Source organism: Mustela nivalis (assembly GCF_964662115.1).
Source record: "Mustela nivalis genome assembly, chromosome: 3".
Lineage (NCBI taxonomy): Eukaryota > Metazoa > Chordata > Mammalia > Carnivora > Mustelidae > Mustela > Mustela nivalis.
Genome location: NC_139022.1, coordinates 140,999,612 through 141,060,559, shown reverse-complemented (window position 1 = coordinate 141,060,559; position 60,948 = coordinate 140,999,612). Strand labels below are relative to the sequence as shown.

General features: G+C 40.9%; 2 protein-coding genes across 2 annotated transcripts in view; one reads left to right on the top strand and one right to left on the bottom strand.

Annotated features, from left to right (window-relative positions):
• Positions 1-23,058: 23,058 nt before the first annotated feature.
• On the bottom strand, positions 23,059-32,167 carry ESM1 (endothelial cell specific molecule 1). The gene is made up of 3 exons (XM_082724307.1): positions 31,641-32,167; positions 28,202-28,354; positions 23,059-24,542 (listed from the first exon to the last, which is right to left on the bottom strand). The coding sequence occupies exons 1-3, from the start codon at positions 31,939-31,941 to the stop codon at positions 24,445-24,447; spliced, it is 552 nt and encodes a 183-aa protein (XP_082580433.1). The 5' UTR covers positions 31,942-32,167; the 3' UTR covers positions 23,059-24,444.
• Positions 32,168-55,212: 23,045 nt separating this feature from the next.
• The window catches only part of GZMK (granzyme K), a 9,976-nt gene continuing 4,240 nt past the window's right edge, over positions 55,213-60,948 (top strand). Inside the window, exons 1-2 of the mRNA XM_082724329.1 lie at positions 55,213-55,366; positions 55,725-55,872. Of these exons, the coding sequence (XP_082580455.1) occupies positions 55,303-55,366; positions 55,725-55,872 (212 nt within the window). The 5' untranslated portion in view covers positions 55,213-55,302. The remainder of the gene's footprint in view (positions 55,367-55,724; positions 55,873-60,948) is intronic.

The window sequence follows — 60,948 nt, the reverse complement described above, 5'->3', positions numbered from 1 at the left end:
ACAGTCGTGGGATATCATCTGGGAACCTCACGAATGTGTTTTCATCAGGGGCTGGACACTTTGGCAAGGCCAACGCTGTGGAATTGTAGAGACAGACAATTGGTTATCATTCATTTGTTCCCTCAGCTTTCCCACGTGCTGCTGATAGCTATCTCAGTGAATGTGTATTGCCTCATGCAGGAGAACTTCCATAGTCTAGAAAGATCCCGTGCTAAAATAGAAAACAATTCAAAAGACTTATCAGTGAGAAATAACCGAGTTTTCTGAGTTCTGAAACACAGAAATCCAAATTGTCACCTGCCCAGTAACAGTATAGTTTCATCAATATAGATTAGAACTCTCATGAGCCAAAATATTTGTGCCGATTAATGTGGAAAACCCATATTACTTAATTACTGCATTGAAAATTTACAAAACTTGGAATGATCAGATATGTACAAAAGTTTTCTTATCATCACTTAACTACCTATTTATCATGATTTTCAGGACCATTTTAATTGAAAGGCAAGAATCTTTATCATCAAAAACATTCAGGGAAACACAGCTGTTTTTATAAATCCTCTTTTCTATATCAATATGCCTACAAAACAGGAGCTGAAGACTGACATCAGCAAACCCTTTCTAGAACTGTACTGTCTAATACTGTGGCCACTAGCCACTTGTGGCTACTTAAATTTAAGGTAGTCAAAATTAAATAACAGTAAAAATTGAGTTTCTTCGTCACACTAGCCATGTTTCAGCTACTCAATAGCCTCATGCAGCTAGAGGCTCTCTTCTAGAAAACATACATTATTGAACATTTCTCTCATGGGGCAATAAGGTTCCGAGATGGGATTCAACTGGCATTGAAATCCAATAACTAGAAAGTTAGTACCTTTTGAGATGAACATATACTATTGGAAGCTGCAGCTAAGCTTCAAACTTAGGTTTGAACCCTTTCCACTTTTATATTTCCTGTGACTGAAGTGGTCTTTTTTTTTTTAATATTTTATTTATTCATTTGACAGTGAGAAACACAGTGAGAGAGAGAACACAAGCATGGGGAGTGTGAGAGGGAGAAGCAGGCTTCCTGCTGAACAGGGAGCCCTATGCGTGACTCGATCCCAGGACCCCGGGGACACGACCTGAGCCAAAGGCAGCCTCTTAACCCACTGAGCCACCCAGGTGCCCCTGAAGTAGTCTTTTAAAAAAAAAAAAATTTACTTATTTATTTGACAGACAGAAATCACAAGTAGGCAGAGAGGCAGGCAGAGAGAGAGGAAGGGAAGCAGGCCCCCTGCTGAGCAGAGAGCTTGATGCAGGACTCGATCCGCGGACCCTGGGATCACGACCTGAGTCAAAGGCAGCTGCCTAACCCACTGAGCCACCCAGGTGCCCCCTGAAGTGGCCTTTTAAACTCAACATCTCTACATTCCTTGAGTGCTCTCAGTTTTTCTTCATTTTGGAAGCAAGTTAATAAGGGATATAGATCTGGTAAACCTGAAAAATGAATCAGGAATATTAAAAAAGGATTGCAAAGCAGTATTGTGTCCTGGGGTGCAAGTGCTTACTGTGGTGAGCTGCCCAGCTGCCGGCTGCTTCTTCATTCCCCCACCCCACCTCACCTTTGAGCAACAAACTTAAGTGCACAGCTAGGTGGACATCAAAGCCTGTAAATACAGAAGTCAGTTGTTTGAAAATTACCTTTGTGATCTGTTTGCATTTCACACGGAGCCCTTTCCCTCTTGGGTCTCTCAAAGTTTATTGCCCATCTCCCCACTCCCAGGTTCCCCTCCAACCTGTTGATCCCTTACATATGCTAAAGAGAAAAATGAGGGAAAAGCCTCCAGTTCAGATTTTCAGTCCTTGTGCTTTCTGATCTTGAGATTTATGACCTTGGGAAAATGACATCTCCTTTCCGAGCCACAAATCCCCCTTCTGCAAAATGAGGGCTGGTCTACAGGTTGCTGTGAAGGCTGCATGGGGTGACAAGTGTGATGATGGCATATGAGCATAGAGCGCACGATTGCAAGGGGCTGTAGTCGCTAGTTAGTTCTTGTATCTCTGGCCTAATGTGAGGTTCTGAAGGCCATAGCATCTAGAAGTCATATGGAAAGAAAACTGAGCCACTGATTTTCTCAATATATAGAAAGCCCCAGGAAGGACATGTCAACTCATTGTCAACTCTAAGACGTTTGACCAACATTTTTCACCTTGTTCTAGACGTATGTGAATCAACGCTCAACATTAAAATGCTTGTCCAAGGCCCCACAAGTCTTGGCTGGTAAGGGCTGCTGGACATCGTACACTGAAGTTCCTTATTAGAAACTAATGTAATCTAATTTATATGATCTTATTTAACTCGCCTAATCTGGGTATTATTTTCAAAACTATTCAGTAAGAAGTAACATAAACATAAGCATCACAGAATAAACAAAATCACTGTGTAATGAGAAAGAAAGGAGGGGAAGCATCTCTCCTAATAGAGCATTGATTATTCATACACAGTTGATTCTGTTTTCCCACTGAAACTTCACTAGAAGATTTTTCTCCAAGCAAAGCGATAAATAACTTTTGTTCTATCCCTTTGGTACATAGTCATCTCAGATTTGATTCTAAAGAGAAGGATTTCCTTGTTGATGAAAGAATGATTGATTTTTAAGTTCATGAAATGGAATTCTTGCCAGGATGACCCCAGCCAAGGCATTTTTATGCAACAAATCTCTGATTGGGCTTCCAGCACACCCCTGCTGTTTCCCCCCACTGACTGGGGATTTACACAGACAGGGGGATCTTAAATGTCATTACAGAGCCAAGTTCTCTGTTGGACAACACAGAGCATTCCTCTGCAGTTTCAACAGTTTCTCTTTCCGGCATAATATGTGTCATTTGTAGGTAATTAACCTTGTTGTTCCTTGGTTTCTTCATGTGTAAATTGCCTGCTCATCCCACTTAACCTGCTAGCCCAGAACTTGGCACATGGAAGCTATGTACCAATCTAAGCCAGTCTCCTCTTCCCTCTGGAATTTGCAGTCAATTCCATTTAACAAGCACTTACTTAATGCACAAGACCCAGACCGCTCCGGGACAGAAGCAGCAGTAAACAAAATGGTCTCTGCTCTCGTGCCTCTCACTCTCCGGCAGGGGTCGTAAAACAAGCCCGAGAATAATAATACAAGGGAAGACACGACAAGTACCTAAGAGGGGGACAAGCAACCTTCTAAGGAGACACAGAGGAAGGAGAAAACAATGTGACAGCGTGGTAGACTTCCCTGAAGATTTCAGGTTTGTTGGCAGGGGACAGACAGCACGTTTATAACAAAGCAGTACAAACGGTTACACATTAAATCAGAGATGTGGCCATCCAGGACATGTCCCCAGCTCACCCAGCAGCGAGTTTGGGCTTTAAGCCCCTTCATCTTGCCTGGTCTCAGCCTCTCTCCATCTTATTGGCCTTCTTTCTCCTCTGTTCTTTCATCTCCACAGCCCTACCTGGTCTAAAAAAATGGAATATTGTTGTCATGGCTTAGATCAACTCACTACATCTCCATTTCCAAAATGGAAAATAGCAGGCTTCTGGGATGGTTAGAGAAGCAGCCCAGAGTCACCAAGCTGAAACTGAATGACCCTCTCTCTCCTCCCCCTGCCCAGAAAAATAAATTCCTTTCCTTCTTCTTGCAGAAGAAGGAGCTCATTCTCCCCTAAAGTTATCACATCGCTTCCAGGCGATGAGGGATGCTACCTTTTTTTTTTTTTTCTTTTTTCTTTTGCACTGCTTTATTCTTCCTTAAGGGAAATTTTGGTGTCAGATGTTAGAATAGTAATATTTTCTACAGCCACCAGTCCTATTTATGACTTATCACACTTTCATCCTTGTCAGGCTTCCTTTAGGGCTAGCAGGGGGCAGGCAGTCAGCTAGTGTGGGCAATCAGTGTGCTCTAGTCAGGAACTAGAGAGAGAAGCTAGAGTATACTGGAAAGGTCACAAAGCCTTACATGCCTACCACTTACCCCATCTCATTTAGGGAAAGAAGCTCTAAATGGCATTTTTTTTTTTTTTGCCCCAATTCTGTAATTTTTACCACTGCCCCTGAGTGAAACCAAGCCAGCTACTGTCATGTTGATAGGGCTGAGGTGAACAGAGCTCAGTGCCTGAGCCAAAGGAAGGGTGAGGGTGAATGGGCCGGACAGAAGAAAGCCAGTCTCCTGGGGGAATGTGTGCAAATCCTGCCTAATGAAGGCCCTTCATGCTGAATGGTGGCACATTATCCCAGTTAAAGCTTTTGGGGGGGCAATCAAATGCTAGAATCAGCCAGGAGCAAGTGAATGTTCTGAAATGTTCTAATTTCGGCAAAATCTCTCCACACTACTGGCTTTCCTTTCCTACTCCTGACCTGAATCCTCCATCCTCCTCCCAAACTGCTTTTCGGTTTACTTCCAGGGTGTGCATCACTGTGGGCTCTCATTATTCAAATAAAGGGCAACCAGGTCTAGGGGTAAAAACTGGGTGGGTAACCTAATGATCTAAGCCATCAAAGTGGCATTTGCTGGCATTTGCTGCATAGAGAGTTTGAGGATACCTTGTCTGACACTCAAAGTGTTCTACTGGGTTTTGACAAGCTTCATGAAAGCTTCTATGCCCTTACCCCTCTATCCATGCTAAGTAACTCTCAGTGGCTTCCGGTTTCTCCTAGAACTTGGATGCCAATGGGGATAAGCAGGACCAAAAATGTCAGGGAGTTTACCCCAGGGGTCTTCTCCCTTCACTAATGGGAGCCAGGAGCTGAGGCACACATGCTCCTCCCTATTACCTCACAGGAGTACTACTCTGAGGTCCTTTTCCTAAAGTTTCTAATAAGGCCCACAGATGGGGGACCAAGAGCCCCAGACTGATCAGCTTGATAACACATTCTAATAATGCCTTTCCCTGCTCCCCTGTTCTCTTTGCTTTGCTTCTCTCCCACTCCCTGTGAGTACTTAAAAATACATGCAAGATTTTATCACCAGCTCTGTTTTTGGGGAAAGATGTCTATCATAAGGCAAAACACTGCCCAATAACTTTTGTTTTTGGTATAAGAATTTTGTCTTCCTAATATTAAGATTTCATATGGGGGTGCCTGGGTGGCTCCAGGTCATGATCCCAGGGTCCCGAGATTGAGCCCCACATTGGGCTTCCTACTCAGTGGGGAGCTTGCTTCTCCCTCTCCCTCTGCCTGCCACTCGGCCTACCCATGATCTCTGTGTGTGTGTGTCAAATAAATAAGTGAAATCTTTAAAAACAGAAGAGATCTCATATAGATGGTGTTCTTCCCAGTGAGTGGATGCACGGTGGTCCACTGATGGAGACTCAGAACCCAACATGGCTGCTGCCAACTTAGCTCTCAAAATCTCAGTCACTAGGCAACGGCCTATCAGAAGCTGAGTCATTCAAAGACAATATGAGCTAATGACATCTTCATTATTGCAGGGTGTGATGTAGGGTATGGCCTGTATGGCTTTTTGGTAAATCCAAGAACTCATTCTTTTATATTTGAAACCGTCATTGGTGATATGGGGTTTCACAGAAGTATTTTCATTTTTGTATTTAAGTTTTAAAATAATCCTAAAATATATGCATATGCAAGCATTACTTTCTAGATTTGCCTTAAATACATTTTTACCACATCTTTTTTGTTAATCTTTTGATTTCACTTTAGGTCAGAGTATGACTTTTGAAAACAAATAGATTTTAGCTTTTTGCTATCCAATCTAATAACTTCTATTTTCTTAATGTATGGGCAGGGAATCCACTTACACTTCTTAAACTTTCTCATATATTTGAATTTATTTCTTCCTTTATTGTTTAAACTTTATTCTACTCATAAATTCAACAGAAGACAGAAACAATAAAAAAAGATTGTAAAGTTTCCTTATTTGTTCCTTTTTTCCTCCTTGAGCTTTGAAGTTATTATTTTTATTTTTTGTGGTTACTCTTGAGTATGTATGATTTTTGGATGACTTGAATTTTTCTTGCTCAGTTTAATAATTCTACCCTGAACAGATGAAAGATCTGAATTCTTTCAATGTTATCTATTATTGTAATATTGTCAAAATTCAGTTTTACCTGTTTTGAACACATGCACACACACACAATGATCGTTTTCCTGTCAATTTTTAACTCAATTTACCAACTTAAAAAAATTTATTTTTCTATTCACAGTTGTGTCTTTAATTCTGTGTATATTCGTTGGCAATTTTCCTTCTGTTGAGGTAGATATAGGAACAATTTTTTCACTAAAGACCTGTGGATGGTAAAGTCCTTTTGTACTTGTACATCAGAAAATGCCATTATTTTGCCCTTAACCTTGAGTGACAGTTTATCTGGATATAAAAGTCTTGTTGCTAGTCATTTTCCCTAAAACAACAAAGATATTATTCCAGTTTCTAGTGGCATCTATTGTTGCCAATAGGAAATCACTGCCAGACCAATGACTCTTCCAGACCAAATGTTACTCTTTTTTAAGTAATCTCTCTTTTCACTCAGGAAACTCTAGATTTTTTTTTTTTTTTTTTTTTTTTGGTCTTTATTCCTAAATTCTACAGTTCCACTAACATGTAGCTCAGTGTATATATATTTATTTTTATTTTTATCCTCTGGGGTAAAATATATTTTATATTCCCAAGATTTCTAACTGACTTTTTTTTAAACCCTCTATTCTTAATACATTTCTTTCCATTCTCTTTGCATGTGTGTATGAATTTCTGTGTAAAAACTTAAATGTATATTTAGGGGCTCAGGCCTTATAAAATTAATTTCCTTTTCAGAAAATTCATGCTCCAATTGCTCGTTTTTATTGGCTTTCTTTGCATGTATTTCGGAATTCTGGTGTGGAGGCATATTTTTGAGTGGAAAGTTTTAGGATTTTGTTCTTGTGGGATTTTTCTCTCTCTCTGGCTTCCTCCTCCATGCTCACATCCCTATCTAGTAGTTTTGTAGTTGACTCCATCAGATGCCACTGGTCCTGCACGTAACCTAACAGACCAGGGAGTTTCTGAAGGGATGGTTGTTGCAGAAACGAGAGATTCATCCATCCAGTCAAAGGGCATCTTGGCCCATAGAACTACATTGGCAGGTTTTCCTCAGTTTGGAAGCCTCCTTAAATCAGCTCTGGCAAAGGTTTCAACCTCCCTCCACCATCTGCAAAAGCCTACATGGTCCCATGATTTCAAGTGAGTCTGAGTCCTCCTTGCCTGCCTTTTAAAATGCTTCCTTGTCCCCACCATCCTTGCAAAAATGAAAACCTCATTTCTGATGCAGATACAGCTCAGCAGGCTCGTGGCTTTAGCCATTCTCACCGCATTCTAGCATCTTCCATTTCATGAGGATTGTTCATGAGGGCATTTATCTTGTTTTTAATCTGGCTGCATCTTTTTTACTTTTTCAATATCTGTGATTCATGACTCAAACATGAACTATTGAGACACTTTGACAGAAATTGATCAATACTTTTATATTCAAGGACAAAAAGAAAAGTGTATTTGCTTTTTTTTTTTTTAATAATACATCCCTTTTAAATCATAGCTCTAGTGGTGAAAAAAAAAACAAAATGGGAACTCATTTTAAGTTGTAAAAGATAACTTTGTAATTTAAAATTTTCAATGTGTTTTCTTTCTTCTGTTAAGAGGAGAAGTTAAGTCTTTGTTATTTCTGGAGACATTTTAAAAATGTTGGTGGCAATGTGGTTTTACAGTAATTTTGGTTCTTGACTAGTAAGTCATAAATATATTCCATTTTCAAAAAAAATCCAAACATTTAACATAAAATAAAAGATTGCCCTGGCAACACAGTCTGTATGAACTAAATTCCAGGCTGAACATAGTAAGTAAGTATAAAGCTAATGACTGCTTTGGAGAGCTACAGAAATATATGGCAGGATTTTCCATTTAAACTGTAGGATAGGAAATTCAAAATATGTCTATGGATCTTTTGGCTAAACTTTTTCAAATGCACTCATTCTTTTAGCAAACACTCCATTTGAAAAATAAAAATAAAATGTACTCAAAAGCAATGTGAGTCTTTAGTAATCTTAATATTGGATCCCAAACATATTTAAAATTTTTATTATTTATTTATTTGCTTATTTTTACCTTACTAACTTTCACATTTATACAAAGTGCTAAAACAAGCAACAAACTCTAAACCTAACAGCAGAATTTGGAGCCAATAGCACTCATTTCCTTTTTCATGAAGGATTTTATTCTTCCCCTGGATTACTGCTTTCTTCACTCTTACTGGCTCTCCATCTCCATTCTGGAATCTTGCTAAAGAAGACTGTACTAGTTTGCCCAGATTCAATATAATTTAACACGGGCTGCCGATGATTAACTAGAGTGTTGGTAACCGGTAAATCTGTGATCCTAAAGCATCCCCAACCCATACCTCTTCAAGGTCACTTTATCCCCTGCTGTTCCTCCTGTTTAGGTTTGTTCCTCAGTGGGTCTGCTAGCCCAGGACCCCGGTTTCACAGAGATGATGAAATAATAGTGTGGAAAGGCCCATATGCACATTTCTGGCTTTCTGGTAAATGGATCCCTTCCAGCAACCACAATTTCTATAGAAGGAAGGTATCTACCATGAATCACTGCATGCTTTTAGATCTGCCATTTCACTCCCCACTGGGGAGTCTGGAATATCGCTCTCTGCCCATCTCCTTGTCTAGTGTTGGAATCCATATGGTATCACATCTAGAAGAGCTTTGAGGACTGGGAATTCTCTACCCATGTATGGATACCACTTGTATTCATCCAAATCTGGATGTGAGGTCATCCCACAACATAATAAACAGCCTGACAGGTCAAATTTCCTGCTCACAGTACTTACCATTCTCATGGTTTCCTTACTGGACTACATCTACCTTGAAAAAGCTAAGAGCACACTTCTCCACCTGTCGTTCTGTATCTGTTCCACTGGTATACACATACAGAACTGAGATCATCATTATGCAACTGTGCACAGAGTCGTGCTCAGCTTCGACCTTGTTTCAGGAGAAAATCAACTCCCTATATATAGCATTAAAGACCTTGTGCTATCTGTGTGGAGCCTGCCTTGGCAGCTTCATCTTAAATTTCTCCAACCCCTAGATACATTAGTCACAGAATTACTTAAAATTCCTCCTATGTGCCATGATCTCACACACCTCCAGGCCTTTGCATATGCTGTTCTCTCTGTTCTTGACCTACATTGTTCCTCACCAAACCGCTATAAATCTCAGTTTATGTTTCCCTGAGGCCCTGGTCGACCAAGACACAACTTACTTCAGAGCTTAGCCCAATATATTGCCCTCTATCAAATAGTCTGCTCTTCTCCTGAACTGTGAACTGCTTTTGTAGATCCAGGATCTGGTTTATGGAAAGCAGCTACTATATTTATTGAATGAATAAATCAGTGAAAACACATCTTGTGAAAAACCAGGGTTGATTAGTAGGGCCTGGTTCATTCATTCATTTATTCACTCATTCACTCATCCATTCATCGATTCATTCATAACTAAGCACTTGATTGCCCCTCTAACATATGTGAAGTGTTGGACAAGCCTTATCAAGGCTACAAACTGATCTTCACCTGTCTACGAGGAGCTTACATTCTGTTCAGGGTAGTGACACGTACAAATAACAATTCAAGGCAAATCTTCAAACCTAACTCATTGTCTCAAGTCCTACTTACAAAGGAGTTTTTTTCTATTTTTACTATGTGGTCACTTTGGCTGTTACATCTAGAGTTTCTTTTACTTGGCCTAAAATTAAATTTAATCAGTCCTGATGGAATTGTCTTTTCTCTGGTTCCTGTCTATTGTTTGCCAAGAGCCCATGGGTAGAGTGGTGAGCTACCACAATACCCAAGAGATGCCACACAACACAAAAAAATGTTTTTCGATTGTGCCTAAACAGCAAGCAGCAGTGATTCCTCAGCCATTTTCCTGCCACCTGAGGAGTTGCCTTTAAATCTGAAGAGTGATTTCCGTTTTGCATTTTTCTTCTTCATATTAATAAAATCCCAAGGACCTGAGCCTTGAAGAACTACCTATGGAATTTCCTTTTAGTTTTTTTCCTCAAATTCAAGACAGTTTATTTCACTTCCTCCTTGATTTTTTTCCCCCCAGAAATATTTTTATCTTTTTTATAGTTTATCTGAACTTAGGGAACAGGCCTGGTGATATAGAGTTTGGGTTGGCAAAAGACACTTTTCAGTGGTTTAATGAAAATTGCAGAAGATTACCAACTAGGTAAATGAATTATAAAGGTGGTTCTCCCAGCTGATGAATTATAGAAAGGCGCTTCCTTCAGGAAGAAGAGTTTCAGAGAAGGTTCCATAGGGCAAATGATCACAAAAGGGCAGGTGCATCTTGATGAGCAAACACGGGCTGCGTGGAAACCCCCATTAACCCTCTAGGCTGAGTCCTTGTCCCAGGTTGAATTCCATGTAAAGCCAACTCTGAAACAGAGATGGATGTGCAGGTGGTCTGTTAGGGAGTACTCTTGGAGCAACACCAGTGGAAGGGAAGGGTAAGGAAGGGAAGGGAAGGGAAGAGAAGAGAAGGGGAGGAAGGGAATGGAAGAGAAGGGAAGGGAAATGAAGGAAAGGGAAGGGAAAGGAAGGGAAGGGTAGGGAAGGGAAGGGAAGGGAACAAGATAGGATATATGGAAAACTGAGCTGTCACAGAGTCTCCATGGAAACTTCAGGGAACCCTGCTAAAAGATTTGAAGATTAAGAGAGATACCAAATAGGGCAAGGGGACTAGGCCTATAGACAGCCATGTAGATTCAGACAGCCCCTCAAAAAGACTCTCTTCAGCAGAGGCAACGCAGGAAGCCGACAGCTGAGGGCCTCTGCCTGCTGGCAGCACTCCTAGCAAATGGGCTGTGGGTCCTCCATTCCCGAGGGAGTCTCTGGACAGCACTGCAATTCCCACCACAGACCTGCACAGCTGTATTTATCCTTCCTAGCTGTGGATGGCCCTCTGCATTGCCTCTCAATGCTCTCCACATTAGCTCTTCTGTTGCTTCCCAGAGCCATGATGATCTCTGCAGATTTGTCAGGACCACACAGTCAGACCTGATATCCTCCTGGATACCGAGGAGAATGGGAGACAATGAGGCAAACTCAAGATTTAACATTCTACTTTGCCATTGTGTCTGTCCTTTAGATGGCATGACCCAGGTATCAAGGGTCCATGGAGGGGGCGGTCTTTCTTGTACAGTGAAGAGATGTGTGGAATACAAGACAGCTCTTCTTCCATCATTGCCACTCTTATTGCCACTATTAGCACCAACAAGCTCTACCTTTGATCCCTGAACACTTGTTAACAAGGAACGTAAACTGGGTATGTGAATTCAGCTTTTTCCAGGAGTGGCAAGTTGGTTTTCATCTTACCAATTAAGGGTTGAAGTTGGGTTCAACCTTGGTTGAACTCTCTTAAGAGAGACTTTGGGTCCCACATGATGCTTCGCATTAAGGGTTTATACTGAGAGGGTAAAGGTCATGGAAAAAAAACCTGATCACATCTGCTATCTCCTGACTAAATGAAAGGGTTGGAGTTCTAGGAACTTCTTTCCTCACCTGTCACTGCTCTTAGCCAATTACAGACAACACTTGTAAAATATAAGTTAAGGAAAAATGCACAAGAAGAAGAACTTTGCTATACATAATTTTCCATAATAAAGCAAGCTGTCTTTAAACATTTAACAAATATTTATTGAGTCCCTATTAGATGCCAAGCACTATGTACTTCCTAGAGGTAAGTAGTGATCAAAAACGATGAGATGAAATGTCTGTCTTCATGGAGCTTATAATCTCACGAAAAGACCTGGTAGGTGCCTAATTGATAGCTAATTGCTGACATAACTACTGCCTGCAGAGCTACTGGCTGGTATCAGACAGGAACTTAGCCAAGTCAAGGAACCCAGGGACTGTTTCCAAAAAGTGGATGGTTGCATTAAAATTTGAAGAATGACTAAGAGTTAACGCAGCAGAGGATGGGAGTCTGGGACATTATAAGCAAGAGAAAAAGATGCATTAAAGCCAGTGTGATTAGAGAGAGCTGAATAAACATAGTCACAAATAACTTAGATCTCTAACCCCAAGCCTAAAAATGTATGATTACTGGAGTTTCAGGCACTTTGCTAGACCAGGAGAAATTTGAGGACAGGTGACTGTTCTGGTGTCTTCAAATTGTGTTATATGGACAGCCAATTATCCAGTATGCTCATGGATTTACCCACATACACCCGTCTTTCCTGGACTCAGTCTTCTCATTCTCAATCACCTCAAGCAATGAGATGAATCGCTACAGCCCCAAGGATTGAAGTCTAATTCAAGACTTTTAGGATAGAATAACAGAAAGAGGTCTCAGAGGTCAATCAGTGAAACCCCACATTTCACAGATGAGGAGACTGTGGCCTTTTAAAAAAAAGGTAGGCTGTGACCAAGCAGAATTTTTCTCTCACAAATTTGTACTAATATATTCAAAGATTGGCCTATATATAGAGTGTTGGAACTCTAAAACTTAAAAAAAAAGTTTATGTAGGGCTAGGGTAGAAATTACTGCCCAAACATGGAAATGCCTTGTGTGAATCAAAGTAATGGAGGAGTCAAACCAGAGCCAGAATGCCTGAGTTTGAGACCCAGCTCTGCCCATACCAGCTGTGTGATCCTGGGCAAGCTACTCTACTTTGCTATGCCTCAGTGTACTCAAATGGAAAATGGATATAAAGGTAGTACCCACCTCATGGGTTGTTGTGCAGATTACACAAATTAATACATGAAAATGTCTTAGAACATGCCTTATGCAGAATAAACACACAACAAGTGTTAGCCACTACTGGTATTATCGTATGATTATTAATATTGTGGTTAACCAGAAGAAGACAATTGACAGAAGACTGGACAAGGCATAAAGAGTCGAACAAGATTAGGAACAAAGTCACAAGAATTGTGACTACAGGAGAGAGAGGAGCATTCTCTACTCTAGATTCCTTCTCAATTCCCAAAGGACCGGCCTCCTTTATAAGATTTCTATATCCTCAAAGTAACACTCCCCCCTTTTTAATGTGAGCTCTTTTGCTTGGATTTCTGTTTCTTGTAATCAAACAAGCCTAGACAAAAACATAGACTTTGCAGAGCGTGGTGCAGGCCAGACCAGTTGGCCCTTCCCTGTCCAACGCCATCTACTGCCCCCAGGATATCTCATTTATGTGTGCTCTCTCTGCAGAAACCCATCTTACTTCTCGAAATGCAACACAAATGCAAACGCCTCTCACGGGAGTCACCAGCATCGTCTCGATTGTATAGACTTCTACAGGAACTAACCAGGAAGCCCTGGTCCAGCCATGTGTGGGAGTTCAAGAGGGAATCCTTCTTATTTCCACCTTTGAAGAGCAGGTCTATCATTTCCTTTCTTGGGATCAGGCAGCCAGGATTGCCATTCGAATCCAAAGTGTTTCTAGCACTCTCTTGGCGAAGTTCTATTCATAGAAAACCTTGGCCCGGCTCCAGGTCTGTGTCACATTGTTTGTGTGGAATGAGGATGTGCTCTGCTTTTTCAGAATAACAAGCCCATGTTTTTGAGTCATTACAGGAAAAACTTTTCCCACAGCGCGATGAGTGGAGTTCATTTCATCGCAGCCAAGGTGTGTCATTCCAAAAGACACAGAAAATGTCCTCAAAGAAGAAACCTCAGAGCCACTCACATTCTAGCCCCCTTGTCTATCAAGAGAGAGCTGAACAGGGCATCTGAGAAGGTTTCTCCCAGTGCCCTCGGATGCTTTCTTCCCGGGACCACTGGCTCCCTCTCTCCCTTTTCTCTTTACTTAAAAACTCCATGAGGGCAGCACTCCCGGGCAAGAAAACACATTGGAAGAGGCGACAACATCTGATCCAGCTTTTCCCATCTGAGTGTTTATCCTCTGAGCTGTCAAAATTCACATTTATCCTGAATTTCATAATTTCAGAATGGCAGACCTGACGTGCAGGCACGGGCTCTTTCACCACCACCAGCCCAAGAAGGAAATATATAAATCTGGCAATAATCTCCCCATCTATTAAAATCTCCTCAACTCTGAAAACAGAGTATTAATTTTGCTAGAATAGGAATAAATAAACATGGTTCATGAGGCAAATTGACATGTAACATTATACCAGTGCCCTGTGCATAACTTAATGATTTAATATTTGCATACATGGGGCTATGATCACCACAGTAGCTTTAATTAACTTCCATCACCACATCTAGTTACAAACTTATTTTTCTTGTTATGAGAACTTTTAAAATCTATTCTCTTAGCAACTTTTGAAGATGCAGTCCAGCATTATTAACTAAAGTTGTCGTGCTATGTGTTTATCCCTATGACTTATTTACTTATAACTGCAATTTTATACATTTAAACCACCTTCATCTTTTATATTTATTATATAAATATAATATATATAATATACTTCTGTATATTATATTTATACATCCATTATACCTTTTGCCCACTTCCCACCTCCACTTCTGGTATCCACCTATCTGTTCTCTGTATCTATGAGTTCGTTTTTTGTTTTTGTTTTGTTTTTTAAATTCCACATATAAGTGAGCTTATTTAGTATTTATCTTACTCTGTCTGACTTATTTCACATAGCATAACATCTTTAAGATCCATCCATGTCATCCATGTTGTTATAAATGGCAAAATTTTCTTTTTTTAATGACTGAATAACATTCGTGTGTGTGTGTGTGTGCGCGCGCGTGTGTGTGTGTACCACAATTTCTTAATCTATTCATCCATCCAGGAACATGTAGGTTGTTTCCATGTCTTGGTTACTGTAAATAATGCTGCAGAGTACATAGGGGTCCACATATCTTTTTGAGTTAGTTTTTCATTTGATTTGGATAAATGCCCAGAAATGGAATTGTTGGGTCCATACATCCTTTATTGTCTGCAAATAGTTGCACAAATAAAAGAAGGTGATATTGAACAGAGGAGATACTTTACAATGAGTGACCTAGTGATCATCTCACTGGGGGGTGGACACTACTAATCACTATGTTGCTGCAGTTGCGTTGTAGCTGTCTTGACTTGGCACTCGCTGGCCAGGCTGCACTCCACCTGCAAAAACTAGGTGTACTAGTCCCTCTGATGATAGTCTTGGCCTTTATTGTCATGTTATTGTGTCATGGCCACCATGCAGACTCAGAGCTGGAGAGGGCCCTTTCCATAGCCTTGGAATCAAGAGGGTGGTCACCACCCTGAGCACATTTCCTAAGAGTGGTAGTTTTCAAAGTCTTTAATAGGTGTTACGTAGATCTAATTGTTGTCAAGACAACAAGAAAAGATGGTCAAGGAAGCAGCATGGAAATGCCCATCAAACCATCACTGATCATCTTTTTGAACATTTACTTTGTCCTAATTTCAGATTAATGGAAAAAGTGAAGAAGAGAAAAATTCCCACATACCCTTCATCCAGATTCCCCAAATGTGCATGTTCCCTCTCTGTCAATATATGTACATGTCTGTTTTTCCTGTTTGAACATAAATTGCAGCCATTTGGGTAAGATTGAAAGGAAGAAGGTTTTTAAAAGTAATACTTCAATTGTGTGAACCCGGTGATCCACAGACCTGTACCCCTGGGGATAAAAATATATGTTTATAAAAAATTAAAAATTTTAAAAAAATTTTAAAAAGTAATACTTCAAGACAAAGAACAAAAAGTCATTGATGTTAAATAACTGAATTTTTAAGAAGATCATTTTGCCTTAAAGAGATTGGGAGTAAAATGTTTTTGTATTTGATATCAAATAAAGTCATTCAAGGAAAAAAAATCATTTTTTTTTTTTTTGAGCAGTAATCATTGCTCAGACTATAATATAGGTCAAGAGAGTCTTCAAACTGTGATGATTTCCTGCCACCGACACTCTAGCCCTTGCCCTCTTCCTGGACCCATCCGTACCTAGCCATGCCTCTGCTCCATGCATCAAGAAGCTCCAACCAATCTGCAGAAACCCTTGAGTAAGATGTCCACATTCAGGGCTTCTCCCCAAAGGGCCAATGACACATATGACCTCCAGGGGGCCCCCTACTTCCTAAATCCCCAAGACCATGGAGTGAGTTTCTTGGTTCTCTAAGGTATTCCTTGCCCAAATTTTACTCCTACTTGTTTCTTGTTTTCTTATGCAACTTGTTTTCCTCCAGAATGGCTCTGCCCAAATTGATCAACATCTTACTGTCCAGACCGGGCTCTGAACAGCTTTGGCTACATCCAAAAATGAAATCCCACTACAAAGGAAGAATGTTTGTCACAGTGGAGCTATTCATTAAAATGGGCCATAAGGTCAACATAGCATCCTAAAAAAGAAGTTTCAGAGAGGCTTGGAGTGATCAGGAAGCACTGGGATATGAGTAAATTGAACAGCACCCCAGTGTGATGCCTATTTGCTCCCCAACTGTCCTGTATCCTCCAAACCAATGGATTCAGCAGGTGTGGTGTTGTCCCATTTTGCAAGGTACCCCCATCCTACAAATGCATTACATGTATGTTGAAGTTGGCTGAACCAGTTTTCCCACTGTTTTGTTTGGTGTTGCTTGCAATCAAAGAACCACAAGTTACAACACATGATTGAACTGGGCACCTGTGCGTTTCACTACTGTCTGTCCCATCTGCACAGGGCTCTTTAAAGATAGGGACCATACCTTCTCATCTGCTCACACTGCTTCCTTTGACCTGAGCAGAGTGAATGTTCCCCCACAGGTAAAAGGTGAAAGAGCCCTGTGGTACACTTACTGGACCTTCTTCTCATTTTGTAAACTGAATTTTGCTTCTGTATAATCTAACAAAAATTCCTCTAGTTTTCGAGGCCACGAAACAATTTCAGGAAAATGGTATTAAAAAATCCACTGATCTCCGTTCTCAGATGCCTCCACAGCTCTGATTCATTAAATAACTAGAGAGTCAACCAAGATCCTGGGTTTCCAAGGTTGTTTTCAAACCAAGAACTCGGCTGCTGCCAAGACTAGCAGGGGTTTCTGAGCAGGTCGACATTCCTTGAGTTTCCTTTGAGAGGTGAAAAAAAAGGCAGCTTAAAATGCATTATATATGAAAGAAAGGTATGAACTAGTTGAGGGGAAACTACAAAGGAAGCGGGCCAAGTCCCAAAATAAAAGGCAGGAATAGAAAACTAAAAATAACACACAGGGAAGTGTGCCACATCTGTAGGGCTCCCTTGCATTCTCCTGGAGCATTGTACCTTTTTTTTTTTTTTTCAGGAGCATGCTAATAATTGTTTGGAGATTTAAATAGAACACTATTATTTGTTCTTTAAAAATAGTCACTTCTTTTGTAGAATTGTGAGAGAGTTTCAGATGATATTAATCGAATTTCACTGATTAGTTATTTACCTTTTATGGACATCTTCAAGCGTGTTAAGGAGTCCGTTTTCTTCAATCTCTGTCCATCCTTAATGGAGCACTTAAAGTATTTGAAATATTTGTCTTGTTGCAATTAATAGACATTTGAAATACAAACAAAAAATAAAGTTGTCTGATATGACAATACTTTAAATTATCTGCCATTTATTGGAAATCTTCGTACATGCCAGACACAATGAAAGGTTATAATGGCATACATAGAACATGAGCTAAGGTCCTCACAACTTTGCCCCCAAGCCATGACTCACATTTTGCAGAGGACACTCAGGAGGAGCATGTAGAAATAACAAACCCAAGTCAATAATTAGTGAATATTGCAATGAGTTAATCCTGCCTCCCTCTGACTCAAAAACTCTAGGGTCCTTCCACACCACTTTAGATAATCAAAAACACTTTTCAAATAAACTAACTATACGTAGTTAACACAGAGCCATTAATAAGATTTCATTGCTCACTTTCTCACTTTTGCTTGTTTTTAAAGACTTACAATTGAATTTATATTTAAGCTCTGAAAGTGCACAGTACACACTGCATGACTAAGATAGGTGCCTTCCTCCTGGTTATAAGGTATGTCTTCTACCATTCAGTTAGCTGTTAGGTTAGTATGACAGTTACATTTTTCCCTTAAGAGAAATATGTTATGATAGATTTGAAGAAAATGAAGCCTCTTGTTTCATTTATTCTTCTCCTACCCACTTAAGTCCCCATGTTGCATCACCACTTCCTCATATCAGGGAGATCATATGATAGTTGTCTTTCTCTGCTTGACTTATTTTGCTAAGCATGATACGCTCTAGTTCCATCCATGTTGTCGCAAATGGCAAGATTTCATTTCTTTTGATGGCTGCATAGTATTCCATTGTGTATATATACCACATCTTTGTGATCCATTCATATGTTGATGGACATCTAGGTTCTTTCCATAGTTTGGCTATTGTGGACATTGCTGCTATAAACATTCGGGTGCACATGCCCCTTTGGATCACTACGTTTGTATCTTTAGGATAAATTGGGAGGGAGACAAACCATAAGTGACTCTTAATCTCACAAAACAAACTGAGGGTTGCTGGGGGGAGGGGTTTGGGAGAAGGGGGTGGGATTATGGACATTGGGGAGGGTATGTGCTTTGGTGAGTGCTGTGAAGTGTGTAAACCTGGTGATTCACAGACCTGTACCCCTGGGGATAAAAATATATGTTTATAAAAAAAAAAAATTAAAAAAAAAAAAATGAAGCCTCCTACCGGGGAAATGCCCGTGGAGACGTCGTTTACAGCGTTTGTTCAATAATCACTTCCAAGTTGTAAATTCCTGTTTTCTCCAGACACAACAAAAACAGGAAATATTTACCAACTTCACAGGTGTCAGGAAATACTTTAAAAACCCTGGTGGCCTAACCACCCGCTTAAGCAGATAGCATTTCTGTGTGTAGGTGCAGAAGGTATATTGTAATGTGAAATGTGTTATGATCCGAGACTTTCATCAATACTTCCTAAGGATTCACTGGCTTTGCTTTTGTTGGGCCAGACCTTTTTTTTTCCCCCAGAAGAGAAGTATCATGTGCTAATGTGCTTTGTAGCCTTGCTAGGATTTACAAGAAAAGTACAGTTCTCTACATTTATGTGGTTTGAAATCCTATTTCTATAGCTAACCAAGTGCCAAGATGACCAAGTACCACTTGAAATGACTGAACTAAGGGATCATGCCCTTTAGCCACCATGTAGGCAATAAACCACGAGTTAATTTTCACTTGCTTGGATTTGCTGCAATTTCCATTTCCAAAAGTGGAGAGAGCTTTATTCTTTTTCCCAATTATAAAACTAAGGGCAAAGATTTCAGAATATAGCTAAAAATACAAAGAATCAGGTAAGCATCCCCATTAATATCTCCATTTATATCCATTTATATGTTTTTTGCACAAACCTGAGATTATTTCTATGGCATCATAGGATGCTTTTTGACACCTAACATACAGTAGAAGTGCTCTTAAGTGGCCTCCCTTTTATCATCTCACCGAGATCACCATGAGTCCCCCTGCTCTCCCAATGCCATTCAACTATGGCTATGTCCATGGTGTACGGTGAAGGATGCAGGCACAGGGGCATGAGGGAGGCACCTTCATGCTTGAATTTCTACCAGTTGACATCAAAGCTCAGAGTCGTTGGTTCTTAAACCTGTTTGTGCCAGTTATCACTGTTGCAACAGTGATATAGCAACAGTAATAACTGGCACAAACAGGTTTAAGAACCAATGACTCCAAGCTTTGCTGTCAACTGGTAGAAATTACACACACACACACACTACTATGTGGTAGGTAAACAAGAGATACATATATATGACTATGTGGTAAGTAAACAAGAGATTTGAATGTTTTCACTTAAAAATATTGGATGGCTAAAAGTGATATGGTGATAAGTAGTTTTCACCACCACACGCAAGATTTTATCACCAAATTTATTTGGGTTTAGGTATTTTCATCTGTGAAAGAAAAGGTTTAGACTAGAATTCTTTGGGCCCCTCCCCTCAACTCCAATATTTTGGCTTTCTCCAATATTTTGTGTACTACTGTATTTCTGGAGGGCTTGAAAATGCATAAACATTGTGAGAACTATGTCTCAAGAATCTATATAAATAGAATGGTATAACCTGGATTAATGCGAACACATCAGACTCTATCATTGCTTCAGAATGGTTTCTCCCTAATCTTGAGAAAAGAGAAAGAAACAAATACTCTCCTGGTATCTAGGTGCTCTTCTCTTTAGTTGCAAACTAACTGCCCTTCTGTCCTTCCCAGATGACCTTCTAGAAAAGTGCTTGCCTGCCATGCAGTTTTAGTACACTTCATTCAGGCTTCCATCCTGACCTCTCCATGGACACGGCTCTCTTATGGTCACCAGGGACCTCCTGAGGACTCTTTAGATCTGCCTGATCTCTTCGGGACACATAGCACCCCCGGTCACTCTTCTGGAATGTCTTTCTTCTGATGAGACCACACACCCCTTGACTGGTTCCTAATTCTACCTCCAGCCTCCTTTGATGGTTTTCTATTTGTCCCTGACAACTCCCCATGGTTTAAAGTTTCTCTGACATTTTTCAACCCTCACAGTAGCTTAAATAGTGAAATATCTTTAAACAACAAAAGTAAGTTGAATGAATCAACTGGTTAGGAAGTATCAACTGGTTAGGAAGCAGTGCATTCTTTTCACAAGGTCGGCAATGACTGGTTTTGATCACTCCTTAGTTTATCTCCTTTCTAGGCAAGTCTAGATCTCCCTTTACCAGTGATCCTCCAAGTGCAGTCCCTGAACCAGCAGCGTCTGTATCGCCAGGGAACTTGTTAAAAAGGAAGATTCTTGGGCCTCATCTCAGACATATAAAATCAGCAATTTTTATTTTAACAAGGCCTCCAGAAAATTCTAATGCATAGTAAACTTAGAGAATTGCTGGTCTGTGACATGTACCCTTTTAAAGCCAGGCCTTCGTTCAACGATAAACACCAACTATAGATGATCAGAAGTAATCGATTTTCCTTCCAAATATCTATGTGATGTTGAATTATATCTACTGATAATTACTCTGAGGGACCTCAGGATAAAGGAAAATAATAAAATATGAGATGGAAACAACAGTCCTCTCCAGTTGCCTTTCACAGAAAATGACAACTCAATCTGGCTACCACTAAAATTACCTTACAATTTTGTTACCACAGGTAATGTTCCTATTGCCTGATGGAGAAGCACTCCCTGTTTCTGGGAACCCTATTTGTCAGATACACTGATTGTCACATATGTCCCCACAATTTTTGATCTCCTCAGTTCCTGACAGGCAGGATAATAGCCATTGGGGAGATGGTAGCTGGCAGGTGAAAGGGATGGGAGGCCTTCTGCTCCACTTGCTCTGCTGGAGATAGGCCTGTCACCTGCTTCATTCATTCATTCATTCATTCATTCATTCATTCATTCCTTTCTTCATTCGTTCCTCTAGACATCCACTCACTCACCCATCTTTCTTCCCAAACGTCCTTCTATCCATCTATCTACCAAACCACACTTTCATTCATCCATCCATCCATCCATCCATCCATCTTTCCATCCATCCATCCATCATACATCTATTAATCCATTCATTCCAGAAATATTTATTGTGTGGAATATGTGCCAGCTTGGTTTCTCTTCAATATCAAATGAGGTCGAGTCTCACTGGAGACCACTGACATACGGCATTTTCTTTTACTTCTCCAGTGTTTCCTGGGATGTCCATACTGGTACAGGAAAAAACCTCTCAGAACTCCCCTTCATATTTATTTTTTATCTCTTAAAAATTTCCACTTTGAGTATATATTTCATAACAAACACAGTGCATTGATCCTATGATATGCATATAGTTTAAAATAGCATGCTCAAAAATATTGCAATCAAAAAGTGCAAAATTCAAAGATTTTCAATTAGTTGCTCTGAAGAATAGAGCCAGAAGGCTACAGAGCAATGTGGGATAGACAGGGACTAGTGTTTGGAGTGAAAGGCACAAAGAGGTCCCGGTACCAGGAAGCTGGATAGCTAGAAAACATACCTGCACCTGAGAGCAGATGAGCCCACCTTTGTTCCATTGTATTGCCCATGGTCTCTCCTATTGCAGAGTGTGAGAAGATGCAAGTTCTGGCATGGTCCCCTTTTGTTCCACGATCTACCCTTCCCCAAGGGATATTTGGGCTGTGACCTGTGCTTCAGGCCAAGTCGGGGGATCTTTAAGTAACCTCACTCTCTGATAGCATGTCCTGAACCTCACAGCACACTGGTAAAGTAATTTTTTAAATTACTTTAATCAATTTAAATGATATTATTAACTTAATTAATTTAAAGTGATTAATTTGATTTGATTTGATTAAATCATTGCTTTAATTTAATAATAATTTGAGTATCTTCTGTTGATATAACTTTTTATCTTATTCACATCCAGTTTCTTCCATCTTAAAAAAAGGAAAAAGATTAACTCGGGCAAATTGATGTTTTTGCTAGTATAGACAATGTTTTTTAGCGTTGTGTCGATTCATTTAAATGTTTTCCTAATTTGCCCATCACAAGGCTGAATGAACCCCTCCTATTGCTAGATACGATACTCTTAAGCTACAAAGCTAAATGCTACTCTATTCTTTTTTTTCCCCTAAGATTTTATTTATTTATTTGAGAGAGAGAGAGAGAGAGAGCACGCCAGAGGGGGGAGGATTGGAGGGATAAGCAGACTCCGGGATTGTGACTTGAACGGAAGTCAGGTGCTTAACCGACTGAGCCACCCAGGCTCCCTGCTCTATTCTTTTATATGCGCACTGAAATGTTCGTCTTTGCCTATGTCTTCTAAAGAATAAGCACCTTCAGACCCTAATGGAAGACTTCTTTTGTTTTTGCCTCTATAGGATGGGATATTATGTGAGGACCTGGTTTTCAAGAAGCTGTAAGGCACAAGAAGACCAAAAATGTGAGGCAAAGAAATAAATATTATAGCCTCAAGTTTTGACAGAGAATGCTTATCTGTAACAGCAAAGTCAGTTGAGAAGCCTCCCTTTAATATGCATACAAGAGTTCTGATTCATTGGGTGAATCTTTTAAATAATTTAATGATTTAACAAAGTTATGAATGGACTCAAAGCAGCTGTCTTATTTTTTATTGAACAATCAAACTTTGCCTTTTAAAACATATCCTAACAGCTTACTCAGCTTACATTCAAAGACCCTCCCACACACACATTCACAACTCTGTTGGCAAACTCTGAGAATAAAATATAGGTAAATAGTAAAATAATTCTTAAATAATCTTCACTCCAAATAAAATACTTCCGCAAATATTTCCTAACAAAATCTAGTACAACAGTCCTATTTGTGCTAAGGTCCTCCCAAGTGTACACATAATTCCACTTATCAACCAACTTTAAAGGAAAGGAAAATAAGAAAATGAACAATATTTTAAAGTGGACATTTCCTACCGAAAACGGACTCTTTTCCAAACCTCCTAAAAAAGCATTTTCTATTTTAAATCTGAAACTCATCTAAGTCACTGCACTTTTAAATAAATTTCTTCGGTTGCTCATTTTCTGAAATTTTATAAATCCATAATGACTAATTTTTTCTAGGTTTCTCTTATGCTTATTACTATTAATATTGCTATAATTATTAATAATAAATTTACCATACCTCGGGTGTTTGGACACTTTTACCCATTTTAACAGAGAGTATTTCATTTATCTTCTCAAGGTGATTAAGTATGGGTATGGAGGGTGACTCAGACTAACATAATTGTTTACAAAAGCCTTCACACCTCCTCCAAGTGGGCAAAATACTTCCTAGCTCTCTCAGTCTGGGGTGACATTCTTTAAAACCATTTATGAGAGTGTACATTTGCCCTCTGCCTCAGAATCATCCATCAGATAAGGTAAGCTGGGCACGACAAGTAGCAACCCTTTGAAACCTGCCTCAACTCAAGGCTGCTCCTCAATCTCCCACAAGATTCAAACATCCCACTTCCTTCAGGGATTGTTTTGTGTTGACTTTTCCGAAGTAAATAAGAAGCACAACTAAATTCTATTGATGTTACCACAAGGAAGACCTAATTATCATACTTTTCCACCCTGAATCCCCTTCTCTCACTCCTAACTCTCCCTCCGTCTTGTATCCCAACATCAGTGTATATCCGAGTCACAGACTCACTCTGGTCTTCAGCTTTGGCTAGCTCTCTCTTTGGCTGACCTGCACTCACATTAAAATTATCTAAATGGCATTTTCAGTTCTTCGGTATTACTATAAACACATATTTAACAAATCTATATGCATTCAAATATTTAACAAATATCTAAAAGTGTTCAGTCATATGCGTTTTATGGGTTGTTAGTAGCCTACATTTTTTTTTTTTTCTGGACCCACACACATGGCCTCCCAAGATCACACGTCCATATGCTATAATCTAGACAGTTCCTAAAATGTTGGCTGTGTGTTGAATGATCATTAAAATAAGGGTCTTCTCTCAGAAATCCCACCCAGGATCAGCGAGGATTTAACCATTTCATTACAGGAGAGCGGGCATTCTCTTTTACGAGTTCTTCTCTCACAGCGTTGCCGTCTCCAGATGCCATGTCATGCTCTGAAATTAGAAGGAATACAAATCATGTCCAGATGTTTATAACTCTAAGACAAAGAACAGTTTTATCTTACTTTTGTATTACAAGGGACGTACAATAAAGGCCTTAATAGATTCAAAGAGTCTGTGCTCACTGTATCCGCCCACTCTCTGTAAATCGGCGCGTCCCATTCACATCAGCACCCCTGAATGATTTCTCTTCATATACCTATCATCACTGGACATTATCTTATACATGCATTTGTCGTTTTTTTGTTTTGTTTTGTTTTATTTTTTGTTTTGTTTTTTTTTTTTTTATGTATTATCTCACCCCACCACTAGAATATCATCTCCGAGAAGGCAGGGCTTTGCTTTATTCACAGCTACTGTGCCTGAAACATAGTAGGTGCTTAATAAATACTTATGGAATGAGCAAATATAACAATAGATCTCTAAGTAAGATTTTATACTATCTGGTATATAAGAGGGCTTAACTTATTGTGTGGCCCCAGAAAGCAGATGCAGATCAAAGGACAGAACTTTTCTAAAGATAGCTTTTGTTCTGCATAAAAGTTTATAATATTTAGAATTTTCCAAAGTGAAATTTATCTGCTTCTGAGAGTAGCAAGGTGTGTTTGCTTCAACAGTGCACGTCTTAATATGGAATGCTGTAAGGTCATTGCACCTCGGCAGAGGAATGTGTGCAAAGTAATCAAATATTCCAGATCTTACAGTCCCCAACTCCCTTTAAAAAAAATTGCCTTGCAAATTCCCAGACTTAGAAAATTGGAAATCTCACAACAACAAGAACAACAACAACAAATGGAAATAGGAAGGCAGGAAACCCACTTGCCAAGAATATAGTAGCCAATGGGAAGAAAGCTAGAGAAGATAAGCTCCTGGAATTAGGGTATGGAAGCGACCTCAAGAAGTCCCTGTGCAGATGGACCTTGGAACCACTGACAAAGGCTTTGTAAACAGATCTGTGCAGAGGTGATATGAAGTCTATTGCAAGACTGAGCCCCCAAGCCTCCTCCTACAAACAGTGGCACATGCGCCCTGGCAAGTCCAACAGATACGATGCACCACTGAGCAGAGGAGCTCCAGTGCAGCCTTTCTGTGAAGACTTTAGGACATTCTGCTCTCCAGCCTGAACCTAAGGTTTACCAAGATCACATTAGTAATCATCTTTTGCCGCCCCTTTAGCTAATAAAAGCAAACACCTTAGGTCAGAAAATGTTTTTCCTATGAATTTCTATTAAGAATCTTGATATGTAATTTGGGCATAGAAATATTTTTTTGGTGTAACCTGTAATGTAACTTCCACCCAGCAAAATATCTGTGTCCGAAGCATCTATATAGTAGTCAAGAGATCTGTCAAATGTGCATGCAAATGACAGAGGCTGACAGGCTCAAGGGAAAGAGACTGCACCAAAGTCCAGTGGAGAAGAAGATGTGTGACTGAGTGTGCAGTGGGAGGGACGGGTGTTCCTTTCCTGAAGATAATTCCAAAGCCGTTCTCATGGGCCTCCCAAACATTTATCCTAAACACCAGATTCACAAGGGAATCAATTCTTTCTCCGTGGGAAAGGTTTAGGTGCCACCATAAATAAACGAAGAGGAATACAAAAGTGGTTCTCCAAAGTGCTCTGTAGCCTGCAGTTTTTTTAAAAAAAGATTTTATTTATTTATTTGACAGAGAGAGATCACAAGTAGGCAGAGAGGCAGGCAGAGAGAGAGGGGGAAGCAGGCCCCCTGCTGAGCAGAGAGCCCAATGAAAGACTCGATCCCAGGATCCTGAGATCATGACCTGAGCTGAAGGCAGTGGCTTTAACCCACTGAGCCACCCAGACACCCCTGTAGCCTGCAAGTTTTAAAAAAGCAAGATGAGACAAAAAAAGATGCAAGTGTTTGACACAGCTAGCTGTACTAAGACAATAGGTTTCAAACCTGTACTGAATTAATCAAATCATTCAAAAAAATGTGTAGGTCTTGGAAAGTAGATTGATCGTTACCAGGGGCTGGGGAATGGATTATGAGGAATGGGAGCAACTGCTTAATGGACAGTGGGGTTTTATTTTGAGGTGGTGAGAATGTTCTAGAACTGGACCAAAGGGCCAGCTATGCAACATTGTTAATGTACTAACTACCACTGAAATGTTCACTTCAAAATCATTAATTTTCTGTTATGTAAATATTACCTCAATATGAAATTTTGTTTTAGGACTTAAAAAGCAAACTTTTTCCATTTTGCTTTTCAAGGACTATAGGACAGTCATAAGTACTTAAAATATTAATGATAATCTTAATTTCCAGATCAAAATTTCACAAAGATACCTTCCTAACAGCTTTTAAAGGTGGGGTAGGGTGGTCCTTTTAAATTGATGTTTAAGGGCATAACCACACTTCAACATAAAAATTCACTTAAAAATACAGTATTTCCTCTTTTAAAGTACTTAATTATATCCATGTGTAAGGAGGAGGTAAAGCTGGGAATCAGTACATTTGCCAAATATTTCAAATCTTAGTTAACTTGAAGCGCAAAGCACCAGAAAGAATAGCTAAATAAAACGGACTTGGATTGTCAACTATTTGTATGTAAGGAGGGAGAAAACTATATAGTTTGTTGGTACTGCAGTTTCCATGGCTACATGTTGTTTTAAATGAGCCACTTTCAATTTAATGAAGCTTTACCATACTGCATATGGTAACATTTATTGCAGGAGATAACCATTTATTGCATAAGATAACCAAATATGTCAATAGCACCCTCTGATATGTTGTATTTCTCACATTTTAACAACCTGGATCCAAAATACACATTGCATGAACAAGCATCATGTGACCCTTACTACAATTTCATTCAAAGGCTTTGAGATAATTCCCAAATTTCAATCACAGTTACTGTCTCTCATCCTCTCCAACATCCATAAAAATGAATGCATGGAAATATTCCATTTAAATACTCCCATTTTGTTAAAAGAAAAAAAAAAGAAGAAGAAATGCTCTATAATTTCTATCTTGGCTCTTAAACCTTATCCAATAAATTCCTGAGTATATGTTTTTCTACATGAACTTGAGAGAGAAGTAGCTTTGTCTAGTTTGTATATAAAACAGATCACTGAAGAATTTGAAGAACTTTATATATCTGGGTTATTTTCTTATTATAGGTATTTTGATAATCAATCATATTTATTCTTCATAAAACAGGGTAAACTTTATGGAAAAATGTATAATCCCCCAAATTATTAATGAAATCTTTAAACACACACACACACACATACACACACACACACCAGCAACAACAACCAAACTCAACCACCACCCTTTCTCCCTGGGGAAATTTTTTTTTTTTTAAACATTTTTTTTTCTTAAGATTTTATTTATTTACTTGAGAGAGAGACATTGAGAGAGAGCACATGAGCGAGGAGAAGGTCAGAGAGAGAAGCAGACTCCCCATGGAGCTGGGACCCTGATGTGGGACTCGATCCCAGGACTCCAGGATCATGACCTGAGCTGAAGGCAGTTGTCCAACCAACTGAGCCACCCAGGCACCCTCCCTGGGGAAATTTTTAAAAAAATCATTCAAACCCATGCTTTAAGCTTGTCATCTATATTTCTTGAGTTATTCAAACTGAAAATGAGTTTAATTTTCCAGTGTTTATACTGAAATTAATTCTTACCTGTGTGAGAAACAAATCTCCTGTTGGAAGACTTGGCTACCGAATATTGGAAGAAGGGAAATTTCAGACACTTGCCGGTCACTCTGTCACATATGCCTGACTGACAGTTGCAGGTCTCCCGGCATTCCATCCCGAAGGTGCCATAGGGGCAGTCTGAGGACAAAGGGAAGGTTTAGAGAGGGAGCCACTCTTTGGGGACAAGCCTGCTGTCTCACAGCCCTTGTGCACACGGCCTCCAGATTCTGAACAAACCTCATGAATTTTGACCATCAGGCAAAATCCAATTCTTGAAAAAAAACACCGAAGTTTTGGGAGTTGGTATTTAAAGTCACAAATCACACACTAAGACCAGATCATGGACACCTCAACTGCCGTGTCCTGTCGTGAAGTTCAGTAAAAGGCAGCTACGCATAACCAACATCCTTGAACCAGACACGTCTGTTCACTTTCTCCTTAGATACCAATAGACAGGAGCATTCTCATAATTTCCTTAGATGACTCCTGTGACAGCTGAGTGAAGTGGGCAATGGAACAGACACATGCATCAGCTTTTCAAAGAGTTTAAAGGATGTGATGCTGCCTTCGAATCCACTGTCTTCACAAACAACGTAATATTTTGGATGGATAGGAAAGGGCTCCACCCACCCTAGCCAGGGACCGAGAAGGGTGTCATGGCAGCTCTCCATGAAGTGATCCCTCCTCAGTCCACTCTTTCTCTGTTGAAACAGCAGCACAATTTACCCAACTCCCCCAGATGTTAAGAGGATTTACTAGGAGAGCCTCTGCAGATCTAAGATGCAACATACTAAGAAAAACAAGAAAGCTGAGAATTTACCTGTATACCTCCCCAAATCTGGAAGCATTTCAAACTTCAGTATGTTCATACTCAGACTTAACATTCGATACTGAGAAGACGATGAACCCATTTACTACAAATGCAGGGTCTTAAGACATAAGCAATATCTCTATAGATGACCCAGTCTTCCTCCCCCCCCCCCCCGATGACCCAGTCTTTAATAACCAAGTAGAATAGATGCAGAATATTTATTCTCTGGGCATGAGAACATTCTTGTAAGTAGTGAAGCAACTGAGCCCTGCCCAATCAAATATCCCACATAATGACCAAGGTAGATGTTAATAAAATTTATTTTTAGAAGAGATTTAGAAGTCTTCTCACTGTAACTCTTCAGATTACAGAGGAATCTGTTTTTTTTTCAAAAAGATTTTATGTATCTGATAGATAGCGAGACAGCACAAGCATGAGGGAGAGGGAGAAGCAGACTCCCCGCCCAGCAGGGATCCTGATGTGGGGCTCAATCCCAAGACTCTGGGAACATGACCTGAGCTGCAGGCAGACGCCCAACCAACTGAGCCATCCAGGGGCCCCGAGGAGTCTAGTTTTAAACATTAGCTTCTCTGTTGGGAAGAACCATCCTTCAAAAGGATCCTAAAAGCCTCTTGCAGAAAAGCACACAGGATTGGAATTTGACTGTGTTTCTAGGTGATATCGAACACTAACACATGAGCCAAAGTCTCAGTCGCGCTTCTACTGAACCCCCAGTGTGTTGAATAGCACTGGCTGGATAGCAGGTGTTCAGTAAAAATGTGTTTGGCTGGCTGACTGTTAACCCGGCAGCATAATGCCAAACATCTGAATATTCAGAAAGCATCTGGAGGTGCAGCTAAAGTATACAGTTTTCCTATGAATGTTCTGTGAAACAGCTGAAGGAGGGAGTCTGCCCACAGCAAAACTCAACATCCCTAAGTAGAGTTGGGGAGGTTCACACAGGGTCACTATGTCCAGCAGAGAGAAAAATGTTCGAAATTAGACTCACTTGCAGTCTGAAGCTGCCAGGAAGAACATTTTAAAATACATTTAAAAAATCTATTCCATTAACAGCTACCTCACTCATTCAGTAGAATGTGCGGCTGCTAAAGATCCCAGATGCCTTGCAATGTTTCTTTCCCCAGAGGTGACATTGCATTTACAATCACATTTACAGAGGCGATTTTTATGCCAAGAGAGAAAGCAATCCACTGCGTATACTTGCTATATCATAGTATGATTGTGTTAACCGCTTCCTCCCTAATTTCCTTCTGTGAAATCCTGTGATTTACAGAAAATACAGATTCTGGTCAGCCTAAACGTTTGTGAATGTTCACCAAAAAATGCTTCATCAATATTCTGTCTTTCGTTGGTTATAAACAAAAATAAACGGGACAAAAAACAAGATTCTCCTAATAGTCCAATAATTTATTTTCTAAATTCAGTATACATTGTAGATTAAAAGGTAAATTAATTTATAACCTATTTATCTAAAAGGTGGGTGAATTAATGAGACTGTCTCGATGGTGAATGGTTATGATTTGTGAAGGAAAACAACTGTATTGAATACATAAAACATAAGAATGAAATAAAAAAGAAAATATAAGAAATAAATTTCCCAGTCCCTTTAATCGTTTTAAAGGCTTCTTTTTATTACAGAACTGATGAATGGGGCTATAGCATATGTGTTTCATCTTGATAATGGCTTTTAATGATGAGATCATGAGGTATCCGTTTATAGAGTATCTTAAAACCACGATTCTTTTGATTCTAAACATTTTAAACTACAGTCACTAAGTCTGAAATAAATTGTGTAACTGTGTAACTACATTGTTTAGTATTATTTCAACCTGATGACATTCTTCTTTAAGTCTGTAAACTCTCATTCTTTACAGACTTCCATTTTTATTTTTCTTTACTGTTATTTTTACTTGTCTTAAACCATCTGCTGTTTTTCTAGATGACCAAACACCTTTATAAAGTGGAATGGGTTTGTTTTATACTTCAGGGTACCCTCTTTTAAAGAATGTGAGTCATTCTGTTAGATGACTTAAGCCCACCCTATTTCACAAAATGCATTAGCGTTCATCAGAAATATTTGATCTTGAGAGATGCCCTCCAACCCGTGGACCCTTTCAAGATCAAAGAATCCCTAAGCCCGCGGCTAGACACCCCTGAAAGGTTATCTAGGGCAGACCTCTGTAATCACTGTGTTGCAGAAAATAAAGAATCTTAACCATCCAAACAGATTACCCATCAAGTTCCTAAAGTTTTCCAGAAAGGGAGGTCCCACAATTTTTCATTGCAACTTTTTTTCTTAAATCTCCTCCACATAAGGAGTGAAATGCCCTGTTGCTTTCTGTGCCTTGCTGCACCCTGGGTTCAGCCGCTGTTTTGCAGAGTTCCGACTCTCTCCCTCTCCCCTGTTTTGCAGAGTTCCGACTCTCTCCCTCTCCCCGTCACAATACCTGTGAGGGGCCCCCTTCCTAAGCCACCTGCATTTTCCCTCTTGTCCTTGGCAGCAAAGCCTCCGCACTTCCCAGGCAGGCTGAAAGCCCTCAGTGTGCCCCCCCTCCCCTGGGGGGCGGGGAGAAGCGAGAGGTCACCCTTTACCTTTGCAGATACCGAACTCGTCACCAAAGTCATCCTCCTCACTGTAAAACTGACACCTGAGCCCCGGGCCGCACTTGACGCCGTCCATGGCCGACACCGTGCGGTAGCAGGTCTCGCCCAGCCCCGCGGCGCACACCCGGCAGCAACCGCAGTCGTCCAGCACTGTCCTCTTGCAGCGCAGGCTGCTTTTGCACGCGGCGCTGTCGCAGCGCTCGGGGCAGTCCACCGCATACTTGGTGCTCCAGGCCGCCGCCAGGTGCGCAGGGACCAGGAGCGTGGCCAGCAGCAGGAGGCTCTTCATGTTCCCCGAAGGCTCTGGCTTGGCTGCCCGCGGGCGGGGTGGTCTTTGCAGGCGGGAAGCAGCTGTCCAAAGTGGTAGCTGAGCCTCTGCCTACACGTTTATGAGTTTTATACACTGGGTTGCCCGCATGCTTCCCCGTCATCAATTTCCTCAACCCAGCAGCAGCGCTGTCCTCTTGCCAGGCTCTCTTGTTTTAGTTTATGAAATCCAGGATGAAGGCTGGATTAACACGCTGCTGCCATCCAGGAATTGAAAAGCCCAAGCTGATGTCATCTGTTATGTTTAGATGGTTGTTTTGCATGAGCCCTGACAAACTCGCTCACATCCGTCTCAAGGGCTCAAGGACGTCTGTGAGGGGGGAATAGAGAAGGTTGCATACCCTCCTTCAGGACAGGAATTGTTCTGACACCGGCATCTCACTCGGGCTGTGGCTTTGTCTCAGAGCCTCTGTCCTGGGGAGGAAAATGATATCGACGTGAATCATCAGGACGAAAGAAGCTCCTTTAAACAAAATAAATAAACATTTGGTATTTCCCCTCAATAAATAGCTGTGAGATCATTTGGAAGAAGAAAGGGTTATATTGTGCCTTTTCAATACTTAGAAGAAAGAAAATATTTTGAAAGGGATTTTTTTTAAGGACCCCTCTCTTCCTTCCTCCCACCCCTCCCCTCAAATGTTATCTCTAAAACAATTTGTAGCCCATGTATCTGAGTTTATCATGGTTGGAGCTGTATTTCTAGAAGACGTGCAAACGAGAATTTTCTTTAATATCAATATGAAACCCACAGAAGAGGTGAGATGTTGCTGGCACTGTTTGTGGGTAACTCAGTTCTGGAAAAACTTATCAGCTGGACTTCTTCTGACCCAAAACTCCCTGGGGAGAGGGTTCATCCATCACCGAGTCTGCCTGTCCAATGACCGAGCCCCTCCGGAGCTCTTCCCCTCACTCCTGGCATCTACCAGAGCCCTCACTAAAAACCACCAAGCAAGGCAGCCAGCCCAAGGAAACAAGTGAGCCAGCAGGGAAATCAGAACATGGCCCAGAGAGGCAAGTCACAGGGAAGGGAAAACATTACCCATCGGGAAACAGGGTCTTCAAGCTATGGAGGGTCACAGGGTCTATGTCCCACTGGGGAAGACAGAGCAGTCTTCTTACAGTATCAGCTGGACCAGTGCCTCATGGAATAAGGATCATGGGCCAGAAAGAGCAAGATGAAAAAGAGGAGAGAGCAAAGCTCTTAAACCAGCTGTGTGTTGGGTCCCCAGTCCCGTCCCTCACTTGTCAAATAAAAATCAATATAAACCCACTGTCATCTAGCAACTACTCAACCCATGAAGTTGATGGATGACTCTTGGTCTGTCACAAATTAGCTTTGGACAAGCCACAGGACTTCTCTCAGCCTCCGTGTCCTCTTCTGAGAATTGCCAGTGTTAGGCTAGTTGACCTCTGAAATTCTTAACCCCACTCCAAAATGAGGCTAAGGCCGTTGGGTGGGACTTGATGATGAGCCTTCAAAAACATCTCTCTCTGTCAAATAAATAAATAAAAATCTTAAAAAAAAAAACAAACAATTTTACGAAAATGGAAGGAACAGAATCTGGAGTCCAGGAAACTTAGGCGGTGGGAAGTCAAGGTAAGAGTCTTGCTTCCAATTTCCTGAATTTTTCCATGCAATCCAATTGGAAATATTCTGTCTGCCACTCTCCAGAAGCAAACATGTGCTTAGTAAGTGCTCACCCTGCTTTGTTGTTTTCATTAGTGGGTATCACCGTTGAGGACACACTGGGTGCCATCACCATTCAGAAGTATTTCACGTGTATTGATTCACTTGTTTCTCACCACAATCTCATGAAGAAGATACTATTTTCATGCCTATTTTATGAATGAGGAAACTGAGTCAGAATGAGTTAAAATAATTATCTCAGGTCCCCATAATGTCCAGGATGGAACTTGAGCCAAGTCACTCTACTGTCAAAGCCACACGCTCCATTGCCTGTTACCACACAGTGGTGCTTCTATGGCTAATGGTTCTGATGACTTTATTTACGAATCAGGCTGACCTTGGAAAAGGTTACTGGATACCACTTTGTGAGGAAGGAGTGATTAATTGGAATAATGATTAATAACGATATCTAACTATTGTAGAAATCTTTGTGCCAGACACCATGCGGAGTACTTTACATGGATTACCATATTTAATTTTCCAAACAACCTCAAAAGGAAGGTACTATTCTTATCCCCACTTTAGAAGTGAGAAGTCTAAGACCTTGAGGGGTTAAGTAACTTGTCCAAGGACACAAAGTTAGCAGATGGGGAAGCCCGGACTCAAGTCCTAAAACAGATTCTTCCTGGAAACTGGAATAAGGATGGCAAAATCAAACATACACAGATACCAGTTTGGTGGCCCAAGTGGGTAAAGTAATAAGGTAAACCAGATGGAGATGGGACTGGGTAGGAGTTGCTCATCTTAGAGCACATGCCTCCACTAAGGGAGTGGCCTTTCCTCGGAGAGGCTGGTTGCTGTCCTTCAGGAATGTGAGCCCACTGGGCCCAATCTTCCATTTTTTTTAAAGAGAAGGTAGAATCCAGACTTTCAAATGTAATACCCAAATTTTTAAATGTTGGCTTGTGCTTCATTCAAATTATAAAACATTATATGCACCCTTATTTCTTACAGGCAGGATCCAGTCCGTACATCACTTTGGTCTTGCTATAAATTTTGGATTCTGACAGTACTGGATCCGAAGCACTACTCTGTCACTTCCTACCTAAGAGGCTGGGAAACCTAGTTTAACACCTCTAAACCTCCATTTTGTCATTGTGTAGAGTGGGACTAGCACCCTCTTCATAGGCCCATTGTGATGATTGGTAAGAAGGGATGGAAAGTGTCTCTCATTGTACGCATTCATGAAATGATGGCTATTCTTCATTTTTAAAAGATCATCCTCATAAAGTTGACAGTGAGTAAGGAGAAATAATAAAAAGCATAAGGACCTTCTGATCTTTTATAGGAATTTAAGGAAGAAACAATAAACCCTTGCAGATCAACATCATGAGTGGTGGGGAAAGAAGGAGAAGAGGAACTCATGGACAACCATCTTCTGCATTTCCAAAAATGGATAATGATTTCGAAAAGGACAAGTGAAGACAGAGAATATGTAAGCTGAAGGTACCAAGTCCACAATAATAGTAAGCCAAAACACGTGCCCAGAAGAGTGCAAGAAATATGCTCAACAGAGTTCTTCAGTGGTGGAAGTATCTCAACACATAGTTCCTAACGACTTATTCTTCGGGAACGTTCCATTCCTTCCAAGACCCAACAAAAACTGTTTGTCCCAGAACAATCCCTATGGGATTTGTATCTAGCTGTATTTCTGTCTTTCTCAACCAGGAACCCAGCTCAACCACTCTTAATGAGGGAAGTTAGCAATGGCCACACAGGGTTAGGAAATTGGAGCATGAGTAAACAAAAACTCTGCAACTAGAATCTGCAACAAAACAAATTAAGGTAAAGGCAAAGCTGTTGGTTGATGACGGCCTGAGGCCACCTTAGTTGGCTTGCTTTTGTCCTGCAGCTGTCAAATCTCTAACCTTGCTCTTGCCTGTGTATGGGGTGTCAAACCAAGGAGTGAAAAAGGCTAAAGAGAATCACATTAGCTTTCTACAACTCTGAAAACAGAAGTTCGAGTTATAATGGGTCAAACCATATCGTCTTGGGATCCAAAGTGTGTGGCTTTCTGCAACGGGACCAGAGAAACAATGAAACTGAATAGCTGTTGAACCCAGTATACCTTTTTCATTTAAACTACCAATCGTGACTTTTTTCCCTTAAATTTGATATTATGCCAAGAAGGAAAATAAGACTAGGTAATGTGCTGTGGCAATTTGTGTTTAATTTTACACATTCTGATTGCTTGTAACCAAATACCCAACATTTTCTTCTGGATAGGCAAAGTGGGAAAGGCTCTGAAAGGATTCCAAACCATCATGGTCAAGTCAAATTGTCCCATGTTTACTGTGCCTTCCTTCCAAACCTCTTTAACAGATAGGTTTATTTTTTTTTTAATTTTAATTGTTATTTTTTAAAAAGTAATCTCTATGTCCAACATGAGGCTCGAACTCACAACCTGAGATCAAGTGTCGCATGCTCTACTGACTGAGCCAACTAGATACCCCCAGATAGGTTAAATTTAAATTGAATTATGAAGGCAGTTTTAAAGGCAAACATTTCCAAGGGGGCAAGTGGAGAAATGGAGGTGTATGAGACTTTGTGTTTAGTTCAGTTTTTATGTCTGGTACCGTCTGAAAGTCTTTCTGCTTTGACACCAGCTGATGATAATTTTGCCTGTGCCTAGGGCAAGGTTTAGCACATCACAAGAGCTCAAAACTTAGTAAACATGTAAATGTGACCAAGTTGTTTCCCAGAATCATTTTCAGAGAGTAGTAAGTTAAAATGTGCACCAATATGTTTCCCAAGGGGGAGTGAAGTGAGGCTCTGGTTCTTGAACAGGCTGAACTGAGCAGTGGACTGAGCGCTCCTTTTGGGGAATGAAGTAGAGGTTTCCCCAGAGAGCAGAGCAGCTGGGGACAGAACGGGGTCTGAGCAGAGTCCCATCATGTCAGCTCTTGCACAGTTGACCAACTTTTTCCTCTTGACCTCACAGCCTTGGGTCTGGCAGCACCACACCCACCCCGAGAAGAAGTTCATGGGAGCTCCTCACTGCTGATGGACCCTGATGAAACACATCTGCCAAAGTGAATTTTACAGCAAGAACAGGTCAGCTGTCACAGGCTCTGGGGACTCCTCCCAGAGCCTCCTGGCTTGGGAACAACTTGCAGGAATTCTAGAAACTGGGCTGCTGTACCAAGCTATGTGATCTTGGGCAAATCACATGATGTACACCCCAGGCCCCTCATCTTTCCTCTCTACTTCAGTAATGAGTTAAGAAGACCAAAAGCGTCATCCTCAAAATTATTATCAAGAATCTAAAATTCTAGAGATTTGCTTCATTCTTGAAAAATAATCCTAGGTCTCAGAGAAAATATTATCCCCAAAGAAATATCCCCTTTCCAGTTCTCTAAGATTTCATTTCTAATAAAGACAACTTTGATAGTAAGGAAGGATTGGATGTTACAGGGAACTTTTAAAAACTATGGTTTCACTTATTTGTGGAGCATAACAAATAGCATGGAGGACACGGGGAGATAGAGAGGAGAAGGGAGTTGGGGGAAATTGGAAGGGGAGGTGAACCATGAGAGACTATGGACTCTGAAAAACAATCTGAGGGTTTTGAAGGGGCGGGGGGCGTGTGGGAGGTTGGGGTACCAGGTGGTAGGTATTATAGAGGGCATGGATTGCATGGAGCACTGGGTGTGGTACAAAAACAATGAATACTGTTATGCTGAAAATAAGTTAAAAAAAATAAAAAACACTACACCTGCTCAGGGGTGCCTGGCTGGCTCAGTTGGTAGAGGATGCAACTCTTGGTCTTGGGTCAAGAGTTCAAGACCCACGTTGGGTGTGGAGCCCACATAAACAAAACAAAACTACACCTGCCCAGAAAAGTAAAGGTCAGTGCATGTGTTCTTGCCGGCATGAGGTCCTCTGATGTATCTTAATAAGCAGATCGAGGCTCTGGGCAGCTGGGAGGCAGTCATGGTTGCTTATAGCAAATAGCTCTGCAAGAATGGTGAGTGTGGGCCAGTTTGAGAGAATAAAAACGGGACACCCACCATGTCTGCTGAAAACCTGGATCTCCAGGCACCGCTCAGAGAGCTTTGCCACCATATCCAGTGCTCTGGATCTAAAGGAGTCCCCCAGGGAAGCAGGCATGGACCCGGTTGTTTTTTAACCTTGACTAAATCCAGAAAATTCACCTCTGCATTAACACTTACAGGAGTTTTGAGTGTGAGAAAGTTTAGACATGGGAGCATGTGAGTTCTTACTACCTACCTGCCCACTTCTCTCCACCCCCGATTGTGGCGGGTCCTGATGTGAAGAGTCAAGCGTGTTTTTCTAACAGCTGGCTCTTTCTCACATCAGGGCTCTGAGTCCATGAGCTCATCTGCAAGAGATTCTAGTCATAGGGTGTCCTTCCACCTCCAAATATAAAGCCATATCCGGAAGCACTGGGTGTTGCCTTGATCCAAGACCAAAGGCAGTACGAGTGGCAAATGTAGCTCTACTTGGAACCAGAAGACCCGATTCTGAATCTCAGTTTTACCGTCGGTCCTGTGTGAGATAGCAACCAGCCTTCTTGAGTACTGTGAAGTCCTTTGTCTCAGTAAAATCTAAATCTAAAGGATAGAAACACTGTTTCTAGACAGTGTTTCTATCTCTCTCTCAAAGAGATATTGAGACTCTCAGAGAGTAATATAGGTGTGAGAACAGGAGGTCCACTCTAAACTTCAACACAAGTGTAAAATGGAATGACTTATTCTAGAAGACAAATTACATACCATGAAAGGAAAAGAGCCTGTGGTGATCTAATCTCAGGCCTCACCCACCCCTCCATTTCCCTCACCTTCTGCAAGATGGCACAACTTTTCCATTCACTTAATCCATAGAATGAGGGCCAGGCATCCACATTCCCCTAAGGAAGACTCCATTTCCGCTCCCTTAGAGGCCTCCTCACCCCAACCTAGCATGGGATGATGAGACAGTTCACAAATCGCTCTTGTGGGCCAAAAGAGGCTTTATTTTTTCCTTTGTTCTGCTTTCTCAATCTCTCTCTCTCTCTCTCTCTTTTTTTCCCTTTGGATCACCAGTTTCCTAAATGACTAAAGAATTAGCTAGGCATTGGAAGTCATTTAGACATTAGAACTATTGACATTAGAGAACCTAGGTTTAAAAAGTCACATTAGAAGTTATTGCTAAGACATTTGGAACTTTCATTGGGAATTTTGGAAGGGCTGGGCTTTCTGATTAACACACGAATCACAGGAAATGATTCTGCTACTTTGCTTCTCTAATAACATGGCACTTCCTTGGCCTACCCCTAAGTTGACCCCTTTTATAATGTAATAAAATATTAATCAGGACCACCCTCACCAGATTCATTATCAGAGCTTGTCTAGTGATGAAGAGCCTTAGTCTTTACAGGATATGTGGGCTGAATAAATAACTGAATGTTTTTTTAAAAAGTTCAAGGTAAGCGCTAGAAGAAAATAAACAAGAACTATAACTTCCAAACCCCTTATTTATAATTTTTTAAAGAATTGGCAGTTTCTGACTCACTTTCTAATCTGGCATCAAAATATCTTGGCTCTTTTCTTCCTGGGATCCTCCCAGTCAAGGGCCACATTATGACCTTCTTTTCTTCATCTTCTTTTCTTTTTTTTTTTTTTAAGTGCCTTCCTTTCTTTTGGCTGCCACAGACTTCATGAGGTCTCCAAGCCTGCAATCTGAGAGCTTAATGCATACCGACGGTGCCACAGACAAAAGTAGCAAAGTACAGTTTTGCTCAGGGCAGCAAAGTACTGTTGCCCTGGGACCCCTGTGTGGCTCAGTGAGTTAAGTATCTGACTCTTGATTTCAGCTCAGGTCATGATCTCAGGGTCATGAGATTAAGCCCTGAGTCAAGCTCTGTCCTGTGTGCAAAACTGCTTAAGATTCTCTCCCTTCCCCTATGCCACCCCCTTTCCCCCTCATTCACAGGCATGTTCTCTCAAATAAATAAATAAGCAAGCATAGTTGTCCAGACCACCTATGTCAGTGTCCTGATGTCAAAATGGCATGGCCAAGGATTCCAGTTTGGTGGATCAGAGATGGATGTAGGAATCGACATTTTAAACAAGACGCTTGATTTTGACAAACTCGAAAATTTGAGAAACCTCTAGATTACCGATTTTTCCCAGTCACATGTTAACAGAATTAGTATTTACTCGAGATTTCTGATAGACAAAGCCTATTTTTGAAGGGTTGCCCTGGAATTTTTAACTACAGGATACCCTTCAAAAGTTTTTGTTTTTTTTTTTAACCATACTTTCTGGATTCTAAGACACACATCTTCACATGTTAATTAAGAAGTTGGAGTTTGGCCTTCATGATGGAAGTCATTGCTTTCGTGTATACACCAAAATTTGGAGAAGGAGGTGTCAGTTACTTGGAAGAGAATCTCAGACAGTAGTGGGGCTAGATTTTAAGACATGCTGTATTACTAATGATCTTAATGGTCCAGGACCTGTATTCTGTGAAAAAGACATGATATTGACACATGGCTCAGAAGGACTGGAATTTGATGTCATTTAGAAATATTTTAACTAATTTGTTGAATTTATATTTTTCTTCTTATGAAAGTTCAAAGTTCTAAATGAACAGAAATCTATGTCCAAATTAACCTAAAAAAGTGTTTTCAATAACTCAAACACTATACTTCAATAATAAATTTTTTAAAAAGTATAAATAAAAATTCAAGAACTAAAGAAGTATTATGTCAGAGTTTAATTAGAAGAATTTTTTTCATGACATTTATTATACTGATAATGATTAGATTCAAATAAATAGAACTTCTTTTATTTTGTGGACCTACTGCCAACAGTTTGCTTAGCAGATGTTTTTACCAACTTTTAATCCATTGCAACTTTATGTGATAGAATCAAAGACCTTGCAAGCTGTCTTATAAACATCATCCTAACCTGGTCAGACTAGAGGTATTTTAGGGTGAGATAGAAGTACTGTGCTTATGTATATGTGTGTGTACATATATGTATATATTTCCCTATTTGTATATATGTGTGCCCATTCATGAGCTATACGTGCCCACTTTCAGTTCTAAAGTGCGCACCCCTATACCCACGTGCACACACAGTCAGCTTGTATTTCTCACAGTGGACCATGAGTCCGTGTATACACCACCACTTCCAGACAACATGCTGAGCCTGACTCCTTTGTAAATATATCTAGGAAGTACTCACTGAATAAAACACCAAACAATGTCTCCAGGAATGAAAGGGATCCAACATACCTTTGGCTTTCTGGTTTCCAAGTGTTCTCAAGATGGCAAATCACAGTTTTAACCTTTATGCGGGCTAGTCCACAGAACTGGTTTATAAAGGATCAGCACTTATCATAATAGATAATTTGATGAGTGACGACCCATACTAACTTTTTAGTATCAATGCCTTCCTTTTATGAACTTAAAATAATGGAACTTCAAAGAAGGCCATGAATGATCACCTGGTAAGCACCCTGCGTCCAAACGAGAGTCTGTACCGAAAACCAGACACGTAGGGTACGGTATCTAATCCTCCCGGAGAATAGTTGGCAGGCACTTTTGAAGGGACTGGCGAGGAAGCCACTTAGTAAAGCTGTTTGAAAAGGAGATAACAAGTGCTGCATGCTTTCCATGATAACCTCCTTTTAATTGGCTGAAACACACACACACACACACACACACACACTATACAAGCAAAAAATGGTGAGGCTCCACCCCTGCTGAACAGTCCTACATGGTGAGCCTTCAAGATTGTGTACTTGCGGTTGGGAAGGTACACAGACCTGCTGCAGGAAGACAGGCTTCTCCTCTGTGGAGCTGGATACATCCACAGAGCACTTGACATTCAATTATTAGGGTCAGAGTCTTCAAACGGCAAAGTAATGCTTTCCCCCACGTAGAGTTCCACTGTTAGGGCAACTAGCTTGAATAGGTAATCAAAGCCCTTTAGTACCTGAAAAGAGGAAAAGCAGGTCGAAGCAGTAAACATTGTCCCCCAAAGCTTCTTGAGCCCTAAACACACCAGAGCTCTGAGCTTAGAGCCCAAAAAGTCTGTCTGAAGAAGTGGTTCGGGGTAAGTTGCTTACTCAACGGCTAAAGAAACCAGAGTTAAGAAACACTTTATACCTTGGAATTTTGTGATTTATTTTTTAACTAAATATATATTTTAAACTTCCCAGTTTTTGAAAAATCTTGCCCTATAGTAGTTCTACAACATTAGTATTTATAGGTTAGTAAGTAACTAAATATTTTCTTCATAAGAAATAGAAATGACCGGATTGTAGGCAAATGTGTCCACAGTCAATGACCAAGGTCATCTGGACCTGCTCCTCCATCCACCTGCTCGACTTCCTTTCTCCAGTCATTGAGATACTTCGCTCCCTGAGGCTGCGATGTCAGGGGCTATGAATCACGATGCCTGCCCTGATCTCCTCGCTGATCCCTCACCCATCTAGGTATGTCTACACTTCTAGCACTGTCCTTTACATCCAGGGGCCTTCTAGTTCCCATGAGCAGAAGTGTTTCATGATTATTCTTGTGGTCTTCACAGTGCCCGGCTCTTGTTCTGCACATCCGAGGGGAACAAGAGATGGCGTAGCCTCTGAGAAGAAATAAGCAAACCAGAGAGCCTCACAAACCCCAGCTCCCCAAGGGATAGTGAAGGGACTACACCTCCCCATGCCCAGCGTCCTCCTGCTCTGTGCACGGTCTCAAGGAGCCCTGCTTTCAAGAGTCTGTTCTCACTTCACCCTCTTCTAAAATTAAAATGGTGGAAGCAGTGCCAGCATCCCATCACTCACACGCAACTGGGAATGTTGATTGGACCACTTTCCTTTCTGCCCTGACCCTGCTGGCCCCACCACTTCAGGCACCAAGCCCACTACTCCCTGTGACCCATAGCTCCTCTGTGACAAAGGAAAAAAGGGTGGAAACAGTAAATTTATTTCACCATATAGGGCAGTGGCTAAGAATGTCCCATTTGGGGGTCAAATCACTTGGGTTCCAATCCTGAGTATACAGCTTATTAATACTACAGACTGAGCACAACATTTACGTCAGTAAGCCTTGATTTCCCCAGGTGCAGAAACATATAAGAATGCAAATTTCATTGGGTTGAAGTGATGTATGGGGCCCAGGTCCTGGCAAGCAGTGAGCCCTCAAAATGTGTGGGCCTCCACCAGATGCCTCCTCCTGCCCTGGCTCCCCACGACCCCATATTTCCTGGTCTCAGAGCATCCAAGTGGAGGCACACAATGTAAAAAGAGGGGAGAAAGACGGTCCCCAGGAAGTGACAGAAGCTCTGGCTGTGTCGCCACCCACCAATCCCGCTGACGCCATTTACATATGGTGGGGGCAGGTGTGGTTGAAGCTTCATTAACATAATAAAAAGTAAGGTTAGCCCAGGACTGTTAAAGTGGTTTATTTTTGTAGGCATGGCCTTGCACATGTGGAAAGAGCCCTCAGCATTGGTCCAGGGTTTGGAGGGCTCTGGGGTCTGCAGCAGCCAGCTGCAAGGCTGAAGTTCAAGGCGGCCAGGATTGGGACTTATTTATAACAGCCTGAGGTTTCCAAGTGAGCAGAACAACAAGACCTTGCACGAGATGAGTCATACCGACTCCCAGGATCAGAGAAGTCACAGAGGATCAAAGAACAGATGAGCCTTCCAGCTCCCTGCCTCTCTCAACCCAAAAGACGCCTTTCGGAGGGTTCTCTCTAATCTGCTCCAACTAATTTTCAGGGATTGAGTTGAGAGGAAGAGTCCACGGGAGATTTTGTTGCTATAGCCACTGGGATCCCTGACAAAGTGGGCTCCAGTGGAATAATAAAAAGCAACATTTTTCCCACAGCAGAATGTATGGAAGTCAAAACCTTACTCGTGATGAAGAGATTAAAGCCATAACTTAGTAGCGTGTCAAGCATTAAAAATAAACGGGGATGGCATTGAGCAACTTGCAATGCACCACAAATAAATGTTACTTATTTATTCAAGGACGCTTATGCAACTGTTTTCAAAGGGCGTATGTATTTTGCTTTTCCTGTTTAATTCTTTGTCCCGTTATGATGTCTGCCCACCAGCCACAGGACAGGTAGCAGAGTCATGTCGCACATGCTGGATCACGACGTTCGGTTTTCATCCCACTGATCACCTCACTCTGCAAAGCAGCGGAGATGAGTTTGGCCAGTGATCTTGGCTTCATGAGTGGACCTGCGCTTGATTAAAAAGGATTTTGGCGAAAGGGGTGGGGAGCAAGGGGACTCTCCCTTGTTTGTGTCTGTCGTGGGAGCCTTGCTGCCACCCACACTCTCAGTTCCTCAGTTCCTGCCCAGGTTTCTTGTAAACAAGGGCAACTGGAGGAGCAGTGTACATGCCCTAGGTCTGCCAGAGCAGAGTTCACGGGAGAGACAAGATCGCTTTCCCCAAGGCCCATCCGAGACCAGCGCACCAGAAGCCAAACAGAGCTACACTTTGGACTGCACGATGAGGGCAAACCAGCTTCTTACCTGGTATCCTCCGAGACCGCAGACAAGACTTTCGTGGCATGTCAGTACTCAATTCCAGCCCTACGCCACCAGCTCAGCACTCATGCTTCTGGAGAGAGTGGTCTCTCCTGGACAAGGACCGAGATGCCACAAGCCAACTACAGAATTCCCCTATGAGCACTGGTGGTTAGGGAGGTATTCGCCCCTTTCCTGGCAGGATCACAGGCTGACCAGGACTAACTGCTGTAGGCACTGAGACATCCAGGTATCCATAAAGAAGCCAGACTCACCTTTTAATAAGTGAACTCTGACCTCTATCGGGTGTAAGCAGCTTCATGTAGTCACATACCTGTCATCCATTCTGCCCACTGGGACGTGTCTAGAGACCATCTGAGCACAAAGGACAGATTTCTAAGGTACTCTTCCACCATTTGTCCCACCCGCCCCAAATCCAGTCTCTGCCCTTTCCTGCCATGCTCCATTCCCCCATGGACTACATCACCTAGGCTCCCTTGCCTTCCAGCTTCTCGTTGGTTTGGATGCCAATGGGGATTGGAGGAGGAGAGAGGGTTTGGGGCCTTCTTCCCCATTCCTTCCTTGCTTTAGCCTGTACTTGTGGCAGGGGCTGTGTTATTCCATGCTCATGGCTCCTGCGGGGCACCCTCCTCCACAGCTGAGCTCTCCTGGGCATTGAGGAGTAGCAGCAGCTCTCTGCTCTCGCAAGTCCCTGGACACCGCAAGTCCCTTTGCCCTTGCCCACACTTCGGTGAGTAGTCCCTTCATTAAACTCTCTTCATTTTAACCTCCTGAGTCAGGTTCTGTTTCCTGCCAAGATCTGACTGAAACCATATCTTTCAGGGGTAACATCCTGTGCTTTTCACACTGTGGTCTGAGCAGACATATGTATGCTTCGTTGAAACAGCATCCTGAAAGAGGTACATTACAGGCACTAGAATTATGACTTCTGATTCAGGTGGGTAGGTAACGGGACATGGGCTATTTCTTTAGCTCAGGACTTTGGACTATAAAAGGATCTGTTCATAATGATTAAGTCCAATTATGTCAAGTTTACTAAAAAGTTAGTTTGAAAATCACATATGTAAACATAAACATATATCTCAACTAAATAGTATCACTGATAAGATTTCAGGTATAAACTTTGCATTTACTCATGCTTTGGAGAAAACACAAATCCCTGTTGTAGACTTTTCTGAATTGTCCCTTGTCTTCTACTTGCATTGTCCATATTCGGATGATTCTTCTATGTATGTTCCGTGTTGATCTTGTTCTGTGTCCAAGACTTGATTCCCCATCTAGAAAATGAATGTCATCAAGGACTAAGCCTTCACTGCTAAATTATCATGAAGTCTTGGCTTCGTTCTGATGCATTTGGCAAAATGCTGGCTGCCTACTGCTTTTATTCCTTATTTTCCCATTGGAATAGTAATCTTGTATTTAATAAGTTAAAAATATAATTCAGGATGTCAATTGTTGCCAATGATAATTATTAGTACTTTAAAACTTGAGGAAGGAGAGGTTTTCCCCAGAAAATTGGTTTTTTAGATAAAATAATAGACTTACCATATGTTGGTTTTGACCAAGAGATTTTATATCCATTTTTTCCTGACACTTTTCTCCAGGAGGATTGGTTATTTGGATACACATGACCTTCCCCATCACCAGCCTCTGCTCTATATTGATCTCTTCTGACACCTTCACAAAATGAAAGCCTAAAAAACAAACAATTAAGACTATTCTAAATGTCTGGGATGGGAAGTTGATGGGTCTGCTAGAAGAGTTTTTCATTTCTCCTAAGCTATAAATTATTAAAAGCCTCCCCGTCTTACAGAATACTGAGCACCATGATTTAAATCCCACACCAAGCATCCTTGGTTTTGGTTGAATTGGTGTCTTTGAATACTGTCAGCTGGTGTTGTAACCTATTGGCCTCAATCCTATCGAGTGAGTCACAAGGACACTTTTCTAACTTTTGACTGCATGATACTTTGTTCTCACAGCAGGTGTCTGGCAGTTAGGACCGTAAGACCAGTGCCATTCAAAGAAGGGCCATCTTCCTTAACATCATGCTCTCCCACTGCCCCTCTTCCCATATTCTCATTCCATGTTACATGGAGATGGCTTCTGTGTGTGTGTGTGAACTGGAAGCACATAGTTTCAGGGGCTTTAATTTTCATCTTCTTTGCTTTTTCAGAGAAGGGTTTAAAACTCATTCTAGTGAGAAGAGTACTCTCTGGATGAAATCCAAACTTTAAAATATTTCTCTGGCCATCTCCCACACAATCTACACACACACTGGGAAGAAATACATGTGCCTCAGCACTTCTGGTTTAACAGTTTTAAACATCTCAGCATTGGCAGCTCAAGGCCTTCTGGCTTATCAATTACCCAATAAAATGCAAAAACAAAATATGTCTAGAGCCAGCTTGTTACTTAGCCAGAATAGATGATGCCAATGTGGTGTGACTAGATCAAAACAAGGAATATTCTCTACCCAAACTGCCTTCATCACTGCCACCAAACCTGGTAGCCCATCACTGAGGATGTTTCTTCTGGATCTGTAGAGTTTTTATTATTATTATTATTATTATTATTATTATTATTGTTACAGAAACATTAAATAAAATGAAAATACATGATAAAGAGGCAGCACTTTAAAATATTTTTGAACTATGAGATGTTGTTAGGTATTTGCTGACAATAAATCCTTGCAGATGAGGATTGTTAAGAGAAATCAAGATACCGAAAGTAGAGATGAAAGTGTCCCCATGGTCACTTTTACCTTCTTTGGAATTTGGTCTTGACCAGTTCTGATAATTCTGGGTTTTTATCTTGTTTTATTTTGTTTTGTTGATTCGTTTTTTGGCAAGTTTCAGAAAGCACAGAGATACTAAAGACACATTCAAACTTTATTAAGGGAGAAATGATTAGAAGTGGATTTTGAAACATGTTCTTTCCTGTTGACACATGTTCAAAGAATGTCTGGAGGAAATACTAAATTAAAATACAGACTGATTCAACTATTGGCATCAAATCACTTACAATGTGATATGGTTGCTATCTTGAATATGAGGGAAAAGAAAAAGAAGCTTCCCAAAGTTATAATTTTGTTGATGAAAACAATGAAAATCTTAATTTAGAATCTGTTTTATGTTATTTTGATTTTATCACTGTGAATTCCCTTGGAGACATTTACTCAAAATGGCTCTATTATATTCCTGGTTCCTGATATAAAGAGTATAGGGAGGACAAAGGCTTTAATATTTCAAATATAGAGTTAGTAACTATAAATATTCACCTATGAATATTCCTTCTCAGGTAAATTTTGAGTCTTCCTCCCAAAAAATCAGGAAATGTAGTAGACAGGTAACAAGTTACAAAATCTTGACTAAACACATAATTTGGCACAACCACCTACCTGTTCTTTTGCTCACTTCGCAATTCCATAGAATGTTCATTTTATTCTGTGGTGAGCAGAGCACGATAGTAAGATATAAATATACTTCTTCTCATTCCCACCTTGCTAACAGAATCCTATTTTGCTCAGGTCCATTCCTTCTCAAAGATGTGTCCAAGCCAGTCCAGAGTGAAATGGGAAACCTGATTCTGCTTGCTAGTTACTGCATGTGATCTTGTTCTGTCCAACAGAATGTGGGAGGGAGAGATGCCAATGTGTTTCTGAGAAAGATGTAGCATCCTAAAATACCTGCAGAAATCACTATCGACTTTTCTGTTCCCTCTGATCTTGTATCCAAATGTGACACCTGGGGTCATGAGGTTAGAGAACACAAGGACTGAGGATGAACACCTGAGTCTTCATTGCAATGTCGAGGCTTGAATTAATCAACCCTGGTGTCCTACCCCTGAGCTTCTTGTTGTATGAGAAAGTGAATTTTCTTGTTGTTGATGTGCCTGTGGGTTGGGTTTTTTGCTACTTGCAGCTGAAATCATTCCTTGCTGGTGCAAAGTGCACAGACACAGTTCTGAAGAAGTTAACGATATCGGATGAATAGGCTGAATTATGATAAATATCATAATAATATCAAGCAAGATGTTAACACGATTTCTAAGGCTTCCTGTTGCTTTTGGAAGAGGGAAAATGTATTTCCACCCAGAGTGATTAGGAAGTACAACATGTAGAAGGCAGTAGGAGAGGCTACCAGAGAGTTGTTGGTGGAGTAATATTATGAAGAGAGGTCATGATGGAAAACTGAAGATACTCACTGTCTTCCATGATGAGTTGTATGGAGTTCAGGTGTCCAGAGGCTTTCTATAAAAAGGAATGTTCTGTGGTAAAATAAATTTGAGAAACTAAGCATACTCTAGCTCCACAGAGCCTGCTGGATATTAACAATGCCTATTAGCATTTAAAGGCTTGAAGAAGTCTTGAAGAACAGAACTACATTTACCTTCATTGAATTCCCTATTTATTCCTGAAACTTCTTGGACAACAGAACCTTTTTGCTTCAGGACAACTGCTATCATCACACCTGTGACTAGTGCTACGTGGTACACACTTTGGGAAGGGTTGGGCTGAAGAGAGCCGAGAGACTTCTAGAGAGAATTTGAAGAACAGGAAGAGGAAGTGGCAGTTAAGAGACAAATAGTGATCAAAGGAGTGAAGAATATACATATAGCATACCAGGAGTCAGAGACCAGCATAGCAGGGACACATGCTTTCAAGAAAAGCTGGTCAGCAGAGTAAAAGGATGCTAAGAAATTAAAAAAAAAAAAAAAAGACTGAAAGAAGTCGACAAGAGTCACTGAAAACGTGTTTCACTAGTAAAGTGAGAAAGGAAAGCAATTTGTCAGGGTGACAAGAGAGAGTAAGAAATTGATTTTGAAAGAAAGAAAAGGAATGATGAACTGAGGAGCAAACAAATATTTGATGAATAGATAGGTCTGTTGCTTGCACACACAACTAATGTAGAGATAGATGGATGGAAGAATGAATATTGAAGGAATGAGCTAGTGAACATGTAGAAATTCAAGTTGCTATTTATTTATTTAAAAGATTTTTATTTAAAAGATATTTATTTATTTATTTTAAAAGATTTTATTTATTTATTTATTTGACAGAGAGAGAGATCCCAAGTAAGCAGAGAGGCAGGCAAAGAGGGGGAAGCAGAACCCTGAGATCACCACCTGAGTCGAAGGCAGAGGCTTTAACCCACTGAGCCGCCCAGGTGCCCCAGTATCATTGTTATGCTTTTAATATATCAAACCTATACTTCCTAAGCTTTGCAAAAAATTTGCAATGGGCTTTATTTTTCATCTTATAATTACCAGGATTTTAAGTCCCTATCAAAGAAACAACTAAAATATTTATTTTATTTGTATTTATATTGATTTGCTTGCCAGTTGAGCCCACTTATTGCTACTCTTTTCTTTTTTTTGATCATTCTGTAAGACCACTTCATATGTTAAAGATATTCTCTTTTGGGGGGAATGTTTTTCAACACAAATGACAAACGTTTTGTCAAAGTCTTTGGGTATACCTATAGTATTGTTTGTCTTACATTAAGTCATGAAATCTTATATGCTCTGACACTGATTGTTTCCTTTCTGCCTTCCCTTCTCAAACAGTATTTTAAATTAACCATTTCAGGAACACCTGGGTGGCTCTGGTCATGATTTCAGGGTTTGTGAGATTAAGCAACCCCTTCGAGCTCATCAGGCAGTCTGCTTCAGATTCTCTTCCTCTGCCCCCCACCATGAAGGCTCACGCTCTCTCTCTCAAATAAATAAATACATCTTTTTTTAAAAATTGACATTTCACTTTGATTTATAATTATTTCATTTTTTTCATAGACAATCTTTGATCCCCCTGGAATTTGTGAAAAAGAGTAGGATAGGGATTCAGCGGTGTTGGGGGGGGGGAAGGGATGGAGATATGTTAGAGTGTGTACACATGTTCATGTGTGGTTTTGGTCAATCATCAGTTTTTGGTAAGAGTATATCTTTTCTCTCTCTTTTTTAAAATTTCTTTTCAGTGTACCAGAATTCATTGTTTATGCTCCATACCCAGTGCTCCATGCTATATGTGCCCTCCATAGTACCCACCACCTGGCTCAGCCAACCTTCCACTCTTCTTCCCTCCAAAACCCTCAGATTGTTTTTTCAGAGTCCATAGTCTCTCATGGTTCATCTCCCTCTCCAATTTCCCCCAACTCCCTTCTCCTCTCCATCTCTCCATGTCCTCCGTGTTATTGGTAAGAGTATTTCTATCATACTTAGAGCTACATGATAATTTCTACTTGATCTCATCTAAATGAAACAATGGATTTTTTTTGATTTCCAGCTGGCCATAGCCTCATAAACAAATCAAATCATTCTCTTTGAAATACCTACTATTTTGCCTCCCGTGACTTTATTTTATGAAACCCTTCTGATTAGTGCAAACAACTGACTTGCTTTCAATAGAATAAAATGATTCCTTCTTAAAGATCTGTTTTCAAAAAAGAAAAAAAAAGATCTGTTTCTATTGTAGAAAGCTGATTTTGTTTGGCTTGGGACACATCTGAGGTATTTAAATATAAAAGGACATGTGCTCTCATCCTCAATTGATTGTTTCTTTCTTTCTCTACAATATTTATTTCCTCTCCTTCCCTTCCTGCTTCTACCTTTCTTCTGGTTTTATCACCTGGTTCTTTCCTTGACTTGACCTACATATTGACCTCCGTTTTCTCCCTAGAACCACACCCGGCTCAAAAGGCCTCTGTTCCTCTGTGCAAGGCCAGTGTCCCCACAGGCCTAGAGCTGGGAAGAGAGGTCAGGGCTCCAAACCTTCCTTTGGCAGGCATCCCTGGTGAAAGGATTTTCACATGTGTAAATCTTTTAGGACAAAGGCTGCAGACAGCGTGAGTACAAGATTTTCTGGATCTGCATCAGTCCAGGACATCACAGGGACCACCCCATGTGGGACTCTCCTCATCATTCCCATAGCATTTCAGCTCCGTGAAAATGAACATCCAAAGCCACCTCGAAGAAGAAAAGGAAATGAAGAGATGTCAGCTTGCATCCTGGAAAATCAGCTGAAAGAAGGACAGTGTCTGACCAGGCAGCCAGCTCTGGGAGTACCAGGAGCCCCCTTCGCCAGCTCTTGAGCTGTTTTCCTGCGGTTGCTCCTTCTGTTGACATCGTGTACTTACCCATTGCTCTTCTCTCCGCCGCTGCTGCTATGTCACAGCTGACTTGGAATTAAGGGAGGAGGAGGTGAAAGGACTATTGTTACTTAACTTAGCAGCGGTGGGGAGGATACATATTCATATTTAAGAGAGGAAGGTGATTCACACGTAAAATAAGTTCTGATGAAAAAAGTTAAGATGGAGGAAGATATGATAAATTTCCTTCCAACTCACTCTCATTCCCACCACTGTTCCATGACGGGGAGGTCCGGGAATAGTTCTCAGAAGTATTTAAGCGGCTTAGGAAACAGCAGACCTGCACATGTGGCAACCCATCTCACCCAGTTCCTCTGCCAAGGAGAGACCATTGACTATTGAGACCACGGAGAGACCTCTGCCCTTGAGGTTCAGGCCAAAGCACCAGCCCAGGTCCCAGTCAAGGGGTACTTTGCGTTCCTCAGTGTTTGTTCTCAAGCTCGTCCTGTTAAGAAATCTCATGGGAAGCATTGCTATAATGTGAATTTGGGTGCATATTTTCTTGGGACCTCTGGACACAATGTCTCCACATGGCATCCCAATAGCCATTCCCAGCCAATTTTTAAAACTGCCATAGTTTCACCATATCGGTTAGCATATCGGTTAGCATTTATCAAGTGAGTGAAACCATTACTTGACAGGTCAAGAATGGTAGCATGGCGGGTCATAAAGGAAGGACCCAGGGGAATTCTGCCAAATCCTAATCTCACGTGCCTGGGGCTGAGGAGGATGGGACAGTTAGGGGAGTCCTGGAAATCTTGGTGTTGGGAAATTTTTTCAAAGGAGGCTAAAAGGGAAGAAAAGGAAAGAGCTTGAAACAGATCTGCTTTGCAGCTGTGTCTACAGAGCCCTGGTCAAACTACCTGCGGCGAGGACCAGGTGTGTTTGGGTTTTTGTTGTTGTTGCTAATTTGTTTGGTTTCCGTGTTAGTCCTTGGTGGACTGGTACTTTTACACAATGCAACACAAGTAAATAGAAAACTTAAATTTTATAAAAGGCATCAAGACTATATGCCCTATTTTATTACACCGAATAGATAATAAATAGCATTTCATTAACTAAAATAAATTAGAATGGAACCCTGATAAATGGCTATAACTGCTTTTAAACTGATACTCAGTTTCTGTCCTTAGCTTGCCCCTGGTGGGTAATGAATAGGTCACGGACAGAGATAGTTCTGGGGCCGTGTTCTGAGTGACCTGTCTTTAGAGGGCACGGCTAATGAAAGTGAAGAAGCAGGTGTCTAGTCTGGGAAAGAAAGCAGCCCAACGGCGAGAACCACACATGGTCTTTGGGCAGATCTATAAAGGTCTCTCAAAACATTGGAGGATCAAAAGAGAGGGGAGGGATGAAAGAAAACAAAAACACTGTGCTCAGAAACAGCATCTCTAAGAGCAGCTAATGAGGACCGCTGAGCGCCACGCAGCAAGGGCGGACTGCAAGGTCCTTGATTCGGGAAGCCGGTCCAGCGAGGAGCACCTCCTCACCCTCGCTCAGCCCAGCACAGCTGCTGCAAAAACCATCCAAAGCAAACACGGCTCTCCCCACAGCAGACTCAACAGAACAAAACCAACACCCAGAAATAAATTGGATCGCCGAGCTCATCATGTTACACAGCTCACTCTTCTCAAATCCAGGATTCTGAATGTAATAACAAATGATACTATTAACTGGTGCATCGGTCTGAAGCCAAAAGCAAATAACTCATTACTATAAACCAGATTGATTTTCAGAATTTTCCAGGTCGGCTACAAGAAAGAGTTATGACACTGTCCTCCCAATTGAACTAAATCTCACCCATGTCTAATTGCGGCGTATATGGCTAAACCCTTTTCCCCCTCTGCAGCGCCAGTTTGTCTCTTAGCACATCTAAACCCCAGGGACTTCTCGAAGCAGGGGAGACATGTGGTCAGGTGAGAAGCAACAAGGAGCCTGGGGTCAGCACCTAAGGGTTGAAGAACTGACCCTGCCACCTGCTAGCTCGGTAATCTCTAGCCAGTCTTTGTCCACAAAACCGGACTGATGGCCACCTCCCTGGAAATTCAGTGGAAAATGCTTAAGCAATTTGTAAAAAGCTACTGGATATTAGTCCTCACTACACAGAAATAAGCAGCTGAGAGATGTTTTTAACCATGCCTCCCGATCCCTTCAGAAGTGAAGCTTTGTCTCCTACACAATCCATTTCCTCCTCAAGGTTCAGAACACTTCAGTATGTCACACATCATTTTCCCCCATGTCCCCACCATCACGGGGATATAATAGGGAATTGGCATCACCAGGTCCACTTTCCAGCTTAGGAAAGTGGCTGAGGTGGGATCTACCTAAGGCACATGAGCAGTGACAAAGATGACTTGAAAATTCATAAGGACATTGGGCTGGAACTAACAAGTTTCGTTTATGAAGTTTGTGGCTTTTCTTAATCCGGCTCCTCCTTGTCTCACCCACTGGGACTCTGCAACAGGAAGTCACTGCTCTGCATTTATTTTGTTGTTAATTCTACTTATTTAACACCCAGAAGAACTTTACTATTGCTGTGTTCTTGTAAAGCGAAAACAGGATTATTTTTCAAATTCTGTGCTCTGGCGACATGTTTATTAACATACACGTTATTCCAGGTCAGGCAAATAATTTGGTCCCGGTTACACGCTGGGGAAACTTTAGTTTTAGCATCCCTGAGCTCTTTCTTCAGTTGTAACCTAAGTATAGTAGTTGAACTGCCTTCCTCACAGACATAAGAAAACATGAAATTATATAAATGATCATGTAAAGAGAGTCTAGAAATAATTTAAGACACTTCACATATATAATTAAATCATAATAAATCATACACAATTATAATATTGTTTATTATTATTCCTATTGTCTTATGCTAAAAAACAACAATTTGGTAGGATTCTCTTGCAATCTGCCAAGCATGATAGCTCTGGATTTCAATTCTTCTTTATAAAAAAAATGGAGGATAAGATGCATATATCTTAGAAAAAAGAAAATAAGGCCTGTGAATTCAATTCATTCAATTAAATTTTGGTTAGTAGTTCTGGATTGAGGTTCCAGTGCCAGATATTTGTACTCATTTTATAAAATTTGTACCATTGATCAGCAACAAACACAAACAGAATCTTGTAGAATCTTAAGTCTGATCGTGAAGGAGAAAGTACCATAGAAAGCCTGGCAATACATTTATCATCTGTTCCTGAGGAGAATGACGAAATGCAATCTTTCATTTTTAAAAGATATTATTATCAAGGCCCTGGATAATCACATGATTATTTTCCATTAAAAAATGAGTAAAGGAGACACTCGGAATTAAAAATATGTTACCCATGTTCCTCTCAAATACATTATGAAATTTCCCAAAAATGTAACTAAAATTAGCCTGAATCTGGTCAAATTTAGAGTAAATGGTATAACTAGGAATAAGTTTGCTACAAAACATATGGGTTTTTCTGGATGATGTTCAGGCTTTAGCTAAGCCTTAGAGCAATGCAACCGCGATCTGTGCGAAATTCCATGTTTCTCCACATAATAAATCTATGTCCAAATGAAAAATAGAGGGAAACTCAATATGCTAGGCACCCTTTCTGCCAGGAAAAATAGTAAGTATTGCTATAGAGCAGTGAACATCTTTGGATCCTGTCTGCAACTTCATTAGGTTCTTATGGCTTAGATATTTTTTATTCTTTCACCATGTATAACATGAGTGCTCATACAGATATTGAAGAGAGCTCACTCCTGAAATGAGTTCTTTGTCGCATATATATCAAAAAAGCGCTCAAAGCATAGATCTGATGTTCTCAAATGGATTAACACTTTCAAACATAAGTGTGAAAAACCAAGATTCAAGTTCCGCCACTGCCGTCTGAAACACTTGTGGTGAGAAAGATAAAAGTTTCAAGGTCAAAGCTCAGTCTTCAGAATTGTCTTCCTTCACCAATACCGTCAGAAAAGTTCATCTGGGCTTCTTCAATCAAAGCCATTAACATGGTGAAGGTTTCTTCTTTTTCTCTGTTTTTCCTGGTAGCTGGGGCTTATGTGACTCCAGAGTGTAAGTATCTTCTAGATTTACCACATTTGGGCATCAGATGAATTTCTAGTGATTGTGTTGTTACTTAGAAATGAGAATTTTCCCCCACCATGTCTATCCCTCGAAACTGTATTGTAAATTATTATACTTATTATGCTATTTTATATTATTATTAAATTATATATTACATATTATATATAATTTTACATATTATTAAGTGTACTCTACATGTATTTATTGGTAAAATTATTATAGCTATTATAGGTGATTGTAGGGTGGTTTTTTAACTTGGAAATGATATAATGACTGTCAGAAGAAGAATTACATGACATAATCTGCTTGGGTCTTTCATATTAAATCTTCGGGTTTTCTCCTGCAGGTTTTGGCATGGAGATTATTGGAGGGCGAGAAGTGTCGCCACATTCCCGGCCATTCATGGCCTCCATCCAGTACCGCGGCCACCACCTCTGTGGAGGCGTGCTGATCCACCCCCAGTGGGTGCTGTCCGCGTCCCACTGCCGCACCCGGTGAGTACCTGCTTTGACCTTGTGTGTTCGAACTCCACCGGCTGGAAGAGAAGCTCGCCTCTCCTGGGAGAAAATTTTTTTTTTAACATTCTAAGTTTAAGGAGCCCAGTCATGTTTGATGAATACAGATGTAATATGAAAGGGTATGAATAACGGTTCAATCATATATATGTAGATTCTTTTAACTGAAATAAAGTTAACATATACAATTAAATTAGTTTCAGGTGTACAACATAGTGATTCAACAATTATGCACATTATGATAGACTCACCATGATGGAGGACATTATAATATTATTGACTTGATTCCCTGTGCTGTAGGTTTCCGCCCTGTGACTTAGTTATTTCATAACCAGAAGTTTGTACCTCTTCATCATTTGCCCGTTTTGCCCATCCCCCCAACCCTCCCCTCTGGCAACCACCAGTTCATTCTCCATTTTTGTGAGTCTGTTTCTCTCTCTCTCTCTTTTTTTTTTTTCTGTTTATTAGGGGCTTTTGGTTTGTTTTTTAGATTCCACACATAAGTGAAATCATATGGTATTTGTCTTTCTCTGGCTTATTTCTCCTGACACATCATCCTCTTAAGTTTGTCCACACTGTGGTGAATGGCAGGACTTTCATCTACCCTAGCTTCTGTGATCACAGACCAGCTGGTGGAGTTGACTTACCTTCTTGCCCACCCACATTTTCTGCCTTGGGTTTTCCTAGTCAGGGAAAGCTGGGCCATTGGACAGTTCCAAGCCCTCTGTGGAAGGCCAGGGAAGGCGGCAACCGTAGTAAGTGGAGGAGCAGCCTTCTGGACCTTGTGAGACAGCCTGCGTTTGCATCTCCCCTTTCCCATTTTATGAAAGGAGAATAATAATAGTCACACCTGCTTCATGGGGTTTGGAGGATTAAATAGTGTCTATTTAGATATTTTAGTATGCTTAGCACATAGTAAACACAAATAAGTTGCAGCCTTTATTGCTATATGTGCGAGAAACCTGCTTTGTTAATGGATTTTTAGACCCCTTATGGTAACTCCTCTGCCCTGCCTCCCTCCCCAGAGGCCTGAGGCACACAGTTTGGGAATCCCAACCCACAGCCCTAAGGAGACAACAAACTTCCCCGGCAGAAAAAGATAGGGGGGGGAAAAAGTTATAGATGATTTCTATGAGGAAAGAAAGAGCTATTTTTCTGAGATACTTAGAATAATAGCTTTTCTCAAAGCACCTTTCAGTCTATGATTCTCTTACTTCAGCTAAAAAAGTCCCAAGCTCTTCTTGGGATGCTGCAACTTTTGCAAAAGGAAAAGCCATAGAAAACCAATTTGGTGTTTTTTGTTGCTTTGTTTACCTGTTGGTTTTGGGAGGGTTTGGTTTTTGTTTTATTTTTGTTGTTTCTGTCTCTATGTTTCTTTCTTCTGTCTCTTGCCTAAATAAGCCAAGAAGAGATGGGGCCTTCTTTTCTTACAAACATTATAACACTTCACTTAAGATATCTTAACCATCATGGTTTGCTCTCCAGGCTATGGAACAACTGAATTGACTTGCTTCTCCATGTCTATCGCCTCCATTTTAATAAGACGAATCACAAATTTAGAAATTTTGAGTCCTGCACAAAGTGAGAACTTCTGTTTTGTTTCTAAATAGCAGGCTACTGATTTCCAGTTTAATAAAGCTACTTCATTCAAATGGGGTGTTAGCTGCCATAGCAATCACCCCCACGTCACCATCACCTCTAACTTTCTCAGAGTACTTGTCTCGTGGGGACTAGAGAAGCAGAGGGTGACTATCAAGAAATGTTCCTTCAATTCAAAATATGCACATTTTCAGATATCCTTATGGCATACATTCAAGTGGATTCTATGCTCCCCAGACACAGACCTTGACTTATAAATGCTCAAGAAAGCCTAGATAGAAAGAAGGAAATAAATTGGAAGACTTTCCTTTTTTTTTTCCCCCAAGCCAAAAACACAGAGTTTGAAGTCCTTCATAAGCCATATAGTGCTATCCAAAAGTAAATAATATTATTCATTTGAATTTAAAATTTTGTCAAGTGAACTTGACTCAAGAGGAGTGGGTCCTCACACTGACAAATTGGGAAAAAGAACTCTTGGAATGAATGAATGAAAGAAAGAAAGAGAGGGAAGAAAGACGGGATCAAGAGAGAGAAAAAGAGAAAGAAAGAAAGAAAGAAAGATAGAAAGAAAGAAAGAAAGAAAGAAAGAAAGAAAGAAAGAAAGAAAGAAAGAAAGGGAAAGGAAAAACCAACTCTTGCTAAATACCATTTTAAATGGCCAGAGTTCAAAGAACTCCAGAAGATGTGGATCAAATTTCCTCTCCAGGACACTTGGGTGTAAAAATGTAGGCGGATTGGTGCTTGGAAAAATATTAAGCTTTATGAAATCCAAAATATTTATGAAATAGTTTAATGGTGGCTTCCCACAAATGTACTCCCAAGTATCCTGGGGGAATAACTTACTAACTCCAGCCTCTGCTCTCAGCAAAATGGTAAAGGAGGCCAGATCTGGGGTGCCCCCTTCTCACTACCCAACCATCCATGCAGCTCCTTACTGTGCCTCTTGTTCCCCTCTTTTGGTTGCTTTGCCAAGTATAAAAGGAAACCGGTAAAAAAGCTTGTCGAATCTTATTTTCAGCGTTTCAGCTTATCAGAAGCAGAACTCTCACTAACCCTTTTTCATTGTCTTCCTGAACTTCCCCCCTCACTGAGTACCCCCTCCTCTCACCTGTCTGAGCTATAATTAGATGAGCCCTTCCCTCTTCCCCAGCCCCTTCCACTTGGCCTCTCCCCATCTCAGACAGCCCCCGGGCATCCAGAGTAGAATGGTGTAGATTCAGGCTCCGGGGCTCAAACCAGCAGAGCTTCAATCCTCCTACATTTGCATCCTGGAGCCTCCCCTTAATACCTGTGGGGTTTCCTCAAGTTTGGTCATTTACCTGAGCCTCAGTCTTCTCATCTGCAAAGTGGGGTAATCCTAATACCTCCCTCACAGGACTGTTGTGAGGTATAAATGAGGGACACTATGTAAGATGCCTAGGACAAAACCTGGTGCAGCCCAATAACGTACTAAGCGTTAGTTCATGTCATCATGTTATTATCTGTACATCCCGTGGTAGTCACTGAGGCACATCTCTGATGATCTGGGTGTGCCGAGGATGGGACTGTAACAGCCCCTCTGGGACAGCCTCCCGCCTGTCAGACTAAAGAGACCTCCAGGGAGTCAGGTCCCTGTCTTTGTCAGCCCTGGAGGGGGTGGGTCTAAGCCAAAGTACAGCTCAGTGCAGGGGCAAAATGGCAGAAGAAATAAGGGGCCTGAAGGGGCTTGGCATGGGGCTTCCAGAGTGTCATGGAAAGGAACACTGGACTTGGAATCACAAAAGCTTTGTTTGAGTTGCCCTCCTTATCCTGTGTGTCACCTTTGGCCAAAGAATTTGTCTACCAATGAGGACTACACAGGGCATCAGCCTGAACAACACTGAGAAAGGCTCTTTTGAGGCCCAGTGGAAATGAGGTTTCAACAGACAGAAAAGGATTACTGTGAGCAACACTTTGGTTCAGGCTCTGCATGTAGTTCTCTTCCAGGTTAAGTCATTCTCCAGACAATTCTGCAGCAAAGGCCTCCTGTGGAGAAGCCCTACAATAAACAAGTGAAAAACACAGGGATTATTACATCTCTGTGAGTTTAAACCTGGATTTACCTAAGGAGGTGGCATCCTAGAACTCAGCTCAAGTAATTCCAGGTAACCAGTGGGCAGAAAAATTGACCATCGTATTGCAGATTCTAGCTGAAGCGTATCAGGAAATGGAAGGTCAGAAAGCATTCATGGTCTGCCTGTGTTGTGCTCGGTATTAACATGTCCCAGTGGAGACAAAAATAACCAAAATATTTCCAAGGCATTAACTAATCAAGGACATTAGTAAAAAGATGAGGAAAACCAGAAATGCTCTCAGCATCTATCCCCTAATCAAAATTCATCTTTCCCACCTGCATGTGTACCCCACAGCCTCCCTTTGTTTGTTATTTGTGCATGTTTCCATATTTTCTGTTAAAGCAGTAGTCCTGGGGATTTGCTATCATCCTCCACCCTCCCTCCTGTCCACAGTTTGGGTTTAATGAGTATGTTGAATTTGAGTTTAAATCAATCCTAGGAAATCTGATCCACATCCTTTGAGAAATTTCATCCCCATCCTGATTTTGCAATATGCAAACTTTTCAACAAATAGAGCTGAAATTCCCCAAATAAACCAAAATAAACTCTTTTGGTAGAAACCAAAGAGTGGTCATTGCTGGCAGTCACAGTCCTGCCAGAGGCAAACCCACCCCATCATAGTCCTGAGCTCCTGCTTCAAACCTGAAATAATACTTTCTTCCTTTTTCTGTATGTTTCCGTGCCTTTTAATTCTTATTAATCTTTATGAATCTGTATGTGGGAGTATGTGTTTTTATTTTTAACTGAAGTATAGTTGACATACAGTATTATATGAGTTTCAGATGTACAACATAGTGATTTGGCAATTATGCACATCATGAAATGCTCAGAATGATAAATGTACTTACCATCTGATATGGAAGTTATTGCAACATTATTGACTAAATTCCTTGTGCTGTATTTTTCATCCCCTTGAGTTATGTTATGACTGAAAGCTTGTGCCTCTTAATTCCCTTCCTGTTTTGACCATCTGCCCACCACTCCCCTTTGGCAACCACCACTTTGTTCTATAGGTCCGTGAATCTGTTTCTGTTTCTGTTTGTTTGTTCATTTGTTTTGTTTTTTAGATTCCACATATAAGTGAAATCCTACAGTATTTATTTTTCTCCGTCTGACTTATGTGAGTGTGGATGTTTTTATTGTAATCTGTCTTGATCTGTCTTTCAAGTGACAACGAGATAGTTATATGTTAACAAGTGTAAGTCTTTCTCGAATCTTCCTTGCTCTCTAAAGGATTTGAAGCAGCTTCCTCAAGGCACACATTAAAATGGGACTTTTTTTTATAGTCTGTCAAACACCCCAAGGTGTTGTCAAGATCTCAAAAAAAAATCCTTCTATTTGCATAACTAGATATAAATGCAGT

What these genes read in the sequence shown, in the direction of transcription:
- ESM1 (XM_082724307.1), bottom strand. Translation starts at nt 31,941, where the DNA reads ATGAAGAGCCTCCTGCTGCTGGCCACGCTCCTGGTCCCTGCGCACCTG. An exon ending in CGAGTTCGGTATCTGCAAAG is followed by an intron (nt 28,355 to 31,640) that starts GTAAAGGGTGAC and finishes CTTTGTCCTCAG; the next exon opens with ACTGCCCCTATGGCACCTTC. An exon ending in GAGATTTGTTTCTCACACAG is followed by an intron (nt 24,543 to 28,201) that starts GTAAGAATTAAT and finishes TTCTAATTTCAG; the next exon opens with AGCATGACATGGCATCTGGA.